The sequence below is a fragment of the Dermacentor variabilis genome, chromosome 11 (genome assembly GCF_050947875.1).
Source record: "Dermacentor variabilis isolate Ectoservices chromosome 11, ASM5094787v1, whole genome shotgun sequence".
Lineage (NCBI taxonomy): Eukaryota > Metazoa > Arthropoda > Arachnida > Ixodida > Ixodidae > Dermacentor > Dermacentor variabilis.
The window spans coordinates 61,298,113-61,370,201 of NC_134578.1; the positions used below are offsets into that span (position 1 = coordinate 61,298,113).

General features: G+C 45.7%; 1 protein-coding gene and 1 long non-coding RNA gene across 2 annotated transcripts; both read right to left on the minus strand.

Annotated features, from left to right (window-relative positions):
• Positions 1-19,958: 19,958 nt before the first annotated feature.
• Positions 19,959-29,089, minus strand: LOC142564140 (uncharacterized). Its single transcript, XM_075674999.1, has 4 exons — positions 28,904-29,089; positions 28,304-28,480; positions 22,551-22,763; positions 19,959-20,350 (listed from the first exon to the last, which is right to left on the minus strand). The coding sequence occupies exons 1-4, from the start codon at positions 28,980-28,982 to the stop codon at positions 20,205-20,207; spliced, it is 615 nt and encodes a 204-aa protein (XP_075531114.1). The 5' UTR covers positions 28,983-29,089; the 3' UTR covers positions 19,959-20,204.
• Positions 29,090-42,859: 13,770 nt separating this feature from the next.
• Positions 42,860-60,211, minus strand: LOC142564143 (uncharacterized). The gene is made up of 4 exons (XR_012824502.1): positions 59,888-60,211; positions 59,240-59,416; positions 51,806-52,018; positions 42,860-43,343 (listed from the first exon to the last, which is right to left on the minus strand). It is a non-coding gene; the product is annotated as an uncharacterized LOC142564143 (long non-coding RNA).
• Between the last annotated feature and the right edge of the window lie 11,878 nt (positions 60,212-72,089).

Consider the following 72,089-nt stretch of genomic DNA (forward strand, 5'->3'; position numbering starts at 1 on the left):
ACAATGAACACCACCCGTGGTGTTGTGTCAGATGATGATTTGATTGACCTGACTGAGGCGGAGCTCCTGGAGGGCTTCAGCGAACAAAATGTGATCAACGTCAGAAGAATTAAGATGAGGCGGGATGGTAAAGAGATCCAGACGAAGCACCTAATAATTACTTTTGGATCAAGTATCTTGCCCGAGTCAATCGAGGCCGGGTACATCAAGCTCCGTGTTAGGCCGTACGTGCCAAACCCACTCCGTTGTTTCAAATGCCAGCGCTTCGGTCACAGCTCGCAGAGCTGCCGAGGCCGCCAGACTTGTGCTAAATGTAGTGCCCAAGAACACACCTCTGAAGCTTGTGAGAACGCTTTCCACTGTGTAAACTGTGACGGGGATCACGCCGCGTACTCGCGGTCGTGCCCCTCATGGAAGAAGGAAAAAGAAATAGTAACGATCAAAGTAAAAGAGAATATATCCTTCAAAGAGGCACGCAGGCGGGTAGTGTACCTGCCAAAGAAAAGCTTTGCCGAAGTGGCGCGTCAGGGGGCAGCGTCACAGCGGCCTCCGGTGGCTGTCCGACCCACAGGCAGTGAGTCGGCAGTTACGCCATCTGCCCCCGCGGCGGTTGCAGCTAGCGCTGCTCCGCCTACTCAGCAAACGGGGCCATCGACCCCGAAGGTGGGCGCAGCCGAGGCTGCCCCAACCTCCCCGGCCCTTTCCAGCGCTGGCAACAGCCGGCGCAGCCAAATCCCTCAGGGAGCCCCATCGACCTCCGGGCTGGTGGGCACAGGGGTCTTGCCCTCCAAGGCGGGATCTTCCCTGGTAACTTCTCGCTCGCAAGAGCACGTGTCCGGCGCCTCACTAGAGGCAATGGACACAACACCTATCCTCAAGGCGCACCTAGCGCCGAAGGAGCGTCGACACTCGCTCGAACGCTCCAGAAAGAGCAAAACCCCTGTTACAGGGCCTCGAAATGGCTCTGTAATCTAAGGCATCTCTTCCGTTTCCGTAAACACAGCACCTATTGACCTCCAATATGGATACACAGATAATTCAGTGGAACGTCAGAGGTCTCCTTAGAAACCTTGATGATGTTCAAGAACTAATCCACAAACACAATCCCAAAGTGCTGTGTTTACAAGAAACAAACTTAAAACCCAAACACACAAACTTTCTCCGACAGTATATAACATTTCGCAAAGATCGCGATGGTGCTGTCGCATCATCGGGCGGTGTTGCCATTGCTATCCATAAGAGTACTGCATGTCAACTTTTACAGCTACAAACGCCTCTCGAAGCAGTGGCGGTTCGAGCTGTACTCCTAAACAAACTCATCACCATTAGCTCTCTTTACATACCCCCACAGTACAAATTAACGAAGCACGAATTCCAATCCTTTATTGATCAATTGCCAGAACCTTACGTTGTTTTTGGGGATTTCAATGCGCACAGCTCTCTGTGGGGCGACTCTCGTATAGATTCGCGAGGTCGTCTTATTGAACAGTTCCTTTTCTCTTCTGGTGCGTGCCTTCTCAATAAGAAGAAACCCACATATTACTGTCTTGCAAACAATACTTTTTGTTCAATTGATCTGAGCATAGTTTCTCCGTCCATACTGCCTGAACTAGAATGGGAAGTTACCAGCGATCCCTACGGAAGCGACCACTTCCCCGTACTATTAAGAACACTTAAAGAAGACGAATATCCACCACAGGCTCCTAGGTGGAAGACTGAGACAGCAGACTGGGAGAAATTCCAAAACTTAACCAGTATATCATGGGATGACATGTCCTCGTTAGGAATTGATGCTGCCGTGGAATATTTTACAGCCTTCATAATAGATGCCGCAACTAAATGTATATCACAAGTAAATGGATTGGCATGCAAACGGCGTGTCCCGTGGTGGAACGACGATTGTAGGATTGCTCGTAGGAAACAGAACAAAGCGTGGGGGATGCTACGCGCCTCCCCCACTGCGGAGAATCTTATCAATTTTAAAAAAGTAAAATCCCAAGGCAGGCGAACCCGCCGACAAGCCAGAAGAGAGAGTTGGCAGAAGTTTTTATCTGGTATCAACTCCTATACAGATGAGACCAAAGTCTGGAACAGGGTCAATAGGATAAAAGGGCGACAAACATATTCACTCCCTTTGGTGAACACACAAGGTGAAACACTGAAAGATCAGGCGGACACACTTGGAGAACACTTTGAGAGCGTGTCGAGTTCAAACCACTATTCGCAATCATTTTTGAAATACAAACAAATAGAAGAATGTAAGCCAATAATACAAAAATCCAGACAAAATGAACCTTATAACCGGCCGTTCAGTATTGCAGAGTTCAGAGCTGCTTTGACCACATGCAAAAGCTCTGCACCGGGACCTGATAGAGTCATGTACGAAATGATCAGAAACTTACACACTGACACCAAACTTACACTACTCACGCTCTTCAACGTTATTTGGGCTACGGGATACCTCCCATCCACATGGAAAGAAGCGATTGTGGTCCCTGTTCTTAAGCACGGTAAAGACCCTTCCTTGGCGGCAAGCTACCGTCCGATAGCTCTTACAAATTGTCTTTGTAAGCTTTTTGAAAAAATGGTTAACCGCAGACTAGTACATTTCCTTGAACTCAACAATATCCTCGATCCCTTTCAGTGTGGCTTCAGAGAAGGGCGGTCCACAACCGATCACCTTGTGCGCATTGAGGGCTAATGGTGATGAGTTTGTTTAGGAGTACAGCTCGAACCGCCACTGCATCGCGACGCCTTTCTACATAAACAATATTTCCTATCCGTATTCCTCGATATGGAGAAGGCGTACGACACTACGTGGCGCTATGGAATCTTGAGAGACTTGTCGGGAATTGGCATCCGTGGCAATATGCTCGTGCTAATAGAAAGCTATTTGTCCGACCGCACATTCCGCGTGAAAGTCGGCAATGTATTGTCGCGACCTTTTATACAGGAAACTGGTGTACCTCAAGGAGGTGTACTCAGCTGCACTCTCTTCATCGTGAAAATGAACACCCTTCGTGCTTCATTACCGCCAGCCATTTTTTATTCTGTTTACGTAGACGACATACAGATAGGTTTCAAATCCTGCAACCTTACTGTATGTGAGAGGCAAGTTCAACAGGGCTTGAACAAAGTGTCCAAATGGGCAGAAGAAAACGGATTTAAAGTTAACCCCAACAAAAGTTCTTGTGTGCTTTTCACAAGAAAGAGAGGGCTTACTGCAGAACCCAGTATCGTAATGTATGGCCAGCAAATTCCTGTGAACAAAGAACACAAGTTCTTAGGCATCATACTTGATTCGAAATTAACCTTTATTCCACACATAAAGTACCTCAAGGTCAAATGCTTAAAAACAATGAACTTACTTAAAGTGCTATCCCACACAACATGGGGCAGCGACAGGAAATGTTTAATGAACCTTTACAAGAGCCTCATTCGATCACGGTTGGACTATGGTGCCGTGATCTATCATTCTGCAGCCCCGAGCGCGCTAAAGATGCTAGATCCGGTCCACCATCTAGGAATCCGACTGGCCACTGGAGCTTTCAGAACAAGTCCCATCGAAAGTTTATATGCAGAATCAAATGAGTGGTCACTACATCTGCAGAGAACATACATCAGCCAAACATATTTCCTGAAAGTCCACTCTAACCCTCAACATCCATGTTTCAATACCGTTAACGATATGACATATGCTACACTCTTTCGCAATCGTCCCTCCGTAAGACAGCCTTTCTCGCTGCGTGTGAGGGAGCTTAGTGAAGAAATGCACGTTCCACTCCTCGAGCTTCGCCTAATGCATCCAGCCAAGCTGCTACCTCCTTGGGAGTGGCAGCTCATACAATGTGATATATCTTTCGTGGAAGTCACAAAGCATGCTCCAGAGATTGAAATCCTGATGCATTTCCGGGAACTCCAGCACAAATACTCCTGCACGGAGTTCTACACAGACGCATCAAAGTCACGCGACGGGGTGTCCTATGCAGCCGTCGGTCCATCCTTCTCGGAATCCGACGTACTGCATCCGGAAACTAGCATCTTTACGGCTGAGGCCTACGCACTGCTGTCGGCCGTAAAACATATAAATAAATCACAACTCCCGAAATCAGTTATATATACGGACTCCCTCAGTGTTGTGAAGGCCTTGATGTCTTTCTGTAATCACAAAAATCCAGTATTTAATGAACTCTACTCCGCACTGTGCAAATCATATATATCTAACCAACATGTCATCATATGCTGGGTGCCAGGTCATAGGGGCATCGAAGGTAACGTTGTGGCGGACCAGATGGCCACGTCAGTTGCATCACATTCTGCTAATCACACCGCTGCAGTTCCTGTCACAGACCTGAAGCCCTTCTTACGGAGGAAACTACGGAACCAGTGGCAATGCCTATGGGACGCGGAAACAAATAATAAGCTCCACGTGATAAAGCCACAGTTAGGATTCTGGCCTTCCGTAACAAAATCACGCCGGACAGATGTCCTATTCTGTCGTCTAAGAATAGGACACACATTTGGCACACATAACTTTTTACTCACCGGAAACGAGCCTCCAACCTGCGGTAGATGCGGGGAGAGGCTCACCGTCCTCCACGTCCTTATGGAGTGTCGGAAAGCCGAATATGAAAGAAAGAAACATTTTCCCATAGCATACCAGCAGCAGATCCCCCTTCATCCAGTAATGTTACTCGGCCCAGAACCGCTATTTGACACCAACGCGGTCCTAAGTTATCTGAAAGATGTTGTGTTTCATGTTTTTAGCCCCACATGTTCGTAGCGTCTCCTCTCTTCAGAGGATGGCGCTGTGATAATTATTTTGAATAGCACATGCCTCTAGGCCCTTGTGGTTCAAGGGCTCTGGCGAGGCAGCAGTGCTCCAAGAAATTTTACCATCTTATATATTTTATATTTTGCATCATCCTTCTACGACGGATTTTAATGTTCATAGTACTCGTCATTAACCATCGCCATAATTTTATAGCCCATAGATTTTACGCACTCTACAGCGAATATTTTTAGGCCACTTTACAGCCAAGTCACATCTTCCATAGTACATCGTCAACATTACCTCGTGTCATGGCGCTCTTTGGCCAAACCTGGCCCTTGCGCCACAAAACACAACACATCATCATCATTCTTTGAGGCGTCATGTTAGAGACACAGGGCGTTCACTTCATAATTGTTATTTGTACAGTTGCACTACGTATACCATTAAACATTAGGAGTTCTTTGTAGGGACATTTGTTCATAAAATCTAATTTCTAGAAAAACGATAGTGTAATATCCAAATATCCAACATATTACCGAATATTCCACTTTAAAAAAAATTTAGGAGCCATTCCACTATGTGGATGTGGATGAATAGCGAAGTTGTACCATGACGTACAGGGCTGGACAAGGGTAGATTTATTCAGCATGAAATGCTTTTAACTCCCGTTGTCGGCAACCTTCAAGTCCCCTTGAGCCAAAAGGAAGAGCTGTTATCCAGACACTCAAAAGAGAACATCCAGGCAAATTGCGAGAGCAAACCGAGATCGTCAAGTCAACCAGAAAGAACATCGAAAAATTTGGTCTGTGGCTCCCAACCCTTTCTACAGACCGCCTTACATACGCTAGTTATTGTCCAAACGGCTACAAATAATATCGCTTCCGAGTTCTTCCTAATGTTTGTTCACACTATCACTCAAGCTGTAACTTCCAGTACGCTGAAGTTTTATTTGTGATTTCCAATCGCGACGTAAAAAAGGCTGATACAGGGCACTATACAGTTCCTTGTTATCTTTTGGCGCTAAGCGCTGAACGCCAGCGGTCCGCGAGTTCCGCGGCGCGGGTTTTTCGCCATTTTGAGAGATGCGAGGCGCCTCCTTCAAGCGCTTCTACCCGCCGCGGTGACTTAGCGATTACGGTGTTGCACTGCTAAGCCCGAGGTCGCGGGGTGAAATCGCGGCCGCGGCGGCCGCATTTTGATGGAGGCGAAGTTCAAAAAACGCCCCTGTACCGCGCATTGGAGCACGGTAAAAATCCCTCGGTGGTCACAATTCATCCGGAGTCCCCCACTCCGGCGTCCCTCGTAATCAAATCGTATGTTTTCACGTAAAGCCTCAGAATTCGATTCATTCTTCTATTAGCTTGGCAGTCCGCTCTGTGTCCCCGGCTACTTTCGCTGCCTGTCGTGCTGCCTTCAGCCCGCTTTCTTCTTCTAACTGGGCAGCGTCCATATGGACCAGGGCAGAGTATGGTCGTAAAAAATGATTTATCGGGGTTTGCCTGCCAAAACCACGATCTTATTATGAGTCACGCCCGTCGCGAGGAACTACCAAAATTTGGCCCACCTGGGGTTCTTCAACGTGCAATAAATATATACGCGCGGGTGTTATCGCATTTCGCCCCCATCGAGATGCGGCCGCCGTGGGCACAGTATGGCGTGGTGTGGTGTGGCGTGGTGGGGTGTGCCGTTCCGAACATGCACTACACTCATTTTAAGATACTGGCTGGTATCACCGGCAGCCAATCTGCCCTGCCGGTTACCATTTGATGCTTACATTTACTCTCGGTTACGGGAGAGCCAGAAAATTTTAATTTTTCATCAATTGGGAATGGTACTTACGATAGCTTTGTGATTACTGTGATATACACTGAGTGTTTCCGCTACAACTGTAGGCAGATTCTTCGCCAAAGTAAAATCACTGCACGACCGTTCTTGAATAGTTGAGTGACTTGGATTGGCGTGGAACTTCAAACCAAGCTCTTCTAATACAAACTGAGCCCTTGATTTCTTTTCTGGTTTTGAAATGTTTACATTGAAGTATCCAAATGATCATAGGGGTAGTGTCGTCATGGCTAACCCATGGAAAGCGCATGGTCATGAACTTCACGATATCACACTTGGGTTTGGTTGGAGATATATACACACTGAATATCGTAATTCCGTCTTGCGTTGGTAAGGAACAGGCATACCCGCAGTTGGTGTTACCGTCCTCTTGCGAGTCAGGGGTGTGTGGTTGTAGTACATTTTGTCCACTATGGTGCATGGCAATGCCTTCTGGTCGCAAGTCGATGTGCTGTTCACAAGCGAATTCAACATACCCATCGACTTCGAACAATGCGTTGATATTATTATTATTATTATTATTATTATTATTATTATTATTATTATTATTATTATTATTATTATTATTGTCGGAGTGCTTAAAGCATGCTTCACCTGGGCCGCGAGTCGACCCGGTGTTGCACATTCTGCGGTATCGGCCCACGTTCACTTTTTTTATTGGTGACACACAAACACGATAAAATGCATGGAATCCTGGTCGTGTACATCTTTGCTTGAAAAACAGCGATAAAATGCTCCCTAGAATATGTTTGGCAATGAGATCACTTTTACGTTATGTAATACACCTAATAGAGTTGGCAACTGAATTTCAGGCCAAGAAAGAAATTGGTGCGCGAAGACAGTAACAGCATACCGACATTCGGCATGAAGCATTGTTGTAGGCACGGGGGGTGGGGGCGCTGTTTAGACAAGAAAAGCACTATTATTATTATTATTATTATTATTATTATTATTATTATTTGTTTTCAACACATATACACAGTTAACAGGAAAGGGAAAGTGAGGAGCAGGCTGGCAACTGCCACCGGAAGTGGCACAACGCCTGCCTACTATTCTGAAAGGAGGTGACAGCAACACTGAAATGGAAGATAGGGACGAGGGGAGGAAACAGGAAAGGACGAGCAACAGGACAAATCTAAAGACTAAAGTAGAACACAGTACACTACGCACGTTGTTCTGCCGAGTTTCGACTCTGCAGCCGCAATTAAAGTAACGCCGCGTCGAACAGCCTCCACAATTATTAATCGCATCCATGGCTAGTTTGCTCTGCGGCTAATTGTGCGCTCTACGATGAGACGCCAAGTACAGCTGCACGCAATTACGGTTTCACCGGTAGTCGGTTCACAATATACACTACAACGTGTTTGAACCCGCCACCTCCCATCTTCGAAGGAAGAAGTGGTAGGGCGCAGTACAGATCACACACAGTAGGTCCGGTCACTGAAGGTCACGCTACTACAGAATGTTGAATGTTCACGCTACAAACCTGAACCTAAGTTAGTTAAGAAAATCAGATTCACTCATAACAGAGAAAAACACGATGCCTGCACTACGGATGAGGACGCAACCAGAAGACAATCAGAACAACTCATCATGGGGCAGCGAACGGAACGCATGGCAATGCAGAAGAATACAAATGAAATTTATTGTCATTACTATTCTAGTGTCATTACTAGTGTCATAACAGTTTTAAGCCATGCATAGCTTGCGATCAAGTGCTGCCGGCGTCCAGCCAAATATTTCGCAAGGCGTGGAAGCAACAGTAGCTGTCAGAGCGTTCCAAGCTTTGTTCCTGTGTGAAAAAAAAATAGCCTTGAAAAGGAAATGTCCAGCATTCGCTATTTCTTCACAGGAAATATGCCTTAGGAATGAGTACATCAAAAGATTGTCTCTCCATCCCGGTTCAGCGAAAGGGGATGTAAAGCAAAGCTGTCGGACACCACCACTACAACTGCTGAGGAGTCTGTACAATGGTTTGCTGCTTTGGAGTAATTGCAGCATTGATAACCTTGAGTAATAGCACTAAAGGGAGTAATGGTAATTTTGGCTGCAAACCGTCGCTGGTCGTGTTGCCATTTCCTTTCCCTTTGTCCCTCCTCGTATCCACACTGATTCTCGGGAGCCCTAACGATGCATTGCCTGCCCATAGAGGTGCTGCGAAAACAATGAAGTCAGTTGTTTGGCTGCTTCTCTTACAGAAAGTGTCCCAACCATGACGCACCAAGATTTAAAATGCGTAAATACCACCTAGCTGGAGAGAATCAAGGTAATGTTGTCTGTCTTCCCTTGGAGGCATTCAGATATATTTTTGCAGTCCACCTAATTACATATGCAGTGATAATTGATTAATCAACTTCTTAAATGTTATAATTACGGGAAAAATGTAAATGAGAAAATTGCAGAGTGACATCAAACACTCCTGATACAGCTTCCTCTTGTTCAATATATGTTGCATAAAAGTGTTTTTCCTAGCGTGAAAGAAGCCCACGAATACACACAAGGTGCCTCGAGTGGCCGATTGCGTGGAAATTGTGCCCACACAGGTGAGTGACTTGCCGAAGAAGCAAAAAAAAGCAGTATGAAAGGACTCGTCCAATGACTTTAAAGGTAATGCTCGCGACACATAAGAATATATACAGCTGTCATACAAGAGTGGTAGCCGCTTGTTCTTCAGCGCAGTAATTTCAAATAAACACATCTATGCTAAAAATTCCGTCTGGGCTGAATATACTGCTACGTCTACGTGCAGTTGCACGGTGACGTAATCGCTAGGTCTTTGAAAGACGCAGGCATTACGCCTGTGTGTGCCCGTAGACGTCTTAATGCTCCCCTGCCACTAAGAAACAAGCTCACGCATTGTCATCCAGCACGTTTACGTTCACACGTACCTATCATCATGGCCAGGCTCCTTGGTTGATAGCTTTTTTTGCTCCGTGTATTGTGTAGAGATGCTGCACAATCCATTTGCCTATGGACATTTTTGCGTTTTCATACGCATCCACGTGCACTTCATCAACCCAGAGTTCCTTTGTATAGCCAAAGGAGACCTTGAGCAGCCGCAGGTGTATTTCGGTAAAAAAGAAGCAAAGAAAGAACAAACCACCGAGCAACAACAAAGACAGTTTTGTGCATAGCCGTGTTGGGATCATGCGTTCGTCACGCACGACGTAGAAACAGCGCCATACGTAAGTCTGACGGGGGACGTATGCAACGAACGCGCAGTAGCGCTGGTCTGAGAGACAGGAACAAAAGCACGCATGACGAACTTGCGCTGTTTTTCGCCTCGCTGCTTTGGACGTATATCACGTGGCACACCGAAGTAGTGGGAATGAAACCGGAACCGAACTATACACGTGGGCGTGGTTCTGACGTAAGGCTCATGCGTGTTCGCTACTTGCCCCTCCCATTGGAATTTGGCTTCTGTTACCGCAGTTACATGAAATGTTTTCAAAGGCGCCGTCTCATTACGGTTTGAGAACCTAGCGGTGTGGTGTAAATGTTACTTCTGCTATAGTATACTTGACATTTTTTTTGCCTGCAAGTGTGTGACTGCGAAAAGTGCCGTGTAGCAAAACATATTTCTTACCATCGTTTCGTAACTGCCGGAGACACCAGCAGACGGAGTTCCTCTGTTTTGTTTCGTAGAGTTTATTGGTATAAGATGAGGCAGGATCCACAAGAAACGACTTCATAATTACACACACACACACACACACACACACACACACACACACACACACACACACACACACACACACACACACACACACACACACACACACACACACACACACACACACACACACACACACACAGACGCACACACACACGCACACACACACGCACGCACGAACACACACGCACACACACGCACACACACACGCACGCACACGCACGCACACAAACACACACACACGCACGCAAACATGACACCGATTCCTGGCAATAAACACACAAACACGTAGTTACACACATAAAGAAAAATAAATAGTTATTATCCGGCTTGTTACCATTTACAAAAGCGGCGCAGAAATATGTACTTGTCGAGTAATTAGTCTTCGAAGCTAGTGTCCGTAGTAATGAACCAAAAGACACAACTGACCGCAACATCGAAAACTTATTGACTTATTTGAAAATGCTTGAACACTTAATTGATGCAAACGAATTTGCGGAATTTCTAATAGTAAATACTATACTTAGTGAATTTAAGAATGATACTAGGAATATAATATTCAACCATAATAGTGATTCAGCTAAATGAGATATATTGATAAATAAGATTCATAATTCCTTTATTACATTCAGTAAACACAGCAAATTTGTCTTTCGTAACTCTACGGAACCTCATATCGGCAGAGCGGATAATTGTGATCAACGAATTCATTCGATTACCTTTATGAAACGAGACCAGCGGAGATAGGCAGTGTACGAAGGTGTTAGAATGCTTTTATCCAGACGTGAACAAAACTAATTTTGCAGATATTTTTCACATAGTTGCGCTAGACCCAAGAAGCTTGCTTATTTACTGTATATTTTCTTATTTACTGTTTTCCAGTATATTTAAATATCACCCGTAGCAGATAGCAAAATGATTGTCCTTGGTCTCAATTATTGGGAGAAGCAGACATTCCTGAGACGAGCAGTCGAAACACACGGTCAACATAGTTAACAAACGTCACTACTTACCTTCCTAATTAATTATTTTACGGCAGATATTGCAATTTAGGAATTTTCGCCAGTGAGTTTGCAAGACGTATAAACTCGAAATAAATTTCCACGATGACATCAGTTACGAGATATTATTTTACTATGTGTAGGCCGAAATACATGCGCGTTCAAGTAACTTTTGTGCTTAATTTCCTAGAAAGTTCATTTCCTTAAACAAATAAGTGGAAAAACAGCACATTTTTACCATGGCCTTACATTTTACGCCCCACCCCTCCGCAATTTCCCCTCCCCCCAGACCGTTGCGCGTTGCAGAATATGGCACGCTTAGTCCCGTTCGCGCGGAAGAGATTTAGCCGCGATTGCCGGCTCACCCTCTTAAGCTTTCACTTGCCCATAAAAAATAGGGCACGCGGCGACGGTTTTATCGCACTTGCACTTTATACGGAACCTCGCGGCGACGGCAGGAATGAGCCTGGTGCGTTCATGTAATTGCCATCGAAAATAACGTTACCAGAAGTAAGGCTAGCAGCTTTACTAGCAGCAGACCACGCTAAGTAGGAAGCAAATCTACGCTAAGTAAGCGTTCGTGGTCTGACGTGCACAGACACCCATAAACAAGGAGAACTCGATGACCAAGGAGAACTCGATGACCAAGAATAACTCGATGCCCACGATCAGCATCGGTTAGAATTTCAAGGACTTGTCGGGTCGGCACTGCCTCCTTACCTGGGCCTCTCCTACCCGAATCGCTGCCTCTTCATGCAGCGTGACCTGTGCACGTTTCGCGCTTCCAATATGAAAGGTCTCGCAGACGTTGCTGCTTAGCCGCAGGGACGCGCGTAGATGCCTCCGGCGTAGAGTTGCAACGCGCCTCGGACACCTAGAAGAACGTGGTTCCTGCCTCTAGACCCCGGAGTGGGCTTGGCGCGTACGCGTGCCTTGCGTACGCGCTTCACTGCGATTAGCATTTTCCATGGTGGCCTTGTGCTTTTCGATAGCGCGCGGGGCGGGCATGGTTGCGCGATGTGAAAGGCGCAGTGCTGCGTGGAAGAAACCGCGCGCCGGCAGGTACAAGGATGGCTACTACGTGCGGGAAAACAACGTCGCAAGCCGGTTGAGTCTGCGTCACCTGCATTACAATTCTTTCCAGCAAGCAAAGTTCTCGGGCATGAGGCTTTAGACTGCAGATTATTATTTGCATAAGCATCTGGAATTGTGACACGATCACACTGTGCCAAGGACAGCATATGCAGGGTTGTTGCAGCTAACTTTAGCCAGAGTTGAAATAAATGCGAATGCCACGTAAGTAGCCGGAGAAAGCCAAGGTAATGTTTCTGGCCGTCGCTTGGAGATACTCAAAATATTTCTTCTTCATTCTATCTAATCAGATAATTAGTCTTACTATTTAAATAACTTCTCAAATATTATAATTAGATGAAAAGTGTCAATGTGATAATTGTAGTGCGACATGAGACACTCCCGCTACAGCTTTCCGTCACTGAATACGTCCTACAAAAAGTGTTTTTCAGAGCGCGAAAGAAGCCCGAGAATACACGCAATATTGCCGCGCGACTGGACGCTTGAGGCACTTTGCATGCCTTCGCGAGCTTCATTCACGCTCAGAAAAATACTTTTATGTATCACGTATTCAGCTTCAGACAGAAAGCTGTATCGGGAGTTTTTGACGTCGCTCTACGAGTGCACGCTTTCATACCCTGGACCCTAATTTACTGTTCGGTATTCCGCCCCGAGTTTCCACGACGTGACTGCACCCTTCGAGTCCGTCTATGGCTTGGAGTAACACTTTCATATGCACACTCTTTCCTAATCGGAATGGCCAACAGCCCACTTTGTGATTTCTACGGGTGCAATGAAACAATCACGCACCTTCTTTGTCTGTGCTCTCGTTTCAACCCGCAAAAAGCAGTCCTCTCAGTCACCCTAGACAAACTGGACAAGCGCCCAACGACAGAAATCAAGATCTTTGGAAATTGGCCCACGCTAACATCAGCGCGATCCACTATGAAGGTGCTGCTGCGGTACTTAAATGATACGGGACTTTCTAATTGTGACTGTACACTGTGTGACGTAGGATTGTACGGTGACACTGCGTAACACTAGGAACGCCTCTGCAGGCTGCGTGATAGTGCCCACGGAAACCGTTCGTGTGTAGATGCGTGTGTGTGTAGGTATTTTTTTATTTGCTTTAATTTTTCTTCTTCTCTCTCTCTCACCTATCGCATCCCCTTGCCCCTCCCCCAGTACAGGGTAGCCAACTTGAGATAATCTCTGGTTACCTTCCCGATCTTTCCTTTGCCTTTCTCTCTCTTTTTCTCTTTGAATCGAGCCCGTAACCCTTAATGACCATCGGTTATCTTCCCTCATTACATGCCCTACCCATGCCCATTTATTTTTCTTGATTTCAACTAAAATGTCATTAACACATGTTTGTTCCCTCACCCAATCTGCTCTCTTCTTATCCCTTAACCTTACACCCATCATTCTTTCCATAGCTCGTTGCGTCGTCCTAAATTTAAGCAGAACCCTTTTCGTAAGCATCCAGATTTCTGCCCCGTAGGTGAGCACTGGTAAGACACAGCTGTTATACACTTTTCACTTGAGGGAGAATGGCACCCTGCTGTCCATGATCTGAGAATGCCTGCCATACGCACCCCAGCCCATTCTTATTCTTCTGGTTATTTCAGTCCCATGATCCGGATCCGCTGTCAATACCTGCCCTAATTAGATGTGTTCCCTTACCACTTCCAGTCCTTCGCTACCTATCGTAAACTGCTGTTCTCTTCCGAGACTGTTAAAGGTTACTTTAGTTTTCTGCAGACTAATTGTTAGACCAACCCTTCTGCTTTGCCTGTCCAGTCAGTGAGCATGCTGTGCAATTGGTCCCCTGAATTATTAAGGAAGGCATGGGACCTTTAGTGTTGAACTCTGAAAGGAAAATAAATAAGGCATAGCAAATATAAGCCAGGCTTACAACATAAATGTGAAGCGGTCATGAGCTAACGGTATAGAAAAAGTCACGGAAGAAACAACGGTTGCAGGCGCTAGTCTATGCGAAATGTTGGGCGTCATGGTCAGTAGTGAAGCTCATTGCCTTGAAACATGGCAAAGCTAAATTGAAGTTCTTCCTCCGCCCCTATCTGCTATCAGAATAGACCAATTTGAAACATTCTTGCGTTAAAATACTGCCTAGACGTGCCCTGGAGCTTCCAGCGTATCAGAAAATTCGTGTGTCTAGGCGAAATGTTGGGCGTCATTGTCAGTAGTGAAGCTCATTGCCTTGAAACATGGCAACGCTAAATTGAAATTCTTCCTCCGCCGCTATCTGCTATCAGAATGAACCAATTTGAAACCTTCTTGCGTTAAAACACTACCTAGACGTGCCCTGGAGCTTCCAGCGTATAAGAAAATTCGTGTGGGGCATCATGAGGGGCCTTTTGTGTTGTCACCAATTGTAGCGCAACACACGCCAAAGTGCCGCATGTGTCAGGTCCCGGTGCATGGCGATACGTCGTGCGAAGTATACGCTCTATTTGATATAACGCTCTGTACATTCACTGACAGGGACTGTACCTCGGCCGTCTCTTTTTCCATGGCGCTTTGAAGCTGCGCCTCTCTGAAAGATTCCGAACTAGCACAGCGTTGTAGGGGCGCTCAGGCAGGGCGTCGTCTTTGTTTCGCTGCAACATTGCGGAACTTTTTGTACGCTTCGAATAATAGCGATGCAACACACATTGCGAAGTATACCCACAGACACAGCCTGTGGCTCTGAAGCCTCGGCCGCTCAGCGAGTCTTCGCCGCATCCTTTGACAGGGGCGTCCTTCAGCGACCTACGTGTTGGTCACACACTTCTCAGAATCTCAGAACGGGCCATTGTTCTCAGATTGCGTTTCGTAATGCAAAGCTTCGGTAACAGCACCCTTCAACCCTAAGGTAACAGGCAGAACCAAAGGCCGCCTCAAAGACGAATTTCGTCGGAGAGCTGAGAGAAAGTAACCCCTGGGTAGAGATGAAAAATTTCCGGAAATAATTATTGCACTGGTGAAAAAAAACTGTTATTCCTTTCTCTGTTGTTGGAGGAAAAATTAGAAATGAAGTATAATTTATGCGGTCTCTTGCAACTATTTGTAGAAGGCTGATTCTGTATGCTGTGAAGGTAAAAAAAGACAATAAAACGCACTGTCTCTTTCTGTTGTTCGCTTGAGTAGAGACAAAAAATTCAGTGGATCTGTTCCAGTGAACGTGACGTGAAAAATAACTACCCTAGCACTCCGTATGGATGGCTAACCAGCGAAGCTGGAACGTGCGGCCTCGGGGTTTATCACTAGATTAATCCTGACGGTTCATTAAACGAACGCTTGGTAAGCTGCCGGATCCTCGGTACGCAGTTGCTACTTGCGCTGGGCTGCACGAGCCTTTTCTGGTGCCCGGGCTGCACCATCGGCTCTCAGAGCACGAGCTCGTTCTCGGTTCTGCTCGTGGCGTTGCTGGTCGAAAGCTGCCGGATCCTCAGGAGTACGTATGACGCACGGCGTAACCATTTCGGAGCAGGGACAGAAATTGCTACGCGAGCGCGCTCCGCTACGACGGACCGCAACGACTTCACTACTGGCGCAGTTTATGCAACACCACGTAGATAGCACAAGGCCTTTTCACTCCGCTCCATGAGGCCATGTTACCGGGCCTGACTGCCATAGAATCTAACAGCGTAGCGTGACGCCATCGATCGGAGTAAACACGCCTTGTGCTATCTAGATGGTGTTGGCTAATCTAGCGCATGTCTTTTTATCTTTTATTTTCGCACATGCACATCGGGTTGCACCGGAGGAGTTTTCGGCGTACAGGTGACCGACAGATGGTCAGACGGATGGTCGAACAGACGGATGGACGGGAAAATCGGCTAGCCTGTATGGGGTGCACATTTGTGTTTGTGTTTAAATTAGTGTTTTAAAACACAAATTTTGAACAAATGAAGAATGAACGTTTCGAAGCACAAAGACGTAAAAAAGAAAGACCGAGCGCACTAACTGTTCGGTATTGGTAGCGCTGCTTTCGCATTGACAAATTCTTTTTCAGAAAGGGGACCATGTGTTCCTCTTTCTACAGACAATTTTGTTTGAACTTTACGTAGAAATGTCGATGCTGAAATTATTGGAAATTCATCAGGTGCGAAAAAAGGAACGACGAAAGAACATTCTTTTTAAATACTTCTAGGTTTCTTTTTATACCATTCGCGTCTCCAGTGCAGCGGCTCCACTAGCCAATGGAGCCGCTGCCGCCCCCCCCCCCCCCCCTGCTCGTAATCACTGAGGCTTGCAACGACATGTACTATTCGCGCTGCACCGCGGTTACTGTTGTAGTGCGCTTACGCTGGTATAACAGCTTCTTAATAGGTCTTGTTTATGCAGGCAAATCTGTTAGCATAAGCTGGCACAATATACTGTCGTTTCAGTGTGGTTGCGGAACACATGAGGTGTTGCAATAGACCCGACGCTTCATAAGTACGTTGAGGATAACACGTGGAGGATTACCGAGCGCTTAAACGGACGCATTGCTTGCCGTCGCCGCGGGAATTCTAAATCATGTCAATGTAGTTATATGAACTTTGGAGTGGGACACGCGAACCTGAGCTCCAATAGAACGCTCTCTAATTTGGGCTAGGTGTTGTCTCTCCCTTCCGACTGAGAGCTGTGACTGCCATGAATGTTTTTTTGGAGGTCACAAGAGGCAGTATTGTAGCGAAGAAGGTTGATTGTTGTTCGGTGAAGGATAGAGGACGGGAAAATTGGCGTTAGAGGTATGCGATTATGCTTGGTACCAAAACCCAACTATTGCGGTTCTGTCGTCCCCGGTAGCACACATCGTCCACACTGCCAGTGTTAGGCTGAGAGGCCTACTCTCATTCAGTTGTCGTTCGCAAGCGCTGCCACTGAATTGAAGGATTCGCTTGTTACCACGCGGACGACTGAATAGCGGTTTCGTGCTGTGCATTGCTCGAGGAAAAGACGGGCGAGAATGGAAGACATGAACGACAGGAGCGCGAACTCTCAGTTGGTATCCTCATTGAAAGCGACGGCCATTTGAAATAAACATGGCTGAGAAGCTTCATCTGGGAGTACAACTTTTTTTGTCACTGCCAGAGCAGAAACACCATTTATAGCTGTTGCGCTGCTGCTCTTGTCTGGCTGAGTCTATACTGGCTTTCTGCTTTTTTTTTTTTACAGTGAGTTGCTTCACAAGAGGGTTCGTCTTTGTGTCGAGTCTGCCACTTCTGAATACGAATTTAGCACGCTGAGCGCTACATATGGTGATGAGTATCTCTCTACTCAAACACTTAACAATTATCGAACAAAATAGAGTTGATAAAAAGCTAGCAAGCTTCAATTTATTTTTTTTGTCCTACTTGTTCGCGAAAATGGCATTTGACAAAGCGTGTGATTCTCTTGCGCTTGAAGATTTTTCGTGGGTAGCCTACCTTAATCCTGCCCCATAAGATTACTTAGACTAACTTTGAAGGCCGTGCAGATGTTTTTATCCGGGCTTTTTCTCTCCAGAAGAAAAGTTAGGGGGCCGACATTAAATTCCAGTGAACGCAGGGGTGCAACGTTGATCAATGCGGACTTCGCACTTTCTTGTCCGGTGGCCATCGACATGCAATTGCAGCACGCCTGTGTTCCTGTGTGCTTCGCTGATCTGCCAATCACGAAGCTTAGAACTAGCGGTGTGGGCGTAGCCGTGGGAATGTACGTATAGTAGAGAGTTTTAGAATAGGGGCCCCAAACGTTTCGGGACCCCAAAGAAATAGCGTCAAAGCCACTGCGCATGCGCGAGACGCAAACTGCGTTCGGGTTTTGCGTTGGGAACGCTATTTCTCCGATTTAGCGGGAGCTCAAATAGCGTTCCCAAAAGCTTTGCGTAAACAAACATGGCGGCACCCATCGAAGCGACGGCTCTAACCTAGCGCCAAACTGGGTTCGATTCGCGGTAACGCGTGAAGTTCGCAAGCTAGGAGAAGTGACTGCCAGTTATCGCTTTCTCTCAACTAGCGTGTGTTATGAAGATTGATTCATTAGACGCCGCTGATTCCGAATTCGAGTGTGGATTTTATGGCTCGTAGGCCTAACACGCTAAGCTTGGCTGGTGAAGGCACGTAAAGTTAGTTTTGTTGCTCAAAACTAAGCACAACTAATCGTTTGCTGGTTGAAGAATAACCTCTGAATTGTAATTAAACGCGAGTACACGCAAGTCAAAATTACTATTCATATCATAATATGGTATATTTTATTTAATTATTTTTAATCGTTTATCTTCGACGCCGTAGTGGCGCTGTCAGCGCAAGACGCGATCCGCAAACGCAAAGCCCTATTCGAAAACTCCTCACTCCTGCGTGCCCCAACGCTAACACCCGAAAACCTCTTTGGGGCCCCAAAATATTAGGGCCCCTATTCTAAACCTCTCTAATGTTTGTTGAGGGAAGAACGGTGAGGATAAGTGTATGCACGGAGAAGTAGTACGACGCGAGAGACAGTTGACAGTTATTCGCCCATGTTTAACAGATATTGAAGCGCACCGCCACATAGCCAGAAGGCTGCAGAAAAGCAGAGAGGAGAGCGCTTCACTCACAACGGATGTACCTGCAGTGCGCATGCGCCGTATTTCTCGATTGTTGGGTTTGCATGCCGGTGTTAATGTTTACTTCCCGTAAAAGAAGTCAGATTTTATATTTTCCGATGCTAAACAACAGGAAGGATCCAACAATACAGTTATGTTAAATAAAAGTGCAACGTTATCACAACTTGTTTCTTTTTTTTTAATGGAATGCAATTGGAAGAGGCATGGTGTTCCGGGCCCGGTGGGCCTTAGTGGAGCTGTGACGTTTCATTTAAATCGCCCGCGAAGTGAAGCTTGCTTCCCTGTGGTGCGTTCTAACCACGTTGTAGATTACCGACATAACGTTGCAACTGAGCGTTTACTTACAGGCAACGTGATGTGGTACTAGAGTACTGTTATAGCAGTCGTATCGTACCCGTCTCTTTTGATTCCAAACAGTATTTATCACCAGCTTATTTCATTTTATGTTTACGCTGTCATGGCATTCCAGCGTGATGCTACACAGGATTCTTAATTTGTAACTGCTAAAGTCACTAAAGAGAGGTGTTTTCTATGATACTCTTGCGTTAATGATTATTTAAGTATGTGCAAAACTCAAGGTAAGAATTGACATTGAAGTAAGCGCTTGAAATAAGCAGTATAAGCCCCGTTTTAAGGTAACGAAAATCTGTTGTAAGCCTAATACCTAAGAAATGTGACGCTCTTGCATTTTGCAGAAATTTGAGGTGCTTATTAAAGTGTGACACGGTTGATTTGGGTTTTGTTATCGATTCTATCGATAGTGCTGCCCCTTGCTCTGGCATGACTGCACAGCTATCTATCAAGGCAAATACACAGCTCATCGTTAGTGTTCCTTTTTTGTAACTTCTACCTAGAAATCTGAGCAAGTAAGTTATGTTGTATTTATAAACAAGCTGAGGAAAAAACTTACGAGCTCGCAAAAATTCACGTGAAACAAACACGCCGTCTTTAGCCTCGAGGATCAGAATAAGGGTTACGCGGAAGAGAGAGTGAAAATGCTTTTATTTTGAGCTTCTAAAGCTGTCAATCAGGCGCACCCTAACGAAAATCAGTACATCATTTCTGTGGTATTTCTGTTTATTATCTATTAATATCAACACAGGTGTGACCTGAATTTGAACATGTTGGATAATTTCTACAAAGGTAGAGCCCTACGTCAGAAGTTGTGCTGTTACGCTACATTGAAGTGACGCGTACAAGGGGATTCCGTGTTTTGCGCATCGTTTTTATGTGTTGACACGCACGTATTCGCAATGCTTTTCCCCGTGCTCATGCTCGAGTGCCTTGGTCAGCCACTTCATATGTAGTGGTTTCAGCGTTCGGTTCTCCTGAACTTGTAGGTTTCCGTCCTCGTCTTTTGGCTCCATCTTTTCCTCCTCTCTGTTGAGTCTTTTCAGGCGGACGATTTTTGACCTCTAAAAGAGCAATGTCCCAAATAAATATTTATCCCTAAAACTTAACACTTGTAAAAGACCTATAGATTTACCATGTCATAAATAAAACAGGAAAGTGATTAGTATAGGGATAAATCTGGCTGATTGGTGTTACAATGCCAACTAGCCCGGCAATAATGCGGTCAGATATGGAAATCGATAGTTGATATCACATTCTTTCTTCATTCTCTTTTCCTTTGCTGACATCAGTCAATGATGCACTGTCGTGCCTGCAACGCCCTCCGTGTACCTCACTTACAAGAATTTTGGCCCTTTAAAGATATCAGAAGCAGCATAAACACGTGGTAGTTCTAATTTTAAAGCCCAAGTAGTAGAGATAAAGCTACAGCAAGCCGAGATGACTGGTGGTAAATAAAGTAAGAGATACAGAAAATCTTATGTGGGAAATATTTCAATTGTTATCAACGCATTCATTTTTTGCTTCACTGTGTCTGCTCCTTACGAGAACATATATTTCTTTAACATCAGTGCTGATTACTTCCACTTTTTCTGTATACATAAAGCGTTTTTATGGTTTTTAAGTTCTTTCCAGTGAATTACCACTGTGAGGCTGCCAAAAATGTGTAAGGTTACAGAAATCCGTTATACCTGTCAATATACATATTTTGTCTTCTTATCTTTCGTGTTTCATGTATATACATACTGAAATAAAATTGAATTGAATATATTTATTCACACGTGGCGCCTGTAGACTCCATTGAGCACTAGAGATTCGTTTGATTCTGCAAGCCAGCTCTTTGAACCTCCGAAAAGTGAACTCACCTAAAGCATAGCCCCACTACTGCCTAGAAGTAGAGGGCCTTTCCGTGAGATTCAACCCCCCGTATGGCTTAGCATATGAGCCAATGTGATGGAAGAGCATAAAAAAAGGTTGCTCATACGTTGCAATTTACATTGCGAACATGCCTGCATATTTACAGCGTCTGTTCAGTGCTCAGAAATATCTTTAGATTTACAGAAAAACTACGTGATTGTTTTGCAGTATTTTGCTCTATACGTTCACAGTGGAACGTAACGTTCGAACAAGAAATGCATACAATACCAAGGTTGCCAGCGGCCATCTGAAAGCATCCACAAGATTCGAAGCACATCAATAAGGATCACAGTCACTATTTTATATGAGCAACCACACTATTTTTGGTGCTTCATAAGTCGCAAGATTTTCACAACCTATTTGGAAGAAATATTGAAGGAAATGATAAATCTCGTATTTTTAAACTTGGAACAATTCTTCCTCTTTATCAAAACTACTCAGAGAAAATATTTCTATGTTAGGGCTCGAACATCGCTAAATAATCGGAGCTATTATGAAGGAAATATTATGTAACATGAACAATATAAATGCTCCAGCCCCTTTTATAAAGAAACCACAACATTGAAACACGAAATGCGCTTTGAATATGTCTTTGCAAATAAGACATAGCTGGTTACTTCTTGCCTTGAGTGCGCTTGCCTTTTAACAAAACATCTATGTTCTAAATTAGGCAAACACGCACATAATGCTATTGCGCTGTAAGCATGGAAGATGGCGGGCACCTAGTACACCCTAAGGTAGTTGTACGGGACAATAAAATCCCAATTCTCAGAAACATTTTGCAACCTAATAAACATTCAGCAGACATTCCTCCTATATTCAAAGTTTATGCTTTCGCATCCGGGCAGCGTACCTCGTGCCATTTTCTGACTAGAGGGTTTCGATTTTTCTCGCCTACACGGCAGCTGTAACGCCATTGTGCCTGTAAGCGTTTAAATGTATGATGCATAAAAGTCTGTTTCTCAATGACTCTAACACAGTGAACATTTCAATAGGAAATTAATGCTGCTGCAAAAGAAGTGGACAATGTTTAACACAACAAATGTGGTCTCCTAATGGGTAGCTGTCAATGTTATGTCGCTGTAGGGAAGTCTTCAATTAAGCGCAAGCCTTTTTCAAAGCTCTGCTAAAAGACTGTGTAGCAAAACAACGCCTTTGTTTTAGAAGAGTTTACATTTTGCCTGCCGGATGTTTCGATGTGCATGTCCTGGCAATCTGTTCAGATCAGAAATGGCACTATTTTGTGAAAGCTAAACTACAGGTGACCGTGTTAAATCATTTGTATTTAAAGACATGAGTTATCGTCCAAAAATTTTCACTCATTAAAATAAATTTTGATTCACCTACCATGACATTTCTTCCTGTAAAAGTCATATTCAAATAACCTATCCTTATCTTGCCGACAGCCGCTGTAATAAAGCAGCCGGCGCATCACTCCTAACTTGTTTTTCTTGAATTCAAACCAGATATCTTGGCAGGATCCACCACGCATAAGCCAAAACCTGCAGTTCATTCGTCTTTGTTTTCGTAGGGGCTTTGGTTTTGCTGCTTGCGTCGGTACTGTAAGGAGAAAATAAAAGTACAGCAAGAGGATGGAATGTTGGGCGAGTTAGTACGGTTGCATAATCTTGGATTGTAGAGCGAAGTGACACGGACAGAGATTAGAAAGGACGAGCAGTCGTCCTGTCTGCTTCTAGTCTCTGTCCGTGTCACTTAGCGCTACAGTCCAAGAAAATAAAAGTACTTTCGTTTTTTTTTCATAGAGTGAGCATCATTCTTCAAGCAGCAGCAAGACTCTACCAGCCATTACGTCTTTTGCAAAAAAATGGGCTGTGTATTTTAATGAGATTAGCAGTCTTTGCCTACTTAAGGCATTTTCGGCCACCCCCCTCTCTCTCTCTGTCTGTCTGTCTGTCTGTCTGTCTCTGTCTGTCTGTCTGTCTGTCTGTCTGTCTGTCTGTCTGTCTGTCGGTCGGTCGGTCGGTCGGTCCGTCCGTCCGTCCGTCCATACGTCCGTCTATCCGTCCGTCTGTCTGTCTGTCTGTCTTTCAGTCTGTCGGTCTGTCTGTCTGTCCGTCCGTCCGTCCGTCGCGGGCCAGTGACCGAAGTTATTTAAAAGCTTGGCCACCTGGTATAAGCTCGTGGGCGTCATGCCTTCATAGTCATTCCACCCTTGCCATTCTAGATTCGTCACTTGAATCTCGATACGCCGTCATTGTCAGGCCTTATATACCAATGTAGTGGCCCAAAATGTCTAATAGCTCAGGCCACTAGATATGTGCTCGCGGTCGTGATGCCATCGTCTTCATTCCATCGTCGTCCCGCCATCACCGTCATACATTCGTCATGCATTCATAATAGCCATAATAGATTGGGCTATTGGGGTCGTTCCATCGTCGTCCCACCAGCGTGGTCATTCGACTTTCATCATGCCGTCGTGGTCGTGCTATCATTGTCAGTCCAGCTTCGTCATCCAGTTTCAGTCCAGCTTCGTCATTAATTCGTGATCATTCCTCCGTTGTCTTGTCATTGTCATCATTGCTTCGTCACACAGTCTCTGTGCCGCATTTGTTGTTATACCACCTTCGTCATTCCAGCTGTGTCATCCGGTTATCGTCACAGCATCATCGTCATCGCATAGTCGTCATGCTGCCGTAGTTATATCACACAGATCAGACCATAAAACATCATTTCATTGTCGTCACGCCACCGTCGTCATACCGCCTTTGACACTCTATCGACGTCATTTCATCATCGTCCCTTGTTCGGCGTCATACAGTCGTTACTATGCTGTGACGATGATGTCACAAGCCAGGGCCACAGCATATTGGGCCGATATTGGAGATAGTGTATGTCGCATGTAGGCAAAGCAAGCGAAGTAACAGAATGGACACTTTTGATTCTAAGTAAACGTGACATTTTAAACTTGGAAAGGCTCACCACAAGGCTGTAGACTTACATGACAAACGCCTGCGCATTGCTACACTGGTGAGTCGTATTCGCAGCAGATGTACGCATAGGACAAGCGTGTATAGTGCACTGCATGCGGTCACAATCATCCTCACACGATGTCTCCTTTTCCTTCCCCTTCTCACTTTACGCAGAGTAAAAAAAATTATGTGGTTTTTACATGCCAAAACAACTTTCGGACTATTAGGCATGCCGTAGTGGAGGACTCCGGTAATTTTGACCACCTGGGGTTCTCTAACGCACACCTAAATCTATGCAGACGGGTGTTTTCGCATTTTGGCCCCATAGAAATGCGGCCGCTGTGGACGGGATTAGATCCCGCAACCTCGTGATCAACAGCCCAACACCATAGCGACTGAGCAACCACGCCGGGTTACGCAAAGTAGCAGGTCAAAGGTCAGTCATGTGTGTCGCTACATCACTTGAATGCTCATCGCATCACCGTTGACAGTTATCGTGAGATGGGCTCTTCCGCGATTTTTTCCTTGTTTTCTGTTAGCTGCTCCGACCCGTCATAGTCACGGAGGCTGTCAGCTTCATGAGAACGCAGACACCTCACGAATGAACCGTATTCTGCGATGCCAAATCAACGCTACAGGCGCTAAAATGCTTTTTAAAGGAAGGACCATACTACCTGCTCGTTTTGGAAATCGGCGAATTTCATCACAGCGCCGAGTTAAGTGGCTGAGTGATCACTTTTTAATTATTGCCTAGTCATTGTGGTGTGATTGGCAATGAACTCGCTGACAGTGAGGAAAGATCGGCCTTTTCTTCCTCTGATGAGGTCCGGATTGCCTGATCGCGACCTGACACCAGCTCCATGATCAAAGCACTCATGCAGGACCTTACAAAAGCATACAGAGCCCACGATGGCAACATTCACAGACGCCTACATATGATCCACCCAGACGGTAAATTCTGTTTGCCCCCGAGGCTTACGCGGAGCAAAACGTCATTGTTACACAGGATTCGGCTGGGCGTTGCTTTCACCCGTCGCTACGCGCACATCAGTGGCCAATCGAACAGCCCTCATTGTAAACACTGGCAGATGCCGGAAACACGAGAACACAGTTATTTATTTATTTATTTATTTCCTCAAAGGTCTCCTGTTGAGGCATTACATGAGACATTATATTTCCCAGCGTATATGCTGGAGCGATGGACGTTAGAAAGTTTCCTAGCCAGTGTTGCCAGGCAAGCACCGTCGGAGGAAATTATCCTCGTCCCACGGCCTGACACTGCAACTTCAATGCGTGTAACTAAAGTGTTGCTGGAGTTTCTGCAGGACACCAAGCTCGACAAGCGGAGCTATCAAGGCAACTGTCTCATGTACATAATCACTCACCACTTCTCATCATCATCATCATCATCATCATCATCATCATCATCATCATCATCATCGTCGTCGTCGTCGTCGTCGTCATCATCATCATTCATCCGAGTACTTTCACTCCCCTTCCCTCTTCCCCAGTGCACAGTAGCAGACTAGAGCGCACTAGCTCAGGTCGACCTCTCTGTCTTTCCTATCAATAAATTCTATTCTCGTCTCTTGATTTTTGAGTGCTAAGTGCGAGGTTGCGGCATCAAATCCTGCCCACGGCGGGTGAATTTCGATGGGGGGTAATGCAAAACACTCCAGCGTAGCGTTAATTGAGTGCACGCGAAAGTTACTAAGGAGGGTGAAATTGTCCCCAGTCCCCCCCGCCGCCTCCTACGGGTTGCCTCATTATCAGATTTTGGTTTTGGCACGTAAAACCGAAGTATTAACTGAAATTATCTGCTCTCTGTCCCCGCAAAATCTGTAAGTTTATTTAGTTACACTTTATCTATATCGCCCAAAATATTGCGCAGGAGGACAAGGTGGGTAGTAGGAATTATAACATATTAGAAATAACATACATTGTTAGTTAAGATTTAATTTTTTCCATACGCAAATAAGGCAACATCAGGCCGTATTTGTCTGTTACACACAAGTACTTTCATAAAACTTAAGACACAATGGGATTGGAGAAATAATGTTGCGGTCTTCAGATTGTCACATGGAAGGGAAGAAAAGATGATTATCAGTTATTCTAAAAACGTCGTCAGGGAGCAGGTTTCATTCCGGTATTGCTCTCAAAATGTCGGAATGCCAAAAGTGTATGCTTTTCGCGGGCATCACAATATATTCCATGAACTGTGTGAACAAGACACATCGTACAACCGGTTGTAAGAGGTCCTTTTGTTGATTGTTGGCCATCTTTTTTCAATGCATACTGCGAAGAAATTTGGGCTGTAGTTCTAGCCTTTGTATAATGAACAGTTTGTATCCCAATTTTTTTTCGAAATACTTGTGAATGGACCATAGTTAATACAAATCTAGCTGCTTGATTTTGAACATTTTTCGTCTTGTCGTGAAATACTGTTTACAAGGGTTCCATGAAATAGAAGCACATCTTACGTACAAAAAGTAAAGTATTTGTTTTACGGATTGTTAAGCTTGCTTAAAATTTGCTTGCTTGGTTAAGCTTGCTTAAAATAAGACAAATATTCTGAGTTATTTTTCCTTTGGAAATAGCAAACAAGGGGTAATGGACATATAGAAAAGAAGTCAATAATTGAATTTTGTTTTTCTGTGAGCTGATTCAACATTTGAGGTAGTAGAGCCTTTGGCTGATTGTCTTCTACTTCATCTGGTAAAATAAATTTTATTCACGCATACCTCTTATTTTTGTCTGAACTGCCTTATCCCCTTTAAGAACTTATGTGCTCTATATTTTCATCAAAGGGCTTTTAGTCGTGATGTGAATGTGAGCATAGGCCGTGGTTGCTTAGTGGCTGTGGGTTGAAAGCACTGGACATTAGCTTCAGTCAGGCTTCCATGACAATGGCATGGTAACGTGCGCGGAAAACTCTGGGAGGACTTGTAACCTTTCAACGTTGGTCAAAACCGTATCTTAGCCTCCAGCTATATCTTCACTGGCAGCCGAGTTAAGGTTTTAGGACCAAAAGAGCACGGCTATTCATTTTTACATTTGGAGGAATCTCACAAAGCTGGAGCTTGTAAGCATTCCCTGTAGTTTTCGCACCTATTCAAGTCTTGTTAGATGTGCAGGCGCAGTTTGAAAATATGAGGCATAATAGGTGAGTACTTCTACGATAAAAAGAAGCCACGAATTCCTCAGAGGAAGTGGGTGACGAAGCAAATGTGGACGTCGCCTTTCGCAGTTGGCTCTGTGACGGCTCTGTCATGGTTAGTGGTTGCAATTTGGTGGTAGGGACAGTGAAATGATGTCACTGAAGGAGGTGGCACGGAAAAAGATATCAAATGTGTAAGCATAGCATGACACACATATCTTACGAATTCCTTTTTCAGAGATGTCAAAACTTCGGTGAATTTCCTTTTCAATAAGGTTCACCAGTTATGTCCAAAAAAGCAGTGGTGGACTCTGAAATATTGTCGAACAGCTAAGGTTCTCGAACTTAAAGTAGTTGAATGGTGTTCCACGTTTAGGCATTAATCCCCCCTTAAGTGATGCTGCTGCGATCCTGTATGAGCGCTTGTGGCAGAGCCACCCAGCTTATTGGGAGGGTGGGGAGGGTGACCTGATCTTCCAACCTCTTTTATTTACTTCAAACAAAATGAGAGTAGTTGGTCCGACAGCTCGTTTGGTAAAGGAAAACATCGAGGCCGCGAAATGAGAAACTAGCCTCACTCAGAAACTTAGATGCTCATCGAGGTACTCTCTGAGAGTGGTTAATTGCAGCATTCTAGTAAAACTAGATATACAACAATGTCAGTGTAATCAGAATGTGGCGCTGAACCTTTTCACACCTTAGCACAGCTGAGAGTGCCGTAACCTGCCCCCAGCGCCCTATGCAAAAATTAGTCAAGGACGGTAATACAAGTCAAAGTAAACCTTGCACAAACGATCGATGGATTTGTGACTAATGCTGCGCAGCTAATATTTGAACTACGAAAATGCACAAAGTGGTTTCTTTGAGGCTTTCTCCTAAAGGTTCTCCAAGCTATGTGTGTCTGACATTAGTAACTTCATATTGGTTTGCATCATGAAAAGTAAAATAAAAAGGCATGTTTCTCACAACTCATTAGCTAAGCAACGATAAACTGTTTCCTTGCCAGTACTTACGCATTGGACATGTAGTAGTGCATTCGTCATGAGTGTCAAATCGGTTAACGCATTCATGACAAACGAAGCCTTTTTCGCATTTACTGGTTTCATTGCTATAGCTCCAGCTCAAGAGGATGGTCTCGCAGCCTTCCACTGTTGTTTCCTTTAGACATCTTTCATCTAGTCCTTGGGTACCTGAGTAGAGCAAAAAAGTAGGATGCATTTGAATCATTTGGAGCAGACGCTATTCGGAATACGCATATCCGATGTTGATTGACGAGGCAAACACCTCCTTTGTCAAAAGCACCTGAGCACAAATTCCGTGATGAAATAACTAGTAATAACCACAACGTTAATGTAACCCCCATGTTTTTCTAATGAGGCGGAGACTACTCTTATATACCTTGCATCAAAAGAATACGAAACATGACATTTGTGAATGTCCTACCTGCGGATGTGACAATATTTTTCTTTATATGGAATGCTGAGGAAAACAGAAATGTTCAAGACGTCTGACTGCAGGTTGCATCGCGTACAGTGGTTCACTCTTGATTAAAGAGGCATGCAAACGAGCATGAATGCATTTCACATAAGATTAATTTCATAACGTTCTCTCACCTTTTTCACCAGCACTAGCAAGGTGCGATGGAATGACACATATGCCTAAAAGAAGATATAGTACGTCAGCATGGCCCATTACAACTGTTGGTGATATCCGAGCGCGTGGGGCAGTCGTGGGACATCAACTATTCGTTCTCCCTCACAAAAAGAAGAGTCGCCGTACACCAGGTTCTAATAAACAGAGCTCACGTAAAGCATTGTTCTTCTGACGCTCCCAAGGCCATGGACTTTCCTAGCAAATGAGTTGATGTAGAGCAGTGCAGCTTATGGCGAGTAACAACGGGCGAAGCGCCACCGCATTGTGTTATACCCGTTGTGTCTACCTCTCCCCAAGACTGGGAAGTTTCGCAGCAGCTGTTTTGTGATAAAAGCGGTAAAAGCGACCTCTTTTTTCAGTTCACCAGCTTGACGGAACGACAGCATGAATGGCGTGGTGCGCACAAGCCAACGTTGCATAGTGCGCAGGTGCGCAGAAGGAACGTTGCGGCACAACGTGGTCACTACGTTCCTTCTCCATCATTGTCGGCGTTCGTCATACAACCGGCCGTTTTGAGTAATACGAAGCAGCATTGCGAGGTGCTGCATAAATCTTGCGAGACTTCGTATGGTGCATGTTATACACATGCAGGCGTTTTCAGGCATTCTCATGAGTAATGTATTTTGGTAAACTGCATGAATCCAAATGAAAAAGCCTGCACGGTCATCGTTTTGTTGAGAAAGCCAGATTGTAGGTACATTTGTAATACCCAATGTCGCGCAGAAGGACGGTATTTTCGTAATTTTGTTTACGTCTATGTGCTGTTGTCATATTCATTACCATTGTGTGTTCATACGTATTAGTGGCCATCTGTAAATGTGAAGGCCTCTCCCTGAAGTCTAGCTACACTTTCCTGGAATTAGCAGCCACATCCTTTCTTCAGAGTCTTCGATATCTCCACGCTAAAGTAGCACTAAGGGGAAGGCTGACGTAACTTTTAAGGAAGCAATGTGAAGTTTCTTTGAAGAAACCTGACATTTCATGGAAATCTTACCCTGTGTTTGTGTTTGTGCTTCAACCTATGTAGCACAGCGGAAACGTAAACGTAGATGAAGCCGAAAGAAACAAATGGGCTGGCACTGAACTGACATGCAAATGAAAGATTTAATAAAAATATTACCATTTTTTACATGCACGAACAAGGAAAAGAAGCACTGAAAACACACCTGTGCTGTTGCCGCTTTTCTTTTTTCGAATTCTTGTGTTCGCTTGGGCTACGACAAATAAAATGAAGCTATATCAATTTGCGAATTGTCAGTTCTACTAAAGTGTACGCGTGTGTTCCTATGTACGCCAGAAACGTAGCGAAGATGTCTCTGAGATTACATCTGAGGTGACCTGTAGCAGCATTTCCCAATATTTATTCCGTTTTATTTATTTATCATATCCCGCAGATATTTCACATACGACCAAGCCGGAAAGGATATTTTTTGTAAATCAACTATTAAAGGAACAGACATGTCAGTAGTGGTACAGCTCGCCAACAAGACAAAGACAGCGAGACAATGAAACGAAGCCAGCAAAACAACCATAGCGACTGAATGTGCAGACGTAAAATATACAAAGCAAGTCCACAGTAGTTAAGAGGATGCGTAAAAAAAACCTTCTAAAATAATAAGGTCAGCCTGCATCAAGGAATACCATCTTGCACTCCCTTCTTCTTGAAATATCATTGGAGAATCAACAAAAAAAAGTAGCTAGCACTCTAAGAGTTTTTGAAAGTAAAAACTGCCAATTTAAAGCCATTAAATTCAAATTTTGTTCGCAGAAAGTAGATTAACTTCTTCTTATTCTTCGAGACTTGCCCTTTTACTGTGTCTCCTTTGCGCTACCTTTTGTTAGATCTCTAGCCGTTTTTCAACTATTTTACAGAGAAATGTAGCAAACCTTCCCATACTTTGCGATCAACACAGGTGCGTCTAAGTTTTGACATACGGCGAAGTACGCTTTCCGTTGTACTGGGGACGGCTGTTTTTTGTTGAGAATTGCAGCAAGAAATGCAGCATGACATCTGAGGTCATGCTGCGTTCTTTGCATACTTACAAGAAGTTCCTTTGTTTTTTGACTGGAAAAAAGCTTATGATTACCTTTGTCATTTCTTTCCAATAGTAAAAGTTTCAACCAAGCCCACAAGGTAACCTTTAAGTGCTGTCGCTGTCGCCCGGACATCTGAAAGGGAAGTTGTCGACTGCGGGATATTAAGGCTCGCTTCTAAGCTGGTGGTATTATCGGCGCATGGTAACGAGTGGATAGGTTCCTCACATTGACGAACACAGATATTCCTAGTGAAAATCGGACTGCCGCCTAGACCGTGGGGCGAACTTTGCACAGAAGCAAGCGCTAAAATGACGCAATCACTGTGCTTATTATTCAAGACTTGCCCTTTTACTGTGTCTCCTTTGCGCTACCTTTTGTTAGATCTCCAGCCGTTTTTCAACTATTTTACATTTCTCAGTCGAGAAATGTAGCCAACCTTCTCATACTTTGCGATCAACACAGATGCGTCTAAGTTCAGATGTCAGATACGGGGTACGTTTGGAAGCAAAGTTGTTATTAAGACGAAACATATCTTAAAATAAGTAATAGCGACACAAATACTCTACGTGAAATGAAGTTGTGGTCGCCAATTTATTTCACCAAATCTTTCTTTTCGCACCTTTGCGCATTAAAGCCAACATCCTATTATTAGAGAAAAATTGCGATAAGCAGAAATTCCTCGAACTGAATTGCCTCCTAATTAGTCACTATTGTATTAGGATGATGCAAAAAATATTCGTAATAGCAAGAAAAGTTTCTCGACTCACTATTAATGTAACCAAAGAAGGAAGCGCTAAACAATTTTTGAAGAGCAAGAAAGGATATGATGTGTATTTTTGCAACATCTATCTTCTATCCAGAATACCATCCTTAAAAAGTGTTTGCGAAGTCTCAAGAAAGTATTTTTGGATAAGTGTTGTCATTTTTCGCGAAAACAAACTGGTGGCTGATAGTGAGAGCAGCTGGGGCTCGTGATATACGCGTAGGTAATCACGATCTATCATGATCATGATAACGAACATTTGCCATGGCTAGCACCCACTAAAGAGCGGGGTGGGTTGCAGGCGCACTTCTTTCTTCTTGTCCATGCCTGCCACTTCTTTTACACTGTACCCACGTCTGCACGCAGCATTTTCCCTCTTCTTGCGAAAGAGCATCGGCTTGATGCTCAAGAAGCGGTGTAAAAACGGGGAAAACATGCTCAAGGCAGATGCTGGTGCATGGAACACAGTGACAGCTACAGGAAAGCAAAAGGAGCAGCAGTGGGGAACCATGACGTGTACAGTCTCAATAAAGAGAGAGGTAACCGCATTAGCGACAAATAGGAGCATAAACATAAATTTGAATAAATAATAAAGAACAACACGAGTGCGCAACTTATGGTTTCATGAGTACAACGTGAACTATGCAGGGCCATGTTGCTGTCTATGCCGTGTTTGGGCCGTATTGTGCGGAACCACTTCGGAATTCACATCACTAATGCGGCACAGCGCTGTGTATGGATAGAAGTAATGGCTCAGCAACTTATGTGAAAGACCAGTGGCGAACAGGGGTCCACCCTGCACTTGAGCTCCGGCATTGTAAGACAGCTGTGTGTGGCAAGCGCTAAAACGCCATGCATCTGCTTTGCCGTGCATCCGCCGTGTCATGCTATACCGATGTATGCCCGCGCGAACTGGTGAGCTTTCTCAGCGCGCCAAGCAAATTCTTCGGCGTCCAAGGTTAGGTACTTGGCGTCTTGATACGAAAGCAGAGCATACGGCATCGCCAGAACTTTGTGCCTGCAAAAAAGGCGAAATGGTGCAAAGCGCCTGGTTTATTGTACGGTGGTATTATGCGCGAAGGCCACGAAAGGCATGATGGGATGCTCTGTTTCGTGCTGGATGTCAGTGTAACTATAGTTATCACGCATGTGATGGTCTTGTTTATTCGCCCACAAGTCCTTTGGACTGCGGCTGGTAAGCAGTCGTTTTTGGATGCCAGGTTTTGCTTAACTAAAGATTTTCATCTATGAGCAGCACTGTGAACTCCCTCCTCTTTCTGTGATTACAGTGGACGGGGCACCACGACGCAGTACCATGTTACACATGGAGAACAGCGCTACCTCGAAGCCGTGGCTCCTGTGAGCACCTCTGTCTCGGTATAGCGGGTGTAATAGTTAGTCGTGACACTTACCCACTTGTAGTGGTTGGCTGACACAGGAAAAGGCCCAAGAATGTCCAAGCCGACTTGGTCGAATTGCTTATTAGGTTGCAATAATATGTTGCAATAACCCGACTGATTCCAGGGACTGTGGCTTTCGCCTCTGACATTCACGGCAGCATTTAACATATGGTTTGACGCTTGCGGAGAGCCAGGACCAGTAATAATACATGACGCGCAATCTAGAAAGCGTTTGTGATGAGCCTGGATGGCCTGGCTTGGACTCACCTTGGCAGGCGAAAAGAATATCGTCCCGCAAGTCTTTTGGAACCTCGAGGAAGTAGACTCGATTGTTCGAGTGGGAGTTTTTCTTATAAAGCACGTTGTCTCAGACAGAAGGATGTCACTGTGGGATATAGATGGCGTGGTGTGGTTGACAGGTGATCCTCTAAGTGGTCAATGATTGGTCGAATTTCAGCGTCGTCAGCTGACGTCGGATCAAGTTCCACGCAGTAATGGCGCCCAGAAAGTAATATTAATATTTGGGGTTTTACGTGCCAAAACCACTTTCTGATTATGAGGCACGCCGTAGTGGAGGACTCCGGAAATTTTGACCACCTGGGGATCTTTAACGTGCACCTAAATCTAAGCACACGGATGTTTTCGCATTTTCGCCCCCATCGAAATGCGGCCGCCGTGGCCAGGATTTGATCCCGCGACCTCGTGCTCAGCAGCCCAACACCATAGCCACTGAGCAACCACGGCGGGTGGCGCCCAGAAAGCCGTCTTTGTCCTCTGACTCTTGACTGACAGATTTGCCGGGTGCACGCGGCAGTGTGTCAGCATTTTCGTGCTTGCAGGCACACTTATAAACGATAGCGACGTTAAATTTCTGTATACCCGCAAGATCTACCATGGCTGTTGTCCTGAAGAATCCCGTATCTTTACCAGCCAGCGTAAAATCTTGTGGTCTGCCATCACATTTAAGAGAGGGCCATAGATATATGGGCGTAGCTTAGTGGTTGTCTACACGACCGCGATATGCGCTTTTGCCGTGGTGGAGCAGTTCGCCCTCGCAACGGCACAGCGAGCAGCTGATATAAGCTACTACTATTTCAATGCCGTCTTGACGTTGGATGAGTACTACGCCAACAGCAATGTGACTGGCGTCACTATGCACCTCGGTCTCAGCTTCATCGTCAAAATGTGCAGGGGCGAGTGCTAAGTACACGCATTGCTGTACCTCAGCGAAGACTACCTGTTGCTCATTCGTTCAGGCAAATGGCGTGTCATCCCTTGTAAGGCACGTCAGGAGTTCCGCCATCCTGGAGAAGTTTCTGATAAAATGGTGCGATAATATGCGCACAAGCCCAGGAAGCTTCGTGTGGCCTTCTAGTTGACAGGAAGAGGAAATGCTTGTATAGCTGCAAGCTTGTCCGGATCGTGTCGCAAACCTCTGGCACACACATTATGTCGAAGAAACTTCATCTCTTCGTAACCAAAGTTGCAATTTTCTAGTCTAAGCGTGATGTCAGACAGTCGAATTGCTTCTAGTACACTCCGCAGATGGGGAAAATGTTGCTCAATTGTTCTATAAAAGACAGCTACTTGATCAAGGTACACAAGTCTGCCCTTTCATTCCCGCGAGGACTGTCTCCGTCCTTCACTTGAAATTTCCTGGAGCTGCACCACGTAGTGGGCTCTACACAAGACAAAAGGGAACACTCGAAATTCGTAGAAGCCATCAGTAGTCACAAATCATTCGGTCTCGTTCGTCTACATCTATTTGCCACTATGCGCTCTTGAAATCGACTGACGAAAAACACTGTGCGCGCCGCACTCGATCTAACGAGTCGTCGATACAGAGCAGTGCGAAGACGTCCTTTTTAGCTACTGTGTTGAGCTTTCGGTAGTCGACGCAAAAGCGAACTGTTCTGGCTTTCGTTTAGACAACAACCGAAGAGGAATATGAGCTGATGGAAAGCTTGATAACGCGGCGTTGAAGCATCTCTTTTGCTTGCGCCCGAATCACTTGGAATTGTGTCGGCCGACACGCGGGAGGGATGCTGACGCTTTGGTCGTGCGTCGTCACATGAAATCATCCTGTGTCTTGTAATTGAAGTCTGGTGGACTTCAGAGGAACTTGCGAAACACGCCTTGAATCCAAGCAAGAGCTCGCGCAGCGCTGCCTGGTTGTCTTTCGATAGCTGGTAATTAATGGTGATATTGCCCAGTCTTTTCTCAGCCATCACCAGTTCTGAAGAAGGGAGTACATTCAGCCATTTTCGCTATTTCATCGGCAAACGCTATCGATGTGCAGCAAAAACATTTCTCGCGGCTCGTTCGTAACCTTAGTAGTAGCAACTGAGATTGGCCCTCACCAAGCTATAGCAGAGCCCTAGCGGAACAAACTCGTTGCGTCAGTAGATGCGGCAACTTACTTTCTGCGACCACTTCACCTTCGCGCATTTCACTGCGCATCACTTCGACTAGGACACTGACTTGTCGAGGAAGCGTAACGCTTTCGGGGGAAACACTAAGCGCGTCGTCACGTCACTTTCCGTGGTTCCCGTCGATTTCCCGGTCAGCTGACAAGGTGACTACACCTCCCCGTAGGTCCACAACAGCGCCGTATTCCTGCAGATTCCTCACGTCGCGGGATCATTTGCGTAGAGCAAGTTCACCACGAATGTCTATCGTCGAATCCCAACTGTTGTCGCGCAGTTTCCCAGTGAAGTGACGACGGGACCACCAGGTGTTTGAATCTGCGAGGCATGCAAGGGTGGTATTCCTTCCTGTAGAGCGGCGCCGTCTTCCCGCTAAGACAAAATAGCCCGCTCCGATATCCGCAAAAGCGCTAGCCGCGTAACCGCCGATCACCACCGGTGCGCGAGCGTAAGCCAGTCATTCCGTTTTGCTGCAGTTGACGTCGGATCGGTACACTTCCTTATATGCATCGATCGGAGGTCTTCAGAGCTTCAAGTGCCAGGAGCTTCGCTCCGAAAGATTGCTGTAGTTAGTTTTCCTGGCGAGGACATGGTGATCTTGTGCTAGAATATAGTTAGTGCGGCGCTTAATATATCCTTGGCCATGGCGAGCTCGACTGCTACCCGGTGGGCGGTGACAGGCGCTCGTGAGCCAGATAGTCTTCAATGCCTCGAAGTCATTGGCCATGTCGGTAAGGTGGCAAGTCGGCAGAATAGCCCCGCCACCCGAGGCATTCATATGAGCATTACTGGTACAAATGCTTTGCCTCACCGCAGTGGGAGCACAAAGGATGGTGGTCCGGTGTTCACGAAGCATCGGATTTCTGCGGGAATGTGCATCGACAATGAGCGTGATGCACCGGTTACTCCGTCTGAAGCACAACTGGAGGAGCGGCAAGGGGAAGCGCTGGAGGCATGCGTCGTTCTTCGGTGTACTATCAGCGGCAAATGAAACGTGAACAGCGGAGCGCGTTGCCCAAACATATGCAAAGGTATAGTGCGCGAAGTCCAGTCATCACCATTTACAGGGGCGCAGATCCGATCTGGCCGCATGGCTCTGGTTTTAGAAGGAAGCAAACGGCCAAGTGCGCTCGGCACGCCAACAGCGGCCGTCGTCACGGCTTCCAGTGATACTGTGCTGACCAAGTTTACCGATTGAAAGAAATAATGCAACGCACAATCGGCAAATAATATCAGTGAGTCTATAGTTATGGCGGTGCGAACTGCACCACGCGCACTGCTGTTCGCGCCGACAGCGCTCACTGTTTCCGCAAACAGTGCGATAATACTCGCCATATACTGCCCATTTTGGCTTCTGTTCTTTTTTTGTTTTCATTTTCTCCCTCTCAAATCTAAGAACCAGAACAGAAGGCAAAATATTTTGCTATGGGGAGATCGCGCGGTGCGGCCAAACCCGTAGTGCGCGCCTGTCAATGGTGATGACTGGACGGTGTGAGGACTCCCTTCTTACCTAACTGACCACTAATCTGGCATTTTGTACGGCGGTTTGCGCGAGGAACACACGGACAAGTACTGAAGGCACAGACAATAGAACAGCAAATGATAAACGGGCATTCTTACTGAAATGCACGGTAATTTGCCGTAAACATCTCCTTGAAGCTTCATCTAGCAGTGAAAAAAAATGGTACGAGTGCCGAAGCGCAGCTGATAGTATTGGCGCTGTTGCTTTAGGTTGGCAGGGACAAAACTGGCCTCACCGTTTCTCCCATATGCAGCTACCTCACATGAGAGTGCGCCTTTGTGTTCAGATTTCCTCCTTCGACTCCAAACGTAATATGCTGAGCGATAAACTTGGGAATACATATATTTGTGTACCCTCGCTTTGGAAGCCTGAAACAAAATGAAGTTGACTTTTAAATGAGAAAATTTTAACGTTTGTTTTACTCGACTTATTCGTCGAAACTGTGGAAGCAAACGTGCATGATTCTCTTACGCAAGCAGCATTTTTGCAGCTAGCGTACGCTTGTTGAAAAAATCACTGCGATTTTGCCTTTGAGGCCTGGCAGATGTTGCTATCCTGTATTTTTAGCCTAGAAGGAAGCTTAGGGGCCCATTTTATGTTAGAGTGAGTGCGGTGGCGTAGGAACAATTGATGTGAACCTTACGGCTGCCTCGAAGGTGCTAATCAACGTACAAGAGTGGCGCACTTGTGTTCTTCTGATCTGCAGACCTGCTAAGTATGGTGTCTTGAACCAGCACTGACACCGCACTATGAAATCAAAGCCCCCTTCTTAAAGAAAGAGGGAGAAACGTGAAGCTTTCCCCTATGCAAACTGAATGAAAGTCCATAGCCAACGACCACGCAACGAACCCAAGAATTGTTGAGCGACCAGATTCTATAGATGCGTTATGTTATTGCTTGTTTAGGATTGTATTTTTGTAAAGCTGAAGTTGGAATGAAGACACATTTCGTTAAATTGCCTAGCCTTTATTTTGGATCCTGTAGCTCTGATTACACGCACACACTCACGCTTTCACGGACGACTCTACACTTGCGTTCGCGTACGGCAGCCTGTTCTTCTGCCATGCGCTGTCCCCGCGGCCTACACTCTTAAGCACTATTGCAGCCTTTGGGTCGTACCTTACCACACAACAATAAACGTCATTTGTCTTGTCCGCATTTCCTTTCTTTAACGCCGCGAGCTCGGTACTTCGCAGTAAAGAGCGGCATGCGCGTTATAAGCATGACATAGGATTCCCGACAGGGATGTAGCGGGAGCACCGTTTTCAAGAAAGGAAACGCAAGCAAGGCAGATGATCGCTGTATGGCGGATATACACCTTTTGTCTACACTCTAAAGAAATGCTTACCCCCTTTGGGGTGTATATCTACCACACAACAATAGTCACCTGCTTTGCTTGCGTTTCCTTTCTTGAAAACACCGCTACTTTCTTGTCGGCAATGCTATGTCATGCTGATAACCCGCATGCCGTTTGTTGCTGGGAAGTACCGGGCTCGCCGCATTAAAGAAACGAAATGTAGACAAGACAAATGACGTTTATTGTTGTGTGGTAAGACACGACTTCAAAGGTGTAAACCTTCCTTAGAGTGTGCCTTGCTTGGGAAAGTTGAATTAGGCGCACAACGGCGGGATTGACCCACTGTCGCCGAGAAGACAAGCGGGATGTTCTAATCATTAGGCCACAGCCCCACGAGTACTTAAGCCGTGCGAATGGCAACTAGGTTTTTGAATGATCGCCGTCTGAATCGCATTACGTAACACGGGAGAGGACATGCGCTGTGCACTCGGAAGATGCAAAGCAGCAGTTTTTAGAGAGCTTGTAACGTTGATGATGGGGTTTGGCCAAGAGCCTGTGGTATGACCTTGCGCTGTCATTCAAGTAACCATAACCAACACAAGCCTTAACACTTTTTATATATATTCAAAGAAAACTTCCCCCTATGTTGATTAGAAAGCGGTGGTTGCATCTGCTTGAATGTTTATTGCGATTAGCCTTCTTTACCTCTTTCCTGAGTTTTGAGCAAAATCAATCTATCTATCTATCTATCTATCTATCTATCTATCTATCTATCTATCTATCTATCTATCTATCTATCTATCTATCTATCTATCTATCTATCTAGTCTGTCTGTCTGTCTGTCTGTCTGTCTGTCTGTCTGTCTGTCTGTCTGTCTGTCTGTCTGTCTGTCTGTCTGTCTGTCTGTCTGTCTGTCTGTCTGTCTGTCTGTCTGTCTGTCTGTTACAGCTTCTTACACAGATACCCAGTTACCCAAGTTGCATATTGGCTTAGGGCAACGGCTACCTCCTCGTGTTTGCGATGGCACGATGTTCGTTCTATTGTTGTCATTCCAGCTTCGTCATCCGACTTTCGCCAGGCCTTCGTCTTCATCCCGTTCTCACCACACAATCGTCATGCATTCGTTGTGACACCGCCGTCGCGGTGCCGTCGCGATCGCTGCGTTGCTGTGACTAAAGCTACGTCATGCGACTTTTGTCGAGCCATCGTCGTTGAACCTTTGTCGTCGTACACTCGTCTTCTTCCTGTTGCCATTGTCCCTATGGTCGTTGTGATGTATGTGTTGTGATACTGTCGACATAATGCCATTGCTGTCGTTCGATTCCCGGCGCTCCAACGTCATTTGCGACTATCATTACATGGCAAGCGAGACTCAAAAAAGAGAAGATGGATGGTACAGCACTTAGCTGGGCAAGAAGGACAGACATAGTTTATAGCACAGCAAATATGTTGGTACCATCATTCGGGCCTTCTTTCTCTCAGATCACTTGCAATATCTTGTACGAACTAGGTCAAATGTCTAGCCTACCCATTATGCTGACGTCGTCACGCCATCTTCCTCACATGGCCGTCGCCAGGCCATTCCTCATGACACCGTCGTCCTGCTTTTATTTTACGGTCGTCATCACTTCAGCCACGTCATATTACCATCGTCCTTCTGTCGATGTCCATCCTTTGTCAGTATACGGTAATCACGTGGAAGTCATTTACTCGTGATTACGCCACCGCTGTCATGCCATCGTCGAGACTGCGTCCTTTCTGCTACAGTCCTTATTACAAATGCGTTGTCACGCCTTCCTAGCATTGCGACTATGACCATATCATTGTCATCCCTCCAGCTTCTTCACTCGCAGCTCGTCAGGCTCTCATCGTCACCCCAATCGTCATCATACAGGCTTCGTGACAAAGTGGTCGTCAAGCCATCCTCGTCATACACTCGTCGTCATCCTATTTTGTTCAAACTGTTGTCATGTCACGCTATTCATTGCGTCGTCATCATGCATTTTTTGTAAAGCCGCCGATGTAATGCCGTGGCAGTTGTTCCGTCGTTGTAATTATAACTTCATCATCCCACTGTCGTCATGTCATCGTCGTCACAGAGTCATCGTTATACCATTGTCGGCATGGCGTGGTTGTAACGCTGTGGTTTTAGCATTGTCATGACTGTCCAATAATGGCATTCCTTGTTCGTCATTCCATTGTAATCATTTTGCCGTCAGGGACCATTAGAGATGCTATATAAGCTTGACTTCAGAAGTAGGGTGTCGCTGATTTGTTACATTGCTAATCGCATCACGGCCAACTATCATCTTGAGAGGAGTTATACTGTTCTTGGAGCAATTCTTGGTTATTAATTCAGAAATATCCCTAAAGGCCCTTCCATGAGGACGATACATATGCGGTGTGGAATGGACATGACTTATAACATATATGCACACACGATTTCAGTTATAGCATTGGATCGCAGAGGAGTATGGGGTCTAACGAGCAATTTGCAATGTATTCAAAATTCACTGTTATTTGGCTTTGAGCTACACTTGTGCACAAAAATTGGCCCCGGACGTTCAAGCTTCTCCTTTAAGAGTTGAACGCAATAGCATTCGAAGATCCCTGGCTGGTTCTCACGCTTGCCGGCAGAAGAGCTTATGTAACCGTAATGTTTACCGGAAAACGTTGGTGGTGAACGCTATGCGCGAAGCCGAGCTTTGTAATAAATATGCAGCCTCTTGTGTAGGCCGGTATTCTTTCCCACTTTCAATATTTCTGTCGGAGAAGATTTAACATAAAATGCATGCGCTGCCGGGGTTTGTTTTATGACATTCGCTTGTGGGCTGCCATTCTCAAAATTCCGAGGAATAATTTGGTAAAGAATGTAAGACAAGGTGTGAGCAGATTTAAATATATAAAGACAACCTTAGTGCCATATAGAATATATTGACACGTGTACTTGTTAATCTTTTCCAGGTGACCGCTAGTCACCGCCTAACAAATGTTATAACACAGCGCAGGACGCGCCTGCATGCATCAGAAGTTACTGGAATGTTATCGATGGTTCCATCCTCTGTCGGTCACCGAAGCTTAGGTAATCCGATTGGATGTATGCTCGCGCGAATAGTGTAGAACTTTCTGGAAGACACGCGTGTCCCAGCGATTACTCTGGAACATTCGACGACTGATCTATAAAAGCCGACGTGCTTGACCCGCTCATCAGATGTTGAAGATCGCCAATTGTGTTTGCCGCGGTCGCCGTTCATTAGGTGCAGCCTGTCTTTGTGGGCACAGGTTCGCTGAATAAAAGTTAGTTTCGTCTTCCACACTATTGCTACTGTGCTACTGTCACGGCGGTGCAAGAAACAACACAGATCACGCCGTTTAAGCTGGTTTACGGCAGGAACTTGAAGACGACTCTCGACGCCATGCTGCCGCGCATCACCGACGAAGACAATCTTGGCGGCACTACCTATCTCCAGAGCGTCAAAGAAGCCCGACTACTCGCCCGCCTACGGATAAACACTAGCAGCGTACCGACAGCCGGCACTACAACCTGCGACGGCGCTACGTCGAGTACCAGCACCGTGGCCGTGTTTGGGTCTGGACCCAGATACGCCGACGAGGACTCGGTGAGAAACCATTGCGACGCTATTTCGGACCCTACAAGGTCATCCGACGTATTGGCGAACTGGACTATGAGGTCGTGCCAGACGGCATTTCGCATTCACAGCAGCGCCGCGCACGATCTGAAGTGGTCCACCTGGTGCGTCTTAAGCCCTTTTGCGCACGCTGAAGAACTCCCTTATTTTGTTGTTTCTTTGCTACGGGTGTTTCTGTTTATTACTTTCGTTTGTTTGCAGCATCTGGACAATGCTTTTTAAGAGGGCGGTAATGACACGTGTAATTTACTTTTTCCAGGTGAGCGTTTGTCACCAAGAAATGTTATCGCACACCGCAGGACGCACATGCATGTATCGGAACTTTCTGGAATGTTATCGATCATTCCATCCGCTGTCAGTCACCCAAAATTGTGTAACCTGATTGCATGTATGCGCGACGCGAATAGTGTAGAACTTTGTGGAAGATAGGCGGGTCCCAGTGATTACTCTAGAACATTCGACGACTGATGTATACAAGAAGCTTGAGCCGCTGATCAGATTTTGACGATCGCCGACTGTGTTCGCCGCTGTCGCCGTTCTTTCAGTGTAGCCTGTTTTCGTGCGCACAGGTTTGCCCAATGAAAGTTAGTTTCCTCTTTCACAGCATTGCTACTGTGCTCTCCGTACGTCACTGCCACGTGACAATATGCGGCAACTATCGCTCACAAGACGCCCGGTGCCGACGCCGGGCGTATACACCGAATTTTCTGCGACAAGAGGCTATTAAAGCTATTGCGTTAAAAGAGCCAAATGCAATGGTTATTGTATGAAAGAAAAGACTAACTGAAAAAAAAATTACAACTGAATATGAGTGTGCTGATACCACATATTGAATGCATAAAATATTTCTACAGAAAACACGAGCTATTACACAAATATAACTTCATTTTTGTGCTCCCTAAGGTGCCAGTGGAGATCGCCCTAACAAAAGTTGTTATATAAACTCTGTTGTATTTATGTTGAATGTGTGTTGGTATCAACAGATTTGCCAGATGAATATGAATATTGTGCACGACTTGTGCCTGGGAATAACTCTAGGTCCAAAATTCTAGTGTTACCCTACAATGGATTGAGGAGTACCAACGAATACCGCGTTTTGTGCACGGCTCGATGTATTAGGGCTTTTCTATTCACCATGTTTTTGCTCGTGTTGTTGGAGTGCCCTGGTAAGGCCACTTGGCGTGTCAGTTTCAGCGGTGGATACTCTTGAACTGCTGGGTTTGCGTCTTCGCCTTCTGCGTGAACTACTAAGGAATCCATCTTCATTTTTCTGTTGACCGTGTCGAGGTTGAGGATTCTTGACCTCTGAAAAAGAAATAGCTCAAATAAATATCTTTCCCCTAAACTTAATATTTATCAAAAACTGCGCTTCCCTTATCATAAATGCAGCGCTTAACCGATGCGTGTAACGATAAGCTTGGCTAGTTGACGTTACGACACCAACTAGCCCAGCAAATATGTGATCACATACGAAAATTAACTAATAATATCGTAGATATTTCTTGATATATTTGCTTACGCAAGATACAAAGACGCCCTACGCGTGCCAAATACGGCCAGCCTTGCTGCTGCTCAGAAATATTCTTGTTTCTTTTCAGAAATCGCAAACAGCATTAACTCATAACTATCATATCTTTGTCACATGAAGTTCGCCTACTTTTCAAGCACCTGTGTGTATGACTTCGTTTTAAAGATAAATGGAAAAGTATTCTTTAGCTATTTAAGCCGGTTTTGTGGTTTGGATTGTCGGTTGAAGGCTGCTAATCGGTAGTTGCAGTAAGGGCGCCGACACAAAGGGCACGCAAGGTCGCGTTACGTGGTGTGCTCGGTGCCGGGTGCAAAGTGTCGTAGGTCCTTTCCACGCGCGTGCCGTGTATCAATGCAACCGAGCAAGAACGGCTACTTAGCATCTGCGTCCTCTAGGAAATTACGCAGTGAGACAGTAAGCGCTATAGCTCAATATTCTTATTGCCGAAAAAAAATTGTCGCCAAGCGCTTCACTCCTTTAACAAAGAGAATAGCTTTTTTGAAGCGTTTGGCTATTCTCACATATTGACATTCATAGTTAATAATCTGTGCAGCACTTTATTCTCATTTCTTTGCAGAAGTTGGCATCAGTTCTTCGACTCCACTAAAATAGAGATACAGCTAGTGCAGGTCGAGAAATCTGGCAGCTCGTACCGCTTGAGGTATAACACATTGTACCAGGTATATATTTACATATTTGTGCACGTGACACAGAGCGTTTGTCTTTCGCTTTATTGCGCCTATTCTGTACGAGTAAATGTTTATGTTTTACGTTAGCGTTACCTGCTGCTTTTCCTTTATTACAGAAGCTTTTTTATGCTTCGTGAATGTATTTTTCTACAGCAAAACATCCTATGGGGCCAGAGACATTCGGTCTATGTTTACAGGAATCGTTTTATGATGTGGCTGAACATTTCTTTACCCTTCATTCTGCGTCTTTCTTGTCTTGCACAAGAAAGAAAAATCACCTTTTTATTTGCGCATGTTACAAGAAGACTCCGTTAAGCATTGTAAAGCATTAACACGGCCGAACGCACATGTTTAGCTCTTTGCCCCAATATGCTCGGTGTTTATTTTTTGTTGATTTCACGTACCCCCAAGCGACCAGACATTAAAGAGGGGAGTGGGATACATGCATAAAACAATATCAATGATTCATACTGATTGATCTTACACTTCTGCAAGATGATTCACCTGACGAAAATCACCACAGGTTGATCACAATTAAAACATTCTTAACCAGTATACCACAACTTATGAGCGTCTATCAGATCCTTTCACTATATTTCTACGTTTTTGTTGGTAATGAAAACATCCAAACGCACGAATATGAAGTGCATACACTGCTATGTTGTATAACACTATTGCTTTAAGAGCTGCTATCAGAAATCCTCTACAAGCCAACAAACGAACCATCAATTATTGGAATCCCTCTTTGAGAGGCGCAATAACTTGAAAGGGTAAAAAAAATATATTAGTCATTTTACTAGCGGTCATCCGAAAACCTTCCCACACCTTCAATCGCACCAATAAGTATTACGGCTCCGTTTATAGGGCCAACTACTTGAATGGCTAAAAATAACATTATTGATTTAACAACGGCCTTTTGAAAGCTTCCAAAAGCCTCGAACCGCACCCACAAGAATTAGATTTTCTGTTTCAGAGGCGCAACCACATGAATCAGAAGGTTCCATTGATAAAAAATAATAGCTGATCCGCTCTCTCATTGTACACGGTAGCAGAGAGCAGTAGTTTAATGATTGGGAAATATAGGGAGGTCGGCCGGAAAATGGAGCATCTGACATGCTACTCCACGTAAGGGAAGGGGAAGAGGGGAAAAAGGGTCACAATGGGGAATGATAATGGGAGGAACGAGGTGAAGGACCCATTGCATAAATTTTATTACAAGCGTGAGGCCAGGCCCGTGTCGCCTAAGAAATGTGAAAGAGCACGCATTGTCTCTATCGTCTGCCAACCCTGTGGGCATGCGCCTAGCAAGAGGTCCTCCGACAGTGGTTTATTGTATAAATGTCTCAAGGTAGCTGCCATAGTCTGTGTTTCGCGCGCATATTCAGGGCACCCCACGAGCACATGGTAGATATAGTCTCTACAACGCCACACACTGAACAATCCGGGGAATCTGTCCGTCGAATGATGTGCAAGTATGTGCGCGTGAAGGCGACGCCTAATCGCAGTCTGTGTATGAGGCATGTATGGGGGCGTGCAATTCTATGCAGAACAGGAAATTGCATATCGGGATCCAGCCTTTTAAGGCGGATGTTACGAGCGTCTGGCTGGGCCTAGTATCTTTTCGTCGCACTTCTCAATAATTCCGACAGGAGGCATGTGATATGCGGTCTGGAGAATGGCACTACAGTTCGCAGGCCATTGCTGTGGGCGCGCCTTCCTGCAGCATCGGCCATCTCATTACCATTGAGCTCACAGTGTCCCGGGATCCATTGGAACACTATGCGGTGGTGTTTTTCTTGAGCGCATGAAAGTAGCTAAGTGATCTGCAGTGGCAGAACATGATATTCGGTGTGGCGCAGGAAGCATCCCAAAATTTGCAGCATGGGTTTTGAGTCCGTGAAAATGCACCCCTCTTGAGGTCTTTCCCCGCAGATGTGGCGAATCGCTTCCCGAATAGCCACTAGCTCTGCAGCGGTTGATGTAGGATTATGATCCAGAATGAAACCTCGAGTCATCTGTTGGGCTGGTATCACCAGAGCTGCTGTCGATGCCTTTGGTGTCGCGGAGCCGTCTGTGTAAACATGAACATATGTCTGGTATTCTGACCAGATGTATGCTAGAGCAAATTGTGGCGGTCCGCTAGCGGGAATCAATGATTTCTTTAGTATGCCGAGGACATGCGCGCATACAGAAAGCTTCACGATCCTCCACGGTGGTTTGACGGGGTGATATGGAAGGGCATAGCTTGATGTTATGTGGGGTAGGTGGCAGTGGTGTGCACTTGTGAAACTGCTGTCCAGCCGCTCACGTAGAACTGACGTCAATGGGAGACAATGGTGTCGTGTCAGTAAGCGTAAATATGCACGAAGTGGCTCGTTGGACAAGTATACTGACAATGGGCCTACGCGGGCTTCCTAAATTGTGCCTTTGTTGGAGGCACGCCGTGGCACACCGAGGCATATTTTGAGTGCCTGCGCTTGAACGCACTCTAATGTCCGTAAGCAGAAACTGCTCAAGTTTGAGAGTATCGGGATGCTGTATCTATTTTAGCGTATAAATAGAGACTGATAAAGTCGTAGTAATGAGCCTTTTGTGGGGCCCAATTTCATGCCTGTTACGAAGCGAAAAATATGGCAAAACAGATTAAGTTTTTGCTTCCACATATTAACATGCCTCGACCATTACAAACCGCGGTCAATGATAATGCCCAATTATCTGTGGTCAGAAACATAAGGTATTATAGCACTGTTAATGGAGATTGGATGGCGGCAGACGGATTTGCGCATGAATGCAATGACAGCACATTTTTCAGCACCTAAGAGGAGACCCTGGCGCAGTATGTATCGTGAAGTAGATGACACAGCATGTTGTAATTTCGCACGTAGTTGTGGGCGTGTTGTACCAGAAGCCCAGGTGCAGATGTCATCTGAATATGCACTGATGTGGATGCGAGCTGGAAGCTCACTCGCCAGGCCAATGAGTGCCACATGAAATAATGTTGGGATGAGAACTCCTCCCTGAGGAACTCCACGGCATACCTGATGATGATTAGTCTGTCCGCCAGGCGTTGACATGTAAACGAAACGGCCACTGAGGTAGCTCGCAATCCACAGGTAGAGCCGGCCGCCAATACCCAAGTCATCTAGGGAATCGAGAATGGCTTCATGAAGGATGTTGTCGTACGCGCCTTTGATCTCTAAGGAAAATAGCAGCGAGGAGTTGGCGTCGACGTTTTTCATGTTCCACTGTCGTAACGAGGTCAATGACGCTGTAAATCGAAGAACGACCCCGTCAAAACCGATCATGTTTGGATAAAGGTAATTTCTCTCCAGAAACCATTCTAGCCTCGTCAGGACCATTCGTTCCATAACATTTGCAACAGAGCTGGCTAATGCAACTGGCCGGTATGAGGTAAACTCATAAGGAGTCTTTCTAGGCTTCAAGAGAGCAACCAGGCGGCTTATCTTGACTGCTCCGGAACTATACCGGAGACCCATGTGCCATTGTAATAACTGAGAAGCGCAGTGCGACCAGCCCTGCCAAGGTGAGAGAGAGACGAGTACGAAATCGCGTCCGGGCCAGGGGCAGATGAATGCTGACACGACGCACGAGCAGTCTCTAATTCAGGCATCGTAACGAGCAAGTCGTAGTGGTCACTTGGGAAAGGTGGCGCAAAAACTTCGAAGTGGATTGAGGCTGGCTGAATTGTGCCCACAATCATTTTGAAGAAGTCGCCCGCTACCTGTACATCAGTGTGGTGTTGGTAAAGGGCCAGAGCACAGAAAGGGTACCTTTGTTGTGGGGGAAGACGTAGGCTCCTGACTACATGCCAAATACGTGACAGCAGCTTGCGATGATCCAGTGATGAACAGAACTATCTCCAGCGCTTTCTTCCTAATTTCTCAAGATGGCGCTTTATTTGTCGTTGAGCTCGGTGACAAAGGGCGAGATGGGACGTGAATTTCGTCCTTCTGTATCTGCTTTCAGCGCGCCGTCGGAATGCGTGTAACCTCTCAAATTCCACGTGGATAGGAGACTCCGGTGTAGATGCACATATGTTCCGCGCGGCCTCACCGAGGGCGGACGTGATCAAGTCTTCTATTTCGGTTGGTGACTCGATATCCACACGGGAAGTTTTCACGAATGTCTTAAAAGTGGGCCAGTCTGTGCACAGCACATGAGACGAAGTGGTGGGTGCGAACCACTTCACGCAGATATACGTTGGTATGTGATGACTGCCATGTGTTTCCACATCACCGAACCAGCTAATAGAGGACACTAGTTGTGAGGAAACAAACGTCAGGTCCAAGCACCTACTATAGGACGTGCCACGTAGAGACGTAGGAGGGCCGTCGTTAATATTAACGAAATCCTGTGACCGCATAAAGTCGGACAGGGCTTTGCCTCGGTTATTCATTACTGCACTCCCTATTGGGGTGATGAGCAGTTAAGTCGCCCACAATAGAATGAGGAGCTGTACAACTCTGGATTGCTGAAGACAGGTACGAAAAATCAATGTAATCTCTAGGTGGAATGTAGCCGCCGGATATCGAGAAGACCCGTCGTTTAAGCGTTAACGTCAAGCAAATGTAGCGGTTCATGTTATGGGGATGGAGGACATGACGTTAGCGTGAAATATCTCGGCGTATGCACTCTATCACGTTGCTGGTTTCATCAGCTTCTCGAGACCACAGCAATACGTATCCAGAAAGGCGGAAAGCAGAAGGCATGTTGGGCTCACATATCACAATCACAGGGAAACGGTATTTCTGGACTTGCTGTCGGAAGTCACTGAAGCGGCCACGCAGGCCTCGGGCATTCCACTGCATCACTACACTGCGACGTATGTGCATCGACACAGAGGAGAGGCTGTGTGGTTTAGCGCCATAAAGAATTACTTCAGTGCCGCCAAGAGCGGATCAATTGCGTCCAAGAACTAAACAACAACCCTTGCTGTTGGCGTATTGAGGCCTGAAAGCAGCGTGCGCATGGAGTGCACAAGTTTCAGAAGAGCGTCCACCTGCTGGCCTTCCGGCTTGTCCATATTGCCCGCTAGAACGGAATGGAATGTTGGACACGTAGGTTCGACGACCTTGGATGACAGACCAGGCCATTCCACATCAGAGGAGGTGGATAATATACTCGCATCTTTCTGAACCACCTAAGTAACATGAGGTGCTGCAACCGGTGGCGTCTTATTATTCTGTGGCTTAAGACGTTGAGGCAACGGAACTGAGAGTTGCTGTGACGGTGGCTGAGCCAGACGAGTGGCGTGTGACTCTGGACGTCGGTGTCGGGAACGACGTTTGAGGCTACGAATAGGCGCGGCCACTTCTTGGGGACTTGAGTTGTTATTTGCCATCTTCAGGGTGAGCCTCTTGTTCTTGATCATAAGGCAGCTTTAGTCGTCGCCTCATGAGCGCCGAAGCAGTTTGTACACTTGACAATGTCAGTCTTGCAAGTATCATGCTGGTTTGAGCCGCCGCATTGACGGCTGGATATTTCGTTTCTGCAAACAGCACTCACATGGCCAATCTCGTTGCACTTGTGGCATTGAACAGGCCTGGAAACATACAGACGGACAGGATGCCGCACATAGCCCACCTTGACGTGGGATGGCATAGAGTCGGCTTCAAAAACTACTTTAACACACCGTGATCGGTCGAAACGATGAACGTCGACTATCCTGGCCGTAGAATTGATGAGTGTACGCAGGTTGCGGTCTACATCTGTAATAACTCCAGCGTAAGTCCGTTTTCCATGAGAGTGATAGAGGCGGACCGGCTTACCGCCTAACACTCCAATTCCTTTGAGCTTGTCCGCTGACGCCCGAGATTTGACATCCACCATATGGACATCCTTCCATGCGTTGATTCTGACCTCTTGGACTTCTACCGGAAACACCTGGTCGAAAAATTGGGTCAGCCGCTGTCTGTTAATGGTATTTAAATAAGCCGTCGCCGTAGTGGCTACGAAAGCCACGGAGAACCCGTCAGGTGCGTCAACATTTTCTGTAAGCAATTCCCTCGCTGCTGATGTCGGGCGCAACACGCCAGGTTTGTCAACAGTTTTTCTAGTCGACTCATCAGCTCTTGATGTCCGGCAGGAATGCCTTTTTATACGTAGCTCAGGCCGAATGCTGAAGAAAGTCTGCTGAAATCAGTGCAGTTTCTTCGCTCGCACACCTAATCAAAAAACATCATTTTTTGTGGCAGTGATCTGGGGCTCACATTCATGCAGGTTCTGCTTTGTAAGCACTCCTTGTCATTGGCTGCATGCCTTCGCTACTAATACGTGCAGCACAAGGAGTGGCGGCAGTTCGCTCCTACGAACAAATCTGGCGTACGGGCATATCGGGATTGTACGAACTGCTCTTTACCACCACTAGTCTGACATGCATGTAAGAAAAGAACGCAAAGACCTGCAAGGGTAAAAAATAGGTTATTGACTTACGGCGGCCATGTGAAAGCATCCCCGAGCCACGAAGCATACTAATAAGGTTTAAAGCACCTACTTGAGGTGCGCAACGGCATATGTTTTAGTTTTTCTATTTTATGCGCGGGCATTATTTATCAGCATATTTACATAAGCTATTTTGGTGAAAAATACATATCAAAATGCTTAAATATTTTTCGTGTTTGTTCTTCTGCATTGGTATTATTGACGGGGCATAATGACTCCTGAGACAAAAGCTTCTAAATGGCGTAAACATTGGCTGAGTATTACGATTGCGCAAACCCCTTTACAAGATATTAGAAACTGACTTTTCTATGCCATTTCCATATGTTTGTGCAAATAATTCATCACTGGTCGGTTTGAAACCCAAGTGCTTTGGCAATTTAACTGAGCGGCTATGTTCGAAAGAATCTTTGCATGCGTATCAGGGACTTATGCTGTAAGCGCGGCAAAGTTTGAGTGTACAGCAGGCGTGCTGGCCAACCCAACATGAGGTCTTCAGAAGCTTCCCTTGCCCAGGCGCGAAGCTTTTCTGCAATTTTAAAAGTGAAGAGTGTCGTATCCGGACAGCGCCCCTCGTGACCCTCTCTAATGACTTCCTTTTGAAATGTAGCTCTTGCATTGCGGCTGTAGAAACATTCTAGCCACCGTCGGTCATGAAAGGCGTAACGTTTCATATACCCGTCACTACAATACATTAAGAGTGTCCCAGACAGAGTAGGAGAATTCAGACGCAAATGAAAAGGACGAGATTTAACGCTGCAAATGTGACCTCCTTCCGAGTAGCCATGATGGTTGTGTCTCTGCAGGAAAGTCAAGTATTTACCAAAACCCTTTTATTTTTGAAGCATTCCACACATGCCATTCCCACTGTGTGGAAAAAAAAACATAGCCTGCGTATATTTTACCGCAGATGGCGCTTTCTTTTTTTTGGATCGCTTTACTCTGTCATTGCTGGGAAACTGTGTGTGTGATAAATATTGATAACGCAGGGAAGCCTAAATAGATTTTACTGTAGTGAAGCGTCGGCATATAAATAGATGAATTACTATCCCTCTATTATCAATGAATAAAATATACCTCGATTCACTTACTATGACACCTTCTCCTATGAAAGTCGTACACAAATATCTTCGTCTTGTCTTCATCACAGCCAGTGTAATACAGAAGTCGGTGCACTTTGCCGAACATGTTTTTCTTGAATTCCAACCAGTTATCTTGGCAGGATCCACCACGCATAAGCCAATATCTGCAGTTCCTTCGTTTTGGTTTTCGTCGCATCTTTGGATCTGCTACTTTCATTGGTACTGCAAGACGAAAATAAAAGTATATTCATATATTTTTATACAGTAGACAGCATTATTCAAGTTGCAACAAGACTCTACCAGACATTGTGCCTTTTTCGAGTAAAATTGGGCTGTGGATTTGAAGAATGGCAGTCTTTGCATACTTAAGGCATTTTCAGCGTGTCTGTCTGTCTGTCTGTCTGTCTGTCTGTCTGTCTGTCTGTCTGTCTGTCTGTCTGTCTGTCTGTCTGTCTGTCTGTCTGTCTGTCTGTCTGTCTGTCTGTCTGTCTGTCTGTCTGTCTGTCTGTCTGTCTGTCTGTCTGTCTGTCTGTCTGTCTGTCTGTCTGTCTGTCTGTCTGTCTGTCTGTCTGTCTGTCTGTCTGTCTGTCTGTCTGTCTGTCTGTCTGTCTGTCTGTCTGTCTGTCTGTCTGTCTGTCTGTCTGTCTGTCTGTCTGTCTGTCTGTCTGTCTGTCTGTCTGTCTGTCTGTCTGTCTGTCTGTCTGTCTGTCTGTCTGTCTGTCTGTCTGTCTGTCTGTCTGTCTGTCTGTCTGTCTGTCTGTCTGTCTGTCTGTCTGTCTGTCTGTCTGTCTGTCTGTCTGTCTGTCTGTCTGTCTGTCTGTCTGTCTGTCTGTCTGTCTGTCTGTCTGTCTGTCTGTCTGTCTGTCTGTCTGTCTGTCTGTCTGTCTGTCTGTCTGTCTGTCTGTCTGTCTGTCTGTCTGTCTGTCTGTCTGTCTGTCTGTCTGTCTGTCTGTCTGTCTGTCTGTCTGTCTGTCTGTCTGTCTGTCTGTCTGTCTGTCTGTCTGTCTGTCTGTCTGTCTGTCTGTCTGTCTGTCTGTCTGTCTGTCTGTCTGTCTGTCTGTCTGTCTGTCTGTCTGTCTGTCTGTCTGTCTGTCTGTCTGTCTGTCTGTCTGTCTGTCTGTCTGTCTGTCTGTCTGTCTGTCTGTCTGTCTGTCTGTCTGTCTGTCTGTCTGTCTGTCTGTCTGTCTGTCTGTCTGTCTGTCTGTCTGTCTGTCTGTCTGTCTGTCTGTCTGTCTGTCTGTCTGTCTGTCTGTCTGTCTGTCTGTCTGTCTGTCTGTCTGTCTGTCTGTCTGTCTGTCTGTCTGTCTGTCTGTCTGTCTGTCTGTCTGTCTGTCTGTCTGTCTGTCTGTCTGTCTGTCTGTCTGTCTGTCTGTCTGTCTGTCTGTCTGTCTGTCTGTCTGTCTGTCTGTCTGTCTGTCTGTCTGTCTGTCTGTCTGTCTGTCTGTCTGTCTGTCTGTCTGTCTGTCTGTCTGTCTGTCTGTCTGTCTGTCTGTCTGTCTGTCTGTCTGTCTGTCTGTCTGTCTGTCTGTCTGTCTGTCTGTCTGTCTGTCTGTCTGTCTGTCTGTCTGTCTGTCTGTCTGTCTGTCTGTCTGTCTGTCTGTCTGTCTGTCTGTCTGTCTGTCTGTCTGTCTGTCTGCTTCCTTGGTTTTCGTTTCCGTTTTAATTTTGATGCTGGTATTGGTACTGCAAGGTAAACAAAAAGTACATGGATACAAAACAAGAACAAAATAGCGCCACTCTTCAACAGCCCGAGCTTTCAACCAAACATTACGTATACGGCGTATCAAATGGTGCTTTCTATATTCTATAATTTTAACACTTCTAGCATCTAGTCACTGACGCCACAATATTCGTAAGTTACGCGGTTTCCTTCAAAACTCTTATAGACCATAAAATTCCCAATTTTGTGGATGTGTATTTCTTCTGGCAATATAGCATGGGCGGTACGTGCATATCCGAAATGCAAGTGATTCGATCAACTTCGTTCTGTATAACCAATTTCTAAGTTTTTCTGTTTGGCTGATGTGCTTCCACTTCATCCACTGCATAATTTTTTTATTTCATAGAAACCTTAACCACTCAAAATTTAATCTACCTCCACTAGAAAGGCTCTTACAAAGCACCATTATAAAGTTTGATTGTGGATTAGTTACAGGGAGAGTGTTTTTGAAAAACTTTTGAGAGAGAGAAAGGAAACGAGAAAGGCAGGGAGGTTACCAAGCATGTGCCCGGTTGGCTACCCTACACTTGGGGAAAGGAAGGGGCAGTATAGATGAGTGGGGGAGAAATGAAAAATAGTGAAGGAGTAGTCAGTCATTCACAGTGAGTCGCCGAAGAATGCCCACCGTCGCAAGCGCTCGTGCAGTTCAGTAGGCTTCAAGAAGGGCAGAAGGCATTTTGTTGCTTTCGCATGCTAATTCGTAGGCCAAGGTTCCAGGATATTTTCCTCCGAGAGGACTGTACCAAGTACTAGGCTGAGTTTAGCTTGTAGAGTACGTCGTTGAGCGTCAAGGGATGGGCAATGACACAGAAGGTGCTCTACAGTCTCAGCGCACTCACACAAACTGCACGCCGCAATTTTGGCCATTCCTACTAGGGATGAATAGGAACTTGCAAATGCGACGCCCAACCACATGTGACACAGTAAAGTTATTTTGCGACGGGAGGGTCCACGTGGCAGCCGAAGTTGCAAGTGAGGGTCGAGAGAGTACAAGCGTAAGTTGGTGAAACCCAGCGAAACCCCACCGTCACCGTTGTCGTGCAGCATCAGTTCTTGAAAGTAGTATATGAACCCACTGCTGTTTTTGATGAGCCGAACGAGCCAATTTAGCGGCTGTTTCATTGCCGATAATATCGCAGTGGCTTTTGAAATTTGCTCAGTGCTTGGATCAATAGGGGGAACTGAAATGACGCGCAATATGATGCCAGGAGGCGAGCCTTACTGCCAACGCAAACACTATCCCCTTCGCCTCGAGAAGCGCCCACAAGTGTTTATTTCACCTCTGCCTTTTCCTATGCTATAGGCGAGGGATCGCGTCGCGTTTACACCAAGACCCATGCCTGTTTATTTTTTCTCTTGCTCTTTTCTTCGCGGCACACCTCCAGTGGGGGGCTCTGGATTGGTTTGCTTAAGTGCCGTGCCATGAGGTAGGATGGACTTTCAGGGGAGTTGGTGCATGCGAAGGTCAGGATGTTTCCAACAGGTAAGCAATAAATGCGAGCGGAAGGAAAATGAAAAAAAAAAGAACGAAAGGACACGGCGGGACGAGCAACCAAATTTTTAAGGCAAAAGAGAGTTCCACGGATCGCTGAATTGCACGCGCAGAAGAAAAGCACACGAAACAAGAACAACTGAGAAATCAAAAGCAACGAAGCACGGGCTTAGCCTCGTATCTTTCCTTCAAGTTTCCTTAGCAATTTCCCTCAAATATTTTTACTCTCTCTCAGTAAGCTGGAGGTATGGTTTACTTATATACAAGTCTATGCCCAACCTTCTGATCAGCTAAGTTTCGCGAAACTCTCTTTCAAATATAGTTCGCTTTCAACCCACCATCGACACTTGCAAAAAGTCCGAGTTAAAGCCACACCTCCACCAACGTAGGGGAGGTTTGGTATTGTGGTCGTTGCAAGCAGATTCCGGTGCTCACGCAGCCGCTCATTTACACAGTGACCTATCGGCCTACGTAACGAGGGGTGCACAAAAGCAGAATCATGTAAACAACTGCAGAAGTGCATTTTCTGGATAGCAGTGGCGCGCTTTTCACCATAACCACTGCTCGCTTCTTTCTTTTCCTTTGAATTGCGTATGAACCGCCTACTGCACGTTGCGATGAGAACAGGTGTTATGTGACACACCTCGTCGCGACGCCCTTTGGATTCTGAGAAAGGCCATGCAAATATGGCATCACCTAAAGGTTCTTTGGTTTCGAGTTTTCGGTGGTTGCCACTTCCATAGTGCGTTTCTCTTCCTTCCTTTTTAAAAATAACATTTCGCGAATATTCGAAAACGGCAAAACCGGGTGCCCTGCAGAACTTAACCTGGCCGCCTGCGCATCAAGACTGCCGTACCTGTTAGTGGACGCAGCTGTTGTTTTTAAGGCATTCGCGAAGCAGAAAGAAACAATGCCTCGCATCACAAGCTTTGAATGACATGATACATCGGGAGGGAGTGCTTTGTGAAACCCTGGAGAAATGCGCCAACATACATGCCTATCATCTTGAAGGGTTAAAAACATGTCCATAAATCTAACAGGCCGGCCTTGGAAGAGTTCGTAGGGGAACCTGAGACCCCGGCATGAAGCTTCAAAACTAGTTCATATCATTCCTACAATCGTTTCTAGTTCACCACCAAGCTTGAGCATCGCAAAAAGAAATAACAAAAATAACATTGACACATTTATATAGGTGTACAATGCGTTTTCCTACCTGTTTCAAGTACATGGAGGTGAGACCTAAAAGGAAATAGCACACTATCGGAGAAAAAGTGTTTTTCGAGTTAAACGTGGTTGTAAGTCCAGCTTTGTCCGGTCTTTTTTTAACTTATACTCGTGTTTTTTTTCACCAGCTGAGACCATGTGAAGCTTGCCGTACCATATTTATTGATGTCACAGGCATTTCGTCTCAATTGGAGACATTTGTGCGCTCGAACTTGACTCTGGCTGCAAACGGGGATCCCTCAAGGGAAGGGCTCGATAACTTTTCTAGAAAACTTCAGCTCTTGTCACGGCCGTTTGGTATTCTACAGAAACGATTGCCACCGCGTGGTCTAAGTACCGTAATTACCTGTTACGAATGGGCAAACCTAGCACGGAGAACTTTAAGGTACTTTTGATTTTAATATATTCGCCCAAGTACCTCTAGTGCTCATCTTGTCTGGCTTGTAAGCCGTGGTTGCTGAGACGCTAGGGGCATATCGTGCGAAGCACTACAGCTTGCATGCGGTGACGCTTCCGTGGCGGTGGCGTTCTTGCGGGGCGGAAGGGCTCTAGCACAAATGCTTGGCCTAACCCCGCTGGCCAAATATGTAACACAGAGTCTGGCCTTAGCTTCTCTCGTAGCCAAACAAGGTTTGGGGCTGAGAGAACCAGAGATTGCATTTAGGCATTTGGTGACGTCTCATGAAGAGCCAGCTTGCAGTGCATTTGCTGTTGGTAAATTTTCGAGTTTTACAGTCACCCGACCAATGACAGCGCATTCGATGTGTCAGTGTAGTTTCTTGATATTTGGCATAATAGGTGGCAACCCAATTGATGAAATAGACACGATAGGGAAATTATTCAAACAGCCTGGCTGAGGAGGTGACAAGCTCACATATCCGTTGTATTTGGCCCTTCGGTAGGCCTGTCATCGTTCTTCGGTAAACGTTGGCGCTTGCAAGAGTCGTACGTTGTCGCTGAAGGAGCTGGCGGTGGGTGCAAGAAGTAACAGGAATAAGAAGACGTTCGAGCGAAATGCAAGAGCACCCGTGTACCTTGCATTGGGTACACGTTAAAGAACAGGCGGTGACCAAAATTGTTCTCGAGTCCACCACTACGGGGTGCCTCATAATCCTATCGTGGTTTCAGCACGTAAAACCTCAGAATATTACATAAATTTTAGCAATGATCACTGGCTCAGTGATATAAAAAGCTGAGATTGGAGTAAACCTAGCTATGCATGCGCGTGTACTTTAGATGTTGAACATTACAGCGAAAATAACGGAAACGAAACAGAAGCAAGAAACGCAGGAAAAAAAAACAATGAGTAAAGAAGCATCTGTCTTGTGGGAGCAGCAGTGACCACAGAAGAATGACACTCAAAAGTAATAGAAAAACACAGAAAACATACACAAAATGATGTGTGATCTTATACTTGAGTATTCCCATGCAACAGTGTGAGTTTTAGCATCGTTTTACTAAGGTGCAATTTTGGAGTGGGTCTTCTAAATGTGCCCTGAATGAACAAAATATACATCGAAAGAGAGTTACACCTACTGCCTCGAGGGCACAGTGTCAGCTAGTGCCGTGAGTTCGTCCTTCATACTACATCAAATTATGCGGACCAACTTTCCGAACTCATTCACGAGCTATAATAGACGAAACAGAGTGTATTCTGATATATTTCTGATCACCTGATGGTCTCATTCGGGCAGTAATAGCGTGCTACTGAATCTTCTGGCACTCATCCCTCGTAAAAGATGCCATCATGAGCCGGCAGTATAGCTTTCGGATTTATGCTCAGCACAGAACGTTGAGTCACTGAGCCTTTGGGTTTCAATACAGGGTCTATCCAAGGCGAATTAATTTACGCTCAGTGACCATGGTTGGTTGAAGTGCGGGTTTGCTGCAATAAAACCACAGATTTACCTGAAAGGCGAAGCTCTGATGGCGATTGCAAACCACTGTCTAGCTACACTTGAAATAAAGTTCACCTACGCAAACATACACTGATATCACTCAATGAGCGCCAGCACTAGTTTTCACAGAACTGACCTGATGAAAAGTGTCGGTGGCGGGCAGCGATTGTTTCCTGCTGCTTCTCGCTTCACCGCGCCAGGGAAACTTGAGTTTAGACCACCCCTAATCCAAGGCGTGCACAAATGGCGCCCGCAGAAAATGACTATCTCGGCTCATTACCTATAAGATGCGGTGCCTGGCTGTGTATGCGCTACGCCACGCCCAGACTATAGGAAGGTTCTCCTACTATGGTGCAAGTTTATTCACGTGACCTCCAACAATAGGCGCTCGGGAAGACGGCACGCACCGAATCACCATCAGTCTCGGCTCACATTCGCACGCTTTTCCGCGCACCTAGAGCAGATGGTGGGCGTGACCCAACCTTGTCCCAAACACACAAACACACACAAAGAAACGCACATATGCACACGAACACACACTTTTGACGGAAAGACACAGTGAGGGCAATGACGAGAATTCGCCTACAGTGTCCATATAATTGCTCTCTCAATATAAGGGCGCAGTTATGAATTAAGCAAGGCAGCCTATTCTGAAATTTTGGCACCCAAACAGACACTTTCTGATGGCGGTTCAGTGCATCTGTAATAAAATTACGGAAACAACAATGGATGTTATAGCAAGACCCGTTGTTGAACCTTTTCCCATCTTAGCATGCACACTGCAGAACATATCTATTGGTATTCAAGAGCAACCGTCCATATATAGCACCCTGACATTTACACAAACTAAGCCAATCTATCGACGCAAAAGTTACTGCAACGGTGCTTTTGTGACTAATGTTGTGAAACAAATGTTTCAACAAAACAAAAAATAAAACATTATTCCTTCACGGTATTCTCTTAAACCTACATTAAGCTGCCAATGTCCCACATTGTTTAAATTCTCACAATGCTTAGCAGCAGAAAAAATAAAAGGAGCGACGTGCACTTACATCTCAAAAACTTCCTTTTTTAAGCCAGCAATGAAATAACATATTGCGTGTACTTACTCATCGGGCAGGTGGTAGTGCAATCATCACGAGTATCAAATCTGTTGGGGCAATCATAACAAACGAATCCTTTTTCGCATTGGTTGGTTTCATTGCTATAGCTCCAGCTTAAGAGGATGGTGTCGCAGCCTTCCACTGTTGTTTCCTTTAGGCATTTCTCATTGATAATGTCTTTGCCTAAACAGAACGTAATAGTAGTTTGCATTTGAAATATTTTTAACACACGGTATTCCGAATATAAACATTTCTTGTAATTGACAAGCCAATCATTTCTCCAAATAGTAGGTCGTAAACAGAAATGTGCAAAAAATGTCTTCCAATGACCATGGCAGTCCCGTAACGCCAAAATTATTCTAATAGCCCAGAGGTGCATGTTATCAACTCGCATCGAAGGCTTAGGGAGACATTGTTATAAATATACAACGGGGAACATGACAGCGTTAGTTATATACAACGTTCAAGCAAACTGAAGTGTTAAACAAGAGTTTTTGTTGCGTACAGTCTTCCTAGTCCTAAGGGATATAAAGGAGCACGAATGCTCCAGCGTGTGTAACTTTAACATAAAAAAGCAATCATAAGCAAGTATAAAAAAGCAATCATTATGCGCCAGTCAATTCACTTGAAGTCATGGCCACAATGACCTCTTACCTCTTTTTATGGCGTTCGCATGCTGCGATGTAATGACAACTACGCCTAAAAGAAGATTGACTGCGTATGCAAGGCCCATTTCATATATCTATATGTACGAGCAAGCGACAATAAAGGAATTCCAGTCTTCGGACTTTAGCTTTTTACTGTCCTTCTCAAACTGCTTGCCGAAGTCTAGGTTCCAATAAATAAAGTTCACATGAACCTAGGCACCTGGGATGTCCTCAATGTCGTTAACTTTGCGCGGAAAAGAGACATCTCGAAAAGCGCAGGTTTTGGTAATACGAGTGCCTGTGAGCGAAGTGCCACCGCGTTGTCTCGTACCCATTGTGCCTACCGTTGTATTCTTGGATGTTCTGCAGCAGCTGTTGTAAACAAAAGCGGTGCACTCGGTTATTTTTTTCAGATGGCCGGTGTCCCACAAGGACGGCATAAAAGCTGTGAAGCCCATCTAATGTCAGCTGCGTTGTAACCGGTGTACTTCATATACGCAGGCGTTCTGTAAGATGACGTAGCGTTGAAAGGTGCTGGATAAATACTGTAACCCTTCGTATATGCCGTATGTTTAGGCGTTTTAAGCCATGAACATCATTAGCCTATTATATTTATATTTTACTAATAAGTGAACGAGAAAGCTGCGCAGCATAATTGTTTTGTTGAAAAGTCCACACTGTTGCGAGGAATGGGTGCTTGTATTCTGCCGACATTGAACCAGAAAGGTGACAGTTACTTGAATTTCCTCACGTCTTGGCGCTATTGTCGTTGCCATTATCATCGTTGTTCATAGCCTGTTCGAGCCGACTTTTTGAGATGAAGGCGCCTCTTTCACACGTGCCGTAGATGACTGCGAAACTTTACGTGAGACCCCCTCTATGTTTACTTATGGGACATAAAAGGTAGTGCTCCATTATTTCTGATCTCATCCGAAGTGTCTTTGCTTTTGAGTAAGAAATAGCTTGTGACTGCCTGTACTAAGTTGTTTTCAGTAGCTTTTATCTAAATTAACAAGGTAAATACATCTTCTACGAAAGGTGTTTAGCACACTGACGGGAAGTTATTGATCGCAGGATATTAAGGCTGCTTTTTTTCAATTGCGGCAATTTCCCGTGCATGGTAAATAGTGCATAGGTTCCTGAACTAAATGAACAAAGATATTCAAAGAAAACTTTTCATGGCCAATAGTGTCGTACGTACTTACAGCAGAAGGTAGCGCGAGAAGGACACAATCGTTGCGCTTGGTATTAGTACCAGTCTGTGTCATTGTGTATTTATAGCTTGACCTCTTCTTACATCTAGGAGGCGCTGCGGTCGCTGACGCCGGAGGTCGCAGCTCACGTCGGCTCCGTCGATTTTTCGCCTTTGTGCCGGTCCTATGGGTCCTACATTAATGTTTTTGTTACAAGCGGAAGCAGCAGATCGTCAGGTTCACTTTGACACAAGCCTAAACCCAACACCTGCCCGGCAAACCCCTGGAGAGTTTTCGGACGCCGGTGTCCTCGCCGTGTGCCCACCTTGGCCGAACGGGCGTGGTTCGAGTGCAGTCTAGAATAGTTAATTGTTGAGCTAGTTGGTTATCCTTAACTGAAGTTGTAAGTTAGCGCGATAAAGCGAAGCGCTTGTCTTTGTGCATATTTCTTGGCTGTGGTTTTTATCACGCTCAGTTACTACTTCAATTAGTTAAGTGCGCCCGCTTGCATGCTAAGCGCTTGACAGAGAAGCACTCGGCTACCTGCCGCCACCCTCCCCACATGCCTTTGGGCCGCCAACCCCACCTAGGGTACGTCGTCGAAGGACGAAAGACCTCCCAGGAAGAACTGTAGGTAGAATCCTGGCAGTCATGAGGTCTCCGCGCCCAAGAGAATCGCCCCGCAACGTTGCGCCTCGCCGCCGCCTGGCCACAGGTAAGCCTAACGACGCGTCAACTTCCTCGCCAGCGGCGGCACGGCCGCCGAAGCAAACAAAGATTTCGCCGCCTATACTAGAGTGCCATGTTTCGCTTCCGCGCCTCTCAGCCGATAGGATTTACATTGTGGGTCGCCTAAAAGCCCCCGTGGACCTCGAGTCTCACTCATGGCATGTATAAACCGCACTATTGCACGCAGCGAACTTGCAAGATCTCCCGCATCCATCGCATGACTGGTGCGGATTCATCCAAGAAACAAGAGCTTCATGCTCAGCGTAGCAGACTCGGCTCCTGCACGAGCTTATCTCCGGATCACCTTTCTGACAATCTGCGGCAACACCTCCTCCATAGATACCTACGCCGCGCCACCGGACCACGTTCTGCGTCGCATACTATACAGTTACTTTGACTTTTACTTTTCCAGCCATCCTGGAAAATCTCCAGGCAGGCAATCCCAAGCTATCCATCGCAACCGGTCGACGCATGGAACCCCCCTCCCCCCACCATATTTCAGTCACTCTCATCGACATTATACTACCTTGATGGATATACTATCACCGTGTCCAACTTCGCGATCCACCCTTTCACAGCAAAGTAGAGGCCTGCTTTAACTGCCATTCAACAGGCCACAGGACAGGTGTCTGCCCAAATCATGACATGAACGGTGCCCACGCTGAGCCGAGCACCTCCCACCATCCGAAGGATCGCCACCCACCTCACCCTCATTGCATAATTTGCAACGGACACCACTCCACGTAGAGTTCTAACTGGAAATATCATTTTATTAGGAAGCACAAAAGCCCCTCTGCAAGCAGCGCAACCAACAAGGAGAACGCACGACAAGCCCGGGTTGCAGTGTATTGGTCTAACCTCTACCAACACGGGGTCTCGACAGCAGAGTTGCAATAGTTGCTCTGTCTTGAAGGACCGGTCAACCTCTTTTCTGCCACTGCCAAATACGAAAGCGGAAGGAAAGGACCGACACGAACCACGGGTGAGCAGATCCAGTTCCGGAGACTCTCGGAGAAGTTCGCGATCTCATTCAGGCAGACGTTCGAGATCTCGCTCGGCCGACGCCTAAGATCCCGCTCCATCGGGAGGCCAGCCACTACGACATATCGCAGTCATCCAGCAACCAGCAGCACCCCCAAAGGGCGGCCTAGGGCCAGGGCCCTCATGTTCTGCCAAAACGACGGGACCAGCAGCGGCAGCATCAACGGACCCCCAATTGAGAGAGCTGGCCAAAAACAATACCTTTTTTAAGACCAATATCACTTCCCTGCAGTCCCAGATAGCACCATGAAGAGTTTGGTTAAAACACGTTGGCGGGCTAGTTGTATCTGTGTATCTGTTTCTTTCAACGTCCTCGTCCAGTCGCGCTTATACACTCTATCATGGACCATTAAGAGGCTATATTCAAACTTCAGAGAGAAAAGTTATTGGAGATGCGTCCTCCGAATCCCCTTTCGATGCACCCGCCCCTACCCTGATGCGAAGTTAAACGCCCACCACTCCCTTGACCTGCAATAGCGAGTCAGGTTCGGTGCAAGAAGCGGCCGGTAAACACAAAGTCGCCTCTACCACTGCGTCACTGCACGCAGGAGCCGACATCACAGCCGCAGTAAATATTAGCTCCTTTGAAAAAAGGCTGGAATCCAAGATAGTAGCCCAGATTAATAGCCTACAACTTACACTCCTGGCCAAAATACAAGACATTGGACCTAGCCGGACCGCCTCTGCTCAGCGAGCCTCCCAGCCCATACAAGTGAAATAAGCATGATGGATAGTTGATACACCAAACTCAGGGTTTGCAGTGGAACTGCAGAGGCGTCCAGAAAAAGAAAGGTCATCTGCAGCTGCTCATGAAACACGTGCGTAACAACCCGGCCAAAGATTCTCCTGAAATCATAACGCTACAGGAGAAAAATTGCAACTTAAAGCTCCCTAGCTACGAGGAATACAAGCAGGCCAGAGCCTCTGCTCCCCCTCTCCTGCACGGTCGTTTTGGTGCATTGTAATCTTACAGCTGTGGCGCATGGAATTGAATGTACCAGCATTCAACACTCTTGAAAATGCTGCCTTCAAAACGAACAGATAGGACTCGCTTCCCCCTTAATATTTACAGCTCACCCAAAGACAGGGGAGCTCACTTTTCTCACTCGTCACCGCGGGTATAACGCCACACTTCTCGAATCGAATTAACCTAGTGGGACCCTAACAAGCCTATATAGAATCATTCAATATACACGGCTTACTATTCTCAACGATCCACAATAATCTCCGACAACAGTCGGAAATAGCGTACGTCAGGACACATCCACTGACGTTACCCTAGGCTGATATGGGATTGAAGCACATTGGCAAAATGCTGGATTAACGGCAGGAAGCGATCATACCATTATAGTAAAAACAGTGTTCACCTCCCCTAAAAAAATCCGCACGCCGGCACGCATAACCAAATGGGATTAGTTTTGCCAGTACTGGGGGGAAACTGCCCCCGACACAACTCTTGCCTGCGGAGAGTGGTGTCGGAACTGTGACGCAGAAGATGAGTGTGGAAGAGCGGGCGTACATATACTGTCATCTCCTACACATGTTGGAGGCACGAGCAGGACTCATGTGAAGGTAGAGGCGGCAGCGCCAGAATAAAAAGCTCCGGCGATGACTCGCGAAATTAAAACGGAACTCACAGCTTTATGCTTGGGCGCCAGCAGTGGGAACAAATGCGTCGTAGTCTTAATGGCCAAATAGGCGACAGAAAAACGTGCCGTCCATTACGGCATTTGACCCGAAAACGTTATGAAAGCATCCTTCACGAATACCCGGGCTCGTACACGGAGTTGCATGGCAAACTCACCAATATATATATATATATATATATATATATATATATATATATATATATATATATATATATATATATATATATTCAAGCCAATTTAAATGGCGGAAGCAACATCAGAACGGCACTACCAGAATACCGGTGAACCCCAAACTTCCAACTTGATGCTGATGTTTCGGAGTCCGAAGTTAGAACGGCACTCCATAGGCTGTGCACAACATCAGCGCCAAGTGCACATGAAGTGATCACCAAAATGCTCACCGCAATCTGGACTCGAAATTAGGGGGGGCTATGTCCCAATATATCAATGAATGCTCGAGATCCGCCCAAATACCTGCAGAGTGGAAGCACGCCAGGGTCTCCTTCATTCCGAAACTGAGCAAGAAACTCGAGCTTGGCAATGTCCGGCCCATCTCCCTTACTTCGTACCTGGGTCAGCTGATGGAGCGCGTTTTGATCTGTCTCCCACAAGCTTACGCGAAAGAGCACAGCCTTCTTCCTCCCGGGATGCTGGGCTTCCGAGCATACTTGTTTACCCAGGATGCCCTCGTCCAGCTGCACCACAATCTGATGAAACCAGGAAGTGACAAAAAGACCTAAATGCTATTTGGACTGGACCTCCACAAAGTCTTCGAGAACGTGAAGCACTGCTCTATTGTCAGCAGTTTAACTGCGATATAGTCTGGAGGGCGCACATGCAAATATTTACGTGAATTTGTATCCGACAGAACGGTTGAACTGTTGGTGGACTGCCTCATTTCCCAGCAGATCAAATTCAGCGACCATGGTACGACTCACAGAGCTGTTCTCTCACCATTTCTCTTCAACCTCGCAATGAGGTCACGACTTCCCAAGCCGGACGCAATCCCGGGCCTGTGCCACACTCTTTATGCGGACGGCATCGCGCTATGGGTGAGCACCAGGTGCCACGGGGAGATTAAAAACACCCACCTGCCGGCAGCGGACATTATCACCCGACGTGTGGTTGACGCAGGTCTGGAAAGTTCCCAAAGCGGGCGTGAACTGATGATATGGAGACCTTCCGTCGTTCGAAGGATCATATCTCCACTACCCAATATCAACATACTGATGAACTGCACTGAAATACCCCAAGGGGAGTACATTAGGATACTTTGCTTCATCGGGCAGAAAACCCCCACAACAAAACCAGGCTAGACCATCTTGCCATGTAAGTAAATCAGAGGGCTCGTTTGAAACACAGTGTAAGCGCCCGCAGGCAGGGCATGAAGAAGAAGGAATTATTCCAGATTCTACATACGTTTGTTGTGTCGTGCTGCACGTACGCTTAGCCGTGCCTACAACTCCGACAAACCAAACGGGCTCACCTAGACGGCCTGGTACGCAAGGCCTATAAGACAGCCCTGGGATTTTCCTGTGATACCTCAACAAAACGCCTCCTCAGTTTCGGGCTGCACAACACCCTGGAGGAACATCTTGAAGTGCTACGCACTGCGCAAACATACCGGCTTCAAGGAAGCAAGACGGTTCGTTGTATCCTAGACCGCATTGGGCACAGGGTTTCTCCAACGCACAACAACCCTGCTACCATTCCCACAGACATCTGAAGGAAATTCCTCATCAAGCCACTGCCAAAGAACATGTTGGCCGGCCACCGCGATTGAAGAAGAAAAGCGACAGCAGAGTCCTTGCTGTCACTTTTCTTGTTCCATTGCAGTGGTTGCTCAACATGGCGGTTCACTGTGTTCACAACGTGAAAGGAGCCACCAAAATGATCTGTGGAAGCCTTCGGCTCCCGTAGGTGTCCGTTCCTCCGAACTCAAATAAAGGTCTTGTCATGTCATTCCAAGGGCTCTCCACCAGACTCACGGGTCTAACCTGGACTCGTGTTATGTAGATGCCGCCAAATACCCAACACCTACAACTACGCAATCAGCGTGGCCTCTGTTCGCAACAACCGCGACTTCGAGTCCCGTTTACGCACAGCATGCTCACTGACTGCTCCCACCGCAATCGAAGCCGAAGACGCCACCATCCCACTTGCAGCAGCGGCAGACTTCACCTCGATTCTAAGCGACTCGAAGACCGTCATAAACAACTTTACTCGTGACATCGTAGCTTCTACAACGCTACGACTCGAGACCTAGTTTACCCGATTAACTCTTCTCGTTCTCACTTTCCCCCTGAGTCTGGAAGTAGGGATGACGATGATGACGAGGAGTTTTTAACTTGCCCCGTCAAACTTGTATGGTGCCGGCCCATTAGAGAAACGCGGGGAAGAGGCCGTCCACCAAAATACTCGCGGACTCGTCCACCGATCAGCGGGACATGCCTCCGAGCCGGATGACTCTAATTGTGAACCTATGACCTCATACAGTGACATCACCATCTCATATAGATTCTAGAGATGATCGGGACCACCACCTCACCATAAAATCAGCAAGTGTCAAGAGACCACCTGTCACCGACTCCACACACATTCGTTTCCTTGCCTCCAGATCCTATCCTACATATATCCCGCGCTAATCGGCCCCCACTGGAAGCTACGAGGAGGGATAACCACACTCAACCACATTATTTCGAAGTGCCGGAAGGGCCCTGTGCCCCCTATTTTCTCATGGCCGTTCTCTCATCGCGAACATTGAATAACATCCTCGCCGGGACCAGCCTGGAGGATCAGCTCCGGGCCGTAAACATGGCCAGGAAAGTGGCGTGTAGGCACTACCTGACAGACTGCCTCCCCATGAACGACGCCTTTTGTCGAATAAAGTTGTACCTACCTGGATACCTTCTTGCCACGTATAACCAACCTAATATGGTTCCACTCAATCTAATATGGGAGACTGACTGTGTTAATTTTAAGCGTACTTCAGCCGAGTTCATTGAATTCTTAAATTTGTGCTTTGACTTCAACTTAACACAGCTGGTCCACAAACCAACCCGAGTCACTCCAACATCTTCTAACACACTTGACCTAGTGCTGTCTACTACCTCCGACCTAGTTTCCTCCTTAACTTACCTTCCTGTGATAAGTGATCATTCATTGCTGCAGTTTGATTTAAAACCACGCTTTTCTTACACAAAGAATGTTAAGACAATTTGCGATTATTCCAAAGCTGATATTCCCGCAATTAGGCAAGAAATGGAGCATTTGATGGATGCAGTGATGCCCGATTTCGATCAACGAACACTTGAAGAAAACTGGTCCCTTTATAAGTGCAAGCTGTTATTCCTAATTCGAAAATATGTTCCCCAACGAAAAGTACACAGTAATCTCCAGTCGCCTCGGTTTACGGCAGCCTTGCGCCGTCGTCGGAACAAGAAAAAAAAACGGTTAATTCGTTCCGCAAAAAAATATAAAAACCCGATTTGTTTATCCGAATGCCACCGCATCAACGATGAATATTGTAGCGCCATTTCCCAAGCTAAGCAAACCTTTTTCAACGTTACATTACCATCATACTTACATGTTAACCCACGTAAATTCTGGAATGTTGTTCGTGGTAATACACCAGCGAGAATGCAATTGTCCCAATCTAACACCCCTGTTCAAAGTGATCAGTTTTGCACAATTTTTAATAATGTCTTTGCTTCTTTTTTCATGACGCTGCACGTATGCTTTTGCCACCTTAAAGGAAAGTTTGTGATATCCCAATGGATTAAATTCTTATAAACTGGGTGGGCATTAGAAAACTAATCGGTAATTTGAAGATATCTTCGTCGGCGGGTTCAGATGAAATTAATTCAAAAATACTCAAGAGGACCGAACTGTATTCATCAATTATTCTTTCTAGGATATTCGAACAATCATTACACTGCCCATTTCTACCAAGCGACTGGAAGGTGGGGAAGGTGGTTCCTGTTCACAAATCAGGTAACACACATTGTCTCGAAAACTGCCATCCCATATCACTAACCAGTATTCCCTGAAAGATTCTGGAGCACACAATATATTCCCACATAGTTAATTTTCTTGAGACAAACTCTTTTTTTAACAAGTCAGCTTGGCCTTAGGAAACAGCCTCAGAAGCTGTTCCGCTATGTTCACTATCTTTTCCGCAACAGATATGTCGCTATGTTCCGGAACAGCTTCTGTAGCGCACAAAACGTGATGAGCCCGCTCAATCAGGGAACCAGCTGGCTGAAAGACACAGGTTTGCAGTGCTACCATATTTACATGATGTCTTCCATAGGCTAAAAAAAAAAATTGGGCAGCGTGCAGGAATCACAGTCGTTTTCTCAGCCCCGGAAAAATTGGCAAGGCTCTGCAAGCGGGTAAACGCGCCAAAATCGCATCATAGTTGTTTCTCTGTCGGGCACACAAATCGTTTTGTGAGGTGCGCAACAAATGTAGTCCACCGAATTCCCCTGTCTTGCGGCAGTAAATATGTTGGACTAACAGGCAGGTGCTTAAACGATCGACTAAGAGAGCACTGTAACAACGTCCACAGCACTGTAAAAGGTCACTTGGGCATCCATTTCCGGGACTGCGGCTGCGTGCCCCTCTTTGAAGATACTGAAGTTTTAGCGAGACACAGCTCACAGCTCACCCGGGAAATTGTGGAAGCTGATTTCATCAGAAAACTTGGTAGTATTTGCGTTAGTGCCCCCTCTATCGCGCTGACCCGTGGTGAAGTCACGTATCTAAACAGATAGAAATCGTAATGTTTTTTCTTACTTTTTTATTTTTCTGGTGACCATGCTCTTAGTTCAGTGACTTGCTGTTAGAAGACCCAATGTGACTGCTTTTCATTTTCTGCGCATGCCATTTCTTGTATATATACACACGATGTGGCAACGCAATTAAATATTGTTGGATGTCAGCGCTGTGTATGTCGTCTTCGCAGTCCTTGTCCTTCGCGCTGTACGTTATTTTTGACAATAATAACGTTCTGTTATCGTGTATCAAGTGGTCTATGAAGCTTAACATAAGCAAATCTAAATGCATGCGCGTATCACAACGTACCAATACTACTAATCTGCATACATATTTCCTAAATAATAGCCCTCTCTCAGTTGTCTCATCGTACAAGTGCCTTGAACTAAACATCACCAGCAACCTTTCCTGGCACATGCATATCGACATTATGTGTAGCAATGCCAATCCATGTTGGGCTATTTCCGCCGAAACTTCTCATCCGCACCATCGTCACTCAAACTAACTCTCTACAAAACATTAGTTCGCTCCAAATTAGAATACGCATGCGCCATTTGGGACCCGGCTAACATTACACTGATAAACAGCATAGAAGCCATTCAAAATCGTGCAGCGCGTTTCATTTTATCAAACTAGTCCCCACATGCTAGCGTTACCTCAATGAAGACGACACTTAACTTGCCAGAACTTTCTTTCCGTCGTAGGTGCTTCCGCCTTTCGCTAATCCATAAAATCAACCACCACAACCCTTTGTTCAAAGAACAGCTTATCACCCAACCGTCATACATATCATCTGGCTCTGACCACAGTTTCAAAGTTGGTGTGCCGTCTTCACGTACTAAACTTTGTAGTAATGGATTCATCCCTAACACATGCAAAGATTGGAACCACCTTCCCGCCACCGTTGCAGCCATCCTGGATACCGACACCTTGAAAACCAGCATTCATGAAACACCACGCTGAATACGTCTTTGTATATTGCACAATCTTTTTTTGCTATGTTTACCGGCTCCGTTCTGTAATGCCTTCGGGCCTTGAAAGTATCTTCAATAAACAAATAAATAAATAGCATAAGTACTCACAAAACTGCAGTGTTCACACGCAACACATGAGTTCGCACACCATTAATTTTTACAAAACAAAGATGTTCACACAAAAGATGCAGAAAATTTGTGAATTAGGTCCGTCTTGAATGCCGCGCTCTATACACAGCAAATAAAAATGCTACATGAACACGAAGACACAACGAAAATGTAATTAGGGGGGGGTCTGTTTATAATTGCAATGTGAGCAATAACTCTTGTAAGACTTGTATTTTTATGATAATTCTGATTCCTCCAAGAATTGTACGAAGGCATACGAAGCGTGTTATTGAAGTTGTTCTGTTGGCCACGGACCTAAAAATTGTCCTAAGGATAATGGCCGTCTATCGAAGGCATGTACTTTTTCCGAAAAGTTCATGAGGGGAGCATCGTGATTTTTAGTGTACAACAAGGCGTTCAATGTATTCTCCAGCCTCTTCACATGAGCATGCAGCACTGTTAGTTTTTCTTATGCAATACAGGAACGTTTTAGTATAGGCAGTGGCTAGCCGAAGCCTATGAGCTATTTCTTCCCCAGTCGACTAATTTTAAAGAGATTATTGACTTCTATTTTAGAATGTACATCATATAATTAAGAGTTCTGCGCAATAATTATGAACCAAGTTTCCTTGGACAATCTACCCCATAGTATGTTCAATAGACATGGCGCATCACTCGCTGCTAAAGGAAGTAGTGATAATTCATTCTCTTGATGCGCTGCACGTGCCCTGTTACATTTCCTATGATTTCACAGTGACTTGGAATCCAATGGAATGTTATGTCACGTTGTAGATATTTCACTATGGCGTATGTCTTCTATATTTTGTATGTCAGTGTCCTGTTTGCTTTTATTAGAATGATTTCATTTAGGGGGAGCAGTGAGGCTTGTTAGTCACTCAGAATTACCCAGAGAAGCGGTTCTGACTGGTGACATATGTCATCATCATAATCATCATCATCATAATAATCATCATCATATATTATACCACAGGAGGGCGAACGCCTCTCATGCGATCTCTAATTACCCCTTTGTTGCGCCAACTGATTCCAAGCGATATGTAATGTGAAGCAGAAAGTATGGCGTAAAGTTCTGCCGTAGCGGGCATTCTAAATTTGCAAAGCTTATAGACATCAGATTTACGACCTTCTCGGGGAATTTATATGACTATTTCTTGAATCACTGGTCACCATGGGGGATGAGTTGCGCAAGTAGGCCAGTATTTGTAAGGAGGTAGTAGGGGTTCGCATCGCCGTATATCTTTATGTATGCGTGCAGCCATTCTATCCTGAAGGTCTTCGCATAGTGCATGATTAGTGTGTTGTATTGCCAAAAGAAAAAAAGTCAAAAGCTTACGTAAATCGTAGTGTATAAAAACTTGGTTGTCGTGACTCAGCACTCAGACTACTTAGATTTGGATCTCATTTTGTATCATTACTGCAATTGTACCACTTGAGCTGCTGTTGCTTGCCAAATGAACTTTTATGTTGACCATGAACAGGAGGTCCCAATTCAGTTTTAACTTTGGGCCCTTCTTCTGTGTAACACTATCTGTAAGGTATATTTATGCAAAAATATTGATTGATTGATTCATTGAAACTCTAAGACAATACGAGAAAGCTTCAGGCCTGCAACCTTTGGATTGTTTCCTCTAGACTACAGGATATTCCATGCAGCACAGGAGCAGAGTATGCTATTCTTTGTCTAATGGGGCCCTTCTAATGCCGTCATAGTCATACAG

Bases quoted from the DNA above. Each gene is read 5' to 3' on its own strand.
- LOC142564140 (XM_075674999.1), bottom strand. From the start codon at position 28,982: ATGGGCCATGCTGACGTACTATATCTTCTTTTAGGCATATGTGTCATT. The intron at 28,481-28,903 runs GTGAGAGAACGT...TGCTCTACTCAG, and splicing joins TGCTAGTGCTGGTGAAAAAG to GTACCCAAGGACTAGATGAA. The intron at 20,351-22,550 runs GTAGGTGAATCA...TTGCTCTTTTAG, and splicing joins TTACAGGAAGAAATGTCATG to AGGTCAAAAATCGTCCGCCT.